A 60,948-nucleotide genomic window follows, 5' to 3' on the forward strand; every position below is an offset into this window, starting at 1 on the left:
GACTTAGCCAATCCTTTCAGCAGCACTGAAACCCACATAAAAGCCTCATTGCAGTAGATAAATGTGACACTCCAATAACTCATTGTGGTACGTCAGAGGGGTGGACTCTTTTGACTCAGCAAGTCATCGACCGGCCCTTTGGCAGTAAAAGCACAACCCCTTGGCACTGTTTTTCTCTATAATGAATGTTTGTGACCATTGATTTTCCATTTTAACAACCCTGTGTGCCTCCGTATCGATCCCGGTGGTTTTCATATGCAGATACAAGGTGAAGGTGTGAGGTGTCACATGTATGACAGTCGGGGTCTTTGTCGGTCAGGAGATTTGCAAGCGGTTCACGTCAGTTCGGCATCGCACCTCTTCAAATCAACAGCAACCGTAATCAAGTCGTTTTGTGCAATGGTTCTGCTAACTGCATGCAGTTGGCTCTCCGTGATTGATTAACTGGCTTTATAGAAGTGACTTTCTCATCAGAATTTTCATTTTTCATTACAGTGTCTTTTATTACAAAGACTGTAGGTGCTTAACAACGCATTACACCTCAAACAGTTTCAGAGAAAACATTTATTCATTTCAATAAAGCTGTTTTGCTTGAGCTTGTTTTGTATTCATACATATGTGAGCTCAGCGGCACCAAAGCTTAAGGTGCTTTGGGGCATGTATCTGCATGTGTTTAGTGCTATTTTGCTGGGCTGTAAATCCAGACACCAAATCCTGCAGATTACATTTAAACAGCATGCGTGCTACCTGACATGTCCAACACATAATGCACTGTGTGCCCTCGTTTTAGATTAAAATGGAAAAAGAGCCGAAGGATTGAGAGATGTAATGAAAAGGAGACAGTTTTCATGATTATAGCATATGTGGTGCATATGCTACATTAAACCATCTGGATCTTCACTTGAATGAATATGACATGTTTATGTTGTTTATAGTAACTGTGCTTTCATTGAGAGGGTTATCTCACAACTGTCAGTGTCCTGTTTCTGTGTTATCATTCTTGGACATATAATTGATAATTATCTCATAAATTATACTTTGAAAACAAGTTGTACGACACACAGGCGTTCACCTCTGACGGTCTTGAGATAAGATATCTCCGTATCTCAGAATAAATCTCATATGTGTGGTCAGTTCTATTTCCTGTCTTCCTGCATCACTACGGCTGGAGGCTATGTCCAAGCTTTGATCGCTATCTGCAACAGACAGGTTTGGCTAAATATCACCACCCTGGAGAGGAGAGATATGAACTCTCTCTTTTCAACCATCTGTGTGATCTGCTCTGAGGATGATGCCTTGATTTTTACCAACATAAGGAGGAGGACTGAGTCCAGTTTCAGTCCCACATCACACTGGCAAACCGAAGCGAGGCTGAACCTTCACCGTGGCAGCCAATGACCAAGTTTCAGCATTGGAAGGCAGATAGACAGAGATTTCATTATTGAGCAGTCCTCTGCTGGTGCTACCAAAACTGCAGAAATGTCAGCCAAAGTAAAGCCAGGCCTGGCCAGGGTGACTGTCCACCAGTTATGTAGATGCCCACTTACTGCCAGCCCACGTCCTTTCACCAAATCCAGCTTGGAATGAAAAAAGCCTGACTGGTGGTAGGAGTGAAGACCTCCTGGCTTGGTTCAGCAGACTGGTATGGCCCATTAAGTGAGGCTCTGCTAAGGCAATCCTATTATTTAGCTACTAATTGACCTTGCATCACTCCATTAAATGCTGCGCTATTCCTCTCCAATATCCCTGACCCCACACGACAGGGTACAGGGTAGAGCAAAGCTGCTGATTGGTGGGTTGTCTTATTGATATCTAAAAGTGGAGTTGAGAGAATCTACAGTTTTTACATGACTTAAATCAGTTTTCTGCTTTATCGCAAATTTAGATCATCATTTCACTAAAGCAACATTGTCAGGCTGGTCAAGCAACAGGAAGAGATTGTGCCCACATCTTTACAGAGACCCGCCTCCGCCACAACATCCCTCCGCCACAACATCCCGGGTCAAGTTGTTGCACTCGGTGGGCAGACCGTGTCCTGAGCTGACAGAGCGCAGGACTACAGCGGGACAAGGAGGGCTGGACTCTGTGTTCTCTGTGATCATTGATGTGTGGTACTCACATTCAGTAAAAGTGGATGCACAATGTTTCTCGGATGTCGAACTTTTAATATCAGCCATGTTGTCATCACCATCTTGATGCTGCTGTTTACATTCACCCTGACGTAAATTCAGAAATGTATATATGTATATCAATAACTGTATATGTTCTTTGCTCGTGTAGTATGACTTTACTTTCATTTCATTATGTATCCCTGAGTTGTAACATGACAAATAAATCACTCAAACCTCGAATTTGTAATTGGACTCTTACAATTTTCAAGTACCTCTGAGGTAGACAAATATTTCCCAGAATGGACATGTAGGTTCCATTATGACAGAGATCATCAATAACCTGGATCATTATTGGATCATTTCCGGCATTTATCCCAACGTGGCTTCACCAGCAGCAGCTGGTCCCAGTGGCTTCCTCAGTGCCTTCCTGCCCAGGTGTCTGGCTCCGGGCCAAGGTCACACCAACAGGCCACCTGTCCTTCTGCTGCTGCTGCGAGTTGTTGCAGGTCACACGGTTCAGCAGGGCAGAGCACTTGTTAAGGAGCCTTCTGTCAGAACCAGAAACCTTCACAGTGCATAAACCAGCCTGTGTTCTCCGTCTATTGCTTCAGTCAATAGAATTTTATTTATTTTACCTTCTCTTCCTGTGACCAGTGCTCTAACACGAGGGGACAGCTGCTCAGGTGGTCATTTGTGACCACATCCTTGACAATTTTTTATTTTTTTTCACTTGGATGAACCCAGACTGTCCTACGAGCTTATCGAGCCAAAGCCTGATTTAAAGACAGGGGGCACTCACTTTATTTCAAGTTGGCCTTTTCTTCAGTCTAGAGCGCAGCACATGGAAATTAGACTGTCGATCCAGACACAGGATGGGGACCCTGCTGGAGCAGAGGGACTTGGCAAGAATGAAAAGCGTGAGCTGAGGAGCTGCCACAGGGTCAGAGCTTCCTGCAGCTGACATTGCTCTTGTTCCTTGTACAGTAAGTATTCCGATGCTCAAAATACATCGGAGACCTACGGTTGCTTATGGGGTTCCATTTTCGTGAATTAATTGCATACAGTGAAAATCCCAGCCAGTACCGCGGGGCACCGGCACAAAGGGCATGTCAACTGAATTAGTTAATCTTGTTGCCAGAGGCATGTTGTGCCATTGTCGCACAATCACAAATGAGGTGTGATTAAGTACAGTACATTATCATTAAGTGCGGTCGGGACTGGTAACAATCAGTGCGAATCAAATCATCTATTCGACTTGCCTTTTAAAGCAGCACATTTTGAATTTTGTTTTTTTAGATGGATCAAAAGACAGCACAGGTGCAAAATCAACATGACTGAATACACAGCGCTGTAATGTATATTGGCTGCGGAAGTGGCCACACTTTTGCTCATCATGTCGTTCTTGTCTTTGGAGATCTGTGTCTCAGTGTCATAAAAATAAAAAAAAAATCAGTGATGTTAAGGAAAGAGCCAAACAGAACCAGTGGCAGTCCACAGAGACAGGAGGGCATCCATTAGATGAGGCCGCCTTCACAATTCACACTCTGCGTGTCTTGGTGCATACTGACAGCTCTATGTTGGATGACAGCACACCACATGTTTTCACCAAATCTGATATCATGCTGATTCAATCAGGGATGCTTGGAGACATTTCTAAATATGGAGACAGACACACTCACAAACACTCATGCTTACGAGCTGTGTCTAGACATTAACCTGTTTCTGTGTCCTCTTTCCTCCCCGTTTTGTCTTTCTTCTTCGCTTTCTGATAATATATGTATTTAATTTCTCATTTCTAGTCTGTTTGACAGGGTGATAAATACAAAGATTAAGAGTAAAATAGCTTTTGTTTAATTTTAAGATTCTGTTTTACAAAATGGTAAGTAATCCTCTCATTTGTTGAGCCTTGCTAATTCTGCAGTGTTCTACATACTGAGGTCATTGGGAGAAAAAACATCTTAAGCTACTGCGTATTATGCTTCGCAAGCAAGGTTATTAGTGATAAGGACTAAAGATATCCACTCCTTTCAGGACTGTCTTAAAGATAAAGACGGCAAGAACATCACATTTATTTATGAGCAAAGCCGACAGCAATTGAACAACCACGCTGGGTGTTTGTAGGGTGAAAATTCAGAGCTACTGATATTTCAAAGTAATTTCCATGTTTTTAACTCCAACTGCATCAACCAAATATTAAATTATTTGAATTGGCAGCCAGTGTGACTATGACTGCTTAACTTATACAAACTGGGCTTTAAATAATGTCCTGATTATAGCTCATATTAGGGCTGCATGATATGGTCAAAGCGTAATATTGCCATTATTTTTGACAGATATGGCAATTGCGATACGATTCAAGATTGGTGGGAATGATCATTTATGCATCTCAATTTTCATTTTCAAAGCTATTAAATTCCAGATGATGTGACATGTGTTGCAGTCTGTACCAAACAAACATGTTTTCTCACATCTAGGGAACAAGATTTGTGGGCCAGGGCATCTCAGCAGCACTACAGTGCTTCATTGTAATGCTGTTGTGTCACACATTTTACTTTTATCAGAAAATTGCAGCTTCTTGGATATTGTAGTTGGCCATATTGTGGTTTTGGCAATATTTTGATTAATTTTGCAGCCCACGCCGATATCAAGGAGAAATGACATGACGCTGTGTATTTCATTTTAAAAAATGGGACCTACTCCCAGGCTTGGTGTGAGCAGGATAAAACAAAACAAAAAGCTTAGAAATGATTTAAAACGTAGCAGGGCCTGGTTTGTAGGATTTGGTGGCATCTAGCGGTGTAGTTGCAGATCGCAACCAACTGAACACCGATTGTCTAACCTCCCTTTTGGTGGGCAAAAAACACGAAAGGCCCTCTCAAGAGTCAATGTTTGGCTTGTCCAGTCTGGGCTAGAAACATGGTGTTGCAACATGGTGGACTCCGGAAGAGGACCCGCACCCTCTGTAGATATTAAAGGCTCATTGTAAGGTAACGAAAACAAAATGACTAGTTTCAGGTGATTATACACGAAGAGGTATAATCTTTGTGTATAAAAATGAAGAACTAAAATTAATATTATATTCAATTACTGCACCTAAATCCTACACAATTTAAAGTTCTGACTGAAGTTGGAAATGAGTTTTAATAGATTAAAAGATTGGTTTCCTATTATTATTTCATAAGATGTTGAATATTACAACATTTCACGATCCATTCGTTAGTTTCATTAGAATTTTTGTTTGATATACATTACTTTCTGTTTTCATTCATATACTCCAGTCTTTTATTTTTCTGTGCAGCAAAGCATATCTTTTTTTGCCACACTGCTCCTACAACAGAGAATTTTTCTGATGCACCAGAATCGACACATTATCATCATATTCAGCCAGCCCACCTTTCCTTCTCTTCTTCATAAGCCCACGTTGCCTTACAGGTGGATATAAAGCAGAAAAGAGATTGGGTGATGCATGCAATTTTGATGAAAATCAGTGGGGTGCAGGCAACAGTGTTTAGCTGTCACACAGCATACCAGCAGGAGAGAGGCGACAAAAGATAGAAAGGGACATGGAGGGAGGGAACATAAAGCTCTATTCAGAGACGCGAGGAGGCAAAGGGGACGTGGACAGCAGTGAAGACACTTTTTAAAGATCATCCATGCATACTGTTGACACGTGGCGCTACCATTGAGCCTCATTCTGACTCCAACTAAAATAGCCAAGAATAATAATAATAAACATACGTTCAATAGACTATTGATGCGTCGTCCATCTTTATATTCAGTATGTCAAGGATTTGCAAATCCAGCAAACTCTGTGCAATATGAGCAAGGCTTGTCTTGCGTCAAAAGTAAAAAATTAAGAAATAAATGTTAGTAATCCGAAATAGAATCTTTTGACTAGCAATGCAAGCTAACCTGTGTCATAAGCCTAGACAATAGCCTGCTGTCTGTCTTTGGAAAGACTGGACTGAATGGTAAAGCCGGTGCTGAAGCAATTCTTGAACTAAGTCAACAAGAAATCAGCAAATATTACACTACAGCAAAAACATCACTAGGTTTAGCTCAAGGCTAGTGCTGGCAACTACAAACGCTGACCCTTCTTTATGCGGGGTATCAACACAATGCCGATACCCGTGTAGCTGGAATTTGGTACCGGTACCCATTGGAGCGTGTGTTGCCCTGTGCCCTATTGCTCCCTCTCTACCTTTATATACACTAAAGATGTGTTTTCAGGTACCAAAATTTGGCACTGATTGATTTGACGTGAGTCGGTAGTACAAATGTAATACAGTCTATACCCTAAAAGTACCGATTTGTTACCCAAACCTAGTTTTGGTTGCCTTAAGTTGGATTTTCTTGGAGTTCTTATTCTTTTACCACATCCTCCTCCTCATTATGCATTCTCCTGTTTAGCCAAAGGGCTTCGAAGTCCGTGAACCCGAAGGCTACATGCATGATACAAAAACTGTGAAGGCCATGCTTCAACCAACACAGCTCTCTGTGTGTTGATTTATTTGAATATATCACACCTGTGGCAGGCAGGCTCACAATGTGACATCTCAAAGAGCAAGGGAGGATTTTCAAAACAGCTTTGCTTCTGCAGAAGTGTTCATTATTACGCAGTGCAAATGAATCCTGAAGTTGATAAAGAGGAACTTAAAGTCGAGGACTTAAAGACATTTGTGGACATGACACAGTTGGGTGTGAGAGCTCAAAGGAAAACAAGAAGACAATTCAGCATGCAGGAGTTTATGCCTCAGTCTTCTCTGACTTTAAATGCAGTGGATGAAGGCATGAATCCATTTAGTGGAACTTAAGAGAGGACAAAGGGTCAGACCATTCAAATGGAAAAATGGGTGCGGAAGAAAGAGTGAAAGCAGGGGGAAAAAAAAGATAAAATGAGAATTAGAAAAAAACAGTGGCGGCTGTGACAGCCTCGGCCACAGACCGAGACAAATTTGAGGCAGTGCTTCTGCACCTCCACAGCAGTTGATCACCCCAGACGCTGCTGAGTGTCTTCAACACTCTCTTATCATCAAACAGTGCCACGCCACGATGTGACAGGTCAGAGACCCATGTTGCTGCTCCCTGACAGGCCGAATCAGTAGCAGTGGAGTAAAGTAGCGTTGAAGCAGATGGAGCATGACGTCACACACACAGAGTTACACACACACACATATGCAGACACGCACGTTATATGCACACACACAGAATGTGAACATAAAGGATAGTTGGTGATGGTGAGAGTTAAAATAGAGTTTCTTATTTCAGAGCTATCTTAGAAAAACCAGACTGTCCGTCACCCACACATTCAGTGTGTGAGATGCCAAGAACAACACAAAATAGCTTTTTGCATTCAGCTTTATCAATCTGAAACAATTCATTATCGGAAAGAAAAGTCATTTGTGATGGACGGAAAGCTTTCCATTTAGACTGCACTCTCTTGCCTAATGACTTCTTAAGGTTTTTAATCAAGAGGTTTTTCAAGTGTCACAGTGCTTCATTGTAAGGTTGGGTAAGTTTCTAGTTTTGCCCGTCCAGTGTACAAGATTTAACCAGTCTGATTTTGTTAGGTGGAGAGAACTAGCAGCGTGTAGCTAGTTAGCAGGAGCCCCAAAATAGCCCATTAGCTCAGCTCCACAGGTGGTGCGGTGCTGATGTCTTGTTATCCTTTCCAAATTAAAAGCCCTCTAGTATTTCAGTGAGAGTAACCCTTCATTTCTTAACGAGGCTTTTAGTGTGAAACATTTGTAGGAATGCAAGATTCATGCAGGTGGGCTACAACTGTCGCTTCTGCAATCTTTTCTCCAGTTTAACTCGGCTTATTTTATTTATAATGTTGATGTCAAAAGTTAAGTTGAATTGTTGTTGTGAGAAATAAAAACATGATGTGGAGTAAATAGGGTAAATGATTTGACTATTTTTTCCACACTTGCTTTTGAGGACCTTCGTTCAGCAGAAAAAGTTACAGAGTGTCATTTCATTACTAAAGTTCAAACCCTCAGCCGGTTGAGTCTGGCTGAGGCTTTAAAGTGTTAATTCCTAATCATCCGTGTTAAAGTGGATTGTCAGCATCTTGTTAATTATGCAGGAAAATGTTGTCTAATGAGTTCATCCACCTAATCAACCATCTGAGCAAACAATAAGAAAATCTGTCCTTGCACCACTGTTGTAATTAGAATTTCCTGTTTGTAAATCCTGAGCAGTACATCCATAAGCCTAAAATCACAGATAATTGAGTCACGGCAGAAAAAAAAAAAGGAAAACTCCACGATCTGTGCGGGGAATCGACGCACACTGGTAATTTAAGCATTTTGTCTTGCATTTCCTCCTCATTTCCTGGCAGATTTATGCACCTCTGAAAACACTTTGATACGTCTTTGATAAAGTCGTTCTGTGTTGTTCCTCGAGTGATGCTGCTTCTTGTAATTCTATATTTTTCGCTTGTTTTAATTTAAGGCTGGAACAGCGCAGAGGACCTGACTGACGTCGTTATAAAGATACTGTGAGGAGACGTTTGACATTGATGGGGTTTATTATTAGTCTTTTAACGCAACAGAAACACAAGAGGCTTTTACTCTGAATAAAGCATGACCTCAGCGTTCCATCTTTATTATTTCATAGACAGCTAAGCAAGTATGGCGGTGCACACTGTCAGCATGCATTTGGTTTTCCCATTTTCCTCCCCTTTTCTCATCATCTCAATTTCAGCCTCAGGAGAGTTATTTTGAGAAATGGCTAAGCCAAAAACAAATTCTCTCTCATTGTCGCTGTTGACTTATTCAGTTATTCAACCATGTGGCAAATGGACACCATCTCCACAAATGGAACCTTCAGCTTTGAATGATTAATTGTCAAAAAGCCTGGTGGAGCTCTCTAGCTGCGAGGGTTCTTGGCTGTGTCCGTATCACCCACAGAACCGTATGGCTACTGCTGAGACAAACCAGCAGGAAACTAAAAAAAAAAAAAAAAAAAGAGAGAGAAGATGCTGCTTTTACTGAAGATAATTTCACTTTTATTTATATTTTAAAAAAGCAAAACCAACTGAAAATAAACCCAAAAACTGTTAGAACAAACTGTGACTTAGTGCAGGATGGAATTGGGCCTGATTGCATAAAGAATTGACGCACATTATAAGCCCGTTATCTAATTTTCTGAGTGAATGTTGACTGGCCTGGATATTTATGGAGGAATAAAAATAAGGATGAATAATCCATACTGCTTTCCACTCACGTACGGTGAATACTGTCAAATGTATCTTTAATAATTCAGTGTATTTTAAATGCCTGAGTTAATAAGATTATGTTAGCTGTGTTTCGCTGCAGCTCCAGGACGACCGTGTCATCAACAGCACTGCACCACACATGCAGCAGAGAATACTGACAGTAATGATGTTAAACATATAGGTTCACTGTCAGGCCAGAGGCATGACAAATGTGCTTCAAGACTAAACTTTGTGTCCGTACAAACACTATTTTACACTATTTTAGTCATACTTATAAAGCTGTACATAAGCATGTTTCAGTTATTTTTTACAGAAAAGGCAGATAAAACTCATAAACAAGGTGCATACCAACAGACTGTTTATTATATCATGTGTTGAAAGCTCAAGATTAAGTTGATTTAAAAAATATATCAGTAATGTGCCAGAGATAGACTGAAACATTTCTACAACACATGTTCCTCCGTCAGGTGTCCTGACCAACACCCTGTCTCTTCCTGTTGTGGATCTCGACCGTCGTCCTGTGTTGTCTGTGTCGGGGGGTCCGAGCCAACACCCTGTCTGTTCCTAGCCAATGTCCTGTCTGTTCCTGGATCGGTCAATGCCTCGTCTGGTCCTGAGTCTGTTCCTGGGTGGGCAAACGCCTCCACTATGCCTGAGCCAGCCGACGCCTCTCCTCTTCCTGGGTCGACCAACGCCTCCACTATTCCTGGGCTGGCCAACGCCACTCCCGTTCCAACCAGCCGATTATCCCCATTTGAATTATTTTTTGTTGGACTTACCAGCCGCCTTTAGTTATTTTGTGTTGCTCTGGCAGCTTTTGTGTCCGGCTCCGGTGAGTCCATCAAAGGTTGTTACAAAGTTATGTAAAATAGCAATCATATCAAAGGAGGATTTACAAAATGCTTAACAAAAATACAAAGAAAAAAGCATCAAAAGCATCAAATTTGAAATAGTAAAAATACAACTGAGAACACAACAGTCTTGCAAATTAAGTTTAAAATGCGCATAATTTAAATTATCTGTGTAGACTGCAAAATATCTACACACTCATTGACACTAACAGCCTGAGAGAGTAACACTGCATATTAGATTTGGTTTCACACTCACTCACTCACTACAGAAAAGCCATGTATGCACGGTTGTATGTATTCTTTTTTTTATATAGATATCAAAAAAATGGTGCATGCACGGTTTCGGTGCGTGTTTATGCATCTGGCCCCTGGTGATGGCACAGGTAAGCGTGCAAAACACTTCCAAATATACACTGATCGCGTGTTGACTGTATGTCAGAGCGTTTCATATGTGCTGTGACAAATCTGACAGGATCCTGTGCGCTCATGCCCCGAGGTTGTGTGGTGAAAACTGGCACTGGTACACAGGGTGTTGCGGGGGCATCGACCTGCTCCATTGCCACCTACAGTGCAGGGCTGCAGTATTTCCAATGCATCCGCCAGAGCAGTGAGTGGAACCAATGCTGGCGTGATTAGTCTGGCTGGGGGGTAAATGAAAACCATTATCAAGGTTTTTCTCTCTGCCGCATCCTAATGCAAAGCAGGAGGAAGGTGATTTGAATTGCTAAAGCAGCACTGGTGTTGCTCGTTTGGCACTGGACAATCTCGATCGGTGGCTGCCGCTCTACGTGCTGACTTTGTTTTGTTTTGCCATGTGTGTTGAAATGAGCGTCATTATCAACTGTGACACTCTCAGTGGGCTGATGTTCCACTGGTTGGGTCCCGCCGTGCAGCAGCCTTGTAATTTTGGTAAAAAAAAAATTTGACAGAGATAAAGCATTTCATTCCTTTTTATCGATGACTGCGAAGTAAATGAACTGAAAAAATGAACACGTCTGCCGCATTATCAGTTGAAATACCTTAGCATGCCAAGATTATGCTGTATAATTATGCTGCTTGTATTTTTGCACACTTTAAACTGAATAAAAATCCTGAATCACCTTGTTCAGGGACCAGCGTCCATACATATTTAATGATCTGCTATCTGAGGCACAGGTTGTTAATTCTGAACTGCCCACAGACTGATTGTGCTATACTGCAAGTTATCTCTGGAAAAAAAGGGACAAAGGTAGAACTTTCATGCTGCCTTTTTTAAAAGCATCGACCAGCACCAACTTATAATGAGCTCCACATTTGAAAATGTATCCTATTTCCTTAATATACCAGCCTCAATTACGATTGTAGTCTCGAAAAATATGTCAACTCAAAGTGAATTGGGGTGTTTGACTGGTTTGAGTTAGGAACTATCTTTGGTTCTTAACAAGCCTGAAATGTACAGGGATGCAGCACACACACAACAAAACACAGTCAGAACAATGAAGCCACAAGTCCACAAAACAAATTAACATCACAGCTTCGCTGTCATAACAAATTTAAAGTCCGTTGAATAAAATCAATCTGAAGACATGACACGTGATTGTCTGTGCCAATGAACTCAAGTGTAACAATTAAGAAAGTACATTGTTGTTGCAGATGAAGGTCGTAGGTGGAATAAAAATAGTTCCCGCTCTTACTGTGGCACAAAAACAAGCCTTCAAAAAGAAAAAGATTATCTCAGGAAGACTTGTTTTCAGGGTTCAACCGTTCACTTCAAAGCTTTAGCAAATTACACAAAAAAAAACAACAAACAAATGAAACAAAGGCCATTAGCCGTTGTTTTACCAAGCTAGAACACGGTTAGAACGTCTACGACAGTGATATCCGCTGATCTGAATAAGATTTAAAGCAATGGATTATGTTTGTTTCACATGTAGTGCGAAAAAAACATTTTCAGGCAACAGTAAATAATGTAAAAGGAGACATATTATGCTCATTTTCAGGTTCATAATTTTAATTTGGGATACTACTAGTGTAGAATAGGCGTACATGCTTTAATGGTCAATGAACACATCAGTTCTCTCATACTGTCCAGTTCTGCAACCCTGTATTCTCCCTCTGTCCGAAACGCTCTGTTTTAGCTCCTGTCTCTTTAAGGCCTCCCCTCCTGAAGAGCCAGTCTGCTCTGATTGGTCAGCTCACAGACGCCTGAGCCAGCAATGCCAACAACAACAGACCAGCTGTGTAAAATCAAGTCTCACCGCCAAGCGCTCACAGATTCACCAACTTTGTCATTTTCAACACATTTTTTTTGGAATGATCCCTCAAGTGTGATTTGGTTGTCATTGCTTATATTTAGGATGAAATATTTAGGATGGGCCCACCTAGGGACTGGGGCCATGGGAAGCTTTCCCGTTTCTCTCCTTATGGGTGGTCCTCAGCATGTGGAGATTGATGGAGAAAACAGCTGAAAACAGCAATGGAAAAGTTAGGAAAAGTGAACATTCAGAATCTTGCCTGCCAAATTACATTTTGGCTTAGGTGTATATGAGTATGTTATTCTCTTTTAATGAGCAGTGAAGCATAGTGTGCTGAGGAAAGCTTAATAGTGCGAAAGGGACCTATTTGCAATGATGAAAGAGACTAATCCTAAAGACGACACACTTCCAAGAGAGAACAAAAGCTTGTGCATGAAGAAGCCTTTCTTTGGCAAAAATGATAAGCGACGGTTTGGACTCTATGCAAAACAAGCTCATTGTTAGCAGGAGGGTATGTATACAAAACAGCAACAATGCGTTGCGAACAATGCAAAATGGCAGAGGCACCGGAGCTGCCTGCTTTCTGCAAATTCCGGCTGGCTTCCTGGTGGTTGGCTACACCTGTTTTCCGTTTAATTGTTACGGAGCGAGGTCTCCTCCTCTTTTTCTTTCAGTCTTCTCTTCTATTTTTACCTCCTCTTGTTTTCCCCCACTCTCCCAATTTCATTACTGGGCATCTTCCCATGTATAATTCATGAGTGACACGCTTGTTTTACACACCACGTACGAACAGCCATGTTGTGCCGCCCGGAGGGGGTCTCAACCAAGCCAGCCTGTAATCTGCTTACACACAGAGCAACCAGCTCATACCTCTCTTCACCAATTACACTCAATTCCTGGAATGGCCCTCTCCCTGACACGAGGTTGGTTGTGATCATCATGTCCTTCAAAGAGGCATAGACAGGGAGAGTAGCAACACGGCGTACATGTTTATGGCTGACGGGGAGGTAATTGGTTGAGTGCTCATCGTCGGGGTGCCGCACCAGGCAGATAAAAGCACCTCTCTGGATTTGACAGTTGGTCTACTCAATGCAAGGTTATAGGGCCGAGGTAACATCAACACACTATCTGACCATAGAGCTCATTCACCAAGTTAGACACTGAAAGCCATGCAGCTAACAGCAAATTCACCTTAGAGTGCTCACAATTCATTGTGCACAAACAAAATCATCATAAGCTGCGCGCACGGAGACGCACACAGCGACGCACGAGCACACACCCCGAGATATTGCAGGTAAATGGGGTAGAATGTAGTGCTGTGTAGTGGGTAATGAGTGCTGATTGTTTGTGACGGGGCTGTAGTAAGGCTGATTTCCCAGCTGAGGAATGGGGGGCTTTGTACACATCACAGGGCTGTCAGGGAAAGACAGAAAATGGGCGCATGCTTCACCGCTCTTCAGAAATAGACAGCCAGAACCACTTCACTATTTAGCTTTAGACAGCAGACACAGGCAGAGAGTGATGATGTGAGTATTTTAAATATTTTGTGATGTATTTCTAGTCTATTTGCATGGAAATGTGCACTAGGGTGTTATACATTTGAGATGTGGGGAGAGAAAAAACACGGCTGTTATTAAAGGGCACAGTCAATTACTGACTCACAGGGAGTATTTATGCCGTAATTTGCATGACACTGGGGTAGATGTATACTGTATAGTGGAATATCTTGGGTTTTTTTTCTTTTTGGTATTTTAATGGTATTATTATCACCCCTGTGATTAAGTATTGATTTTTTTTTTTTAACATCCAAAGGCTTTTAAGGCAGCACACGTGTAGGCTTGCTCTCAGAATGTGAAAAGGCAGCTGTGAAATGTGTTGAAGAATTAGTGCACTGTAAAGATGATTTCTTTGTTCTCACTTTTATTGTGCACACGTTACATTTATATTTTGTCGAGGCGATAACTCTTTTGATTAGTGACCATATAAAGCTAATGGATTTTGTTTGCATACGACGCATTACGGCCTGGATTGATATCACTTTTTCATTAGGGGTTTCCTTACTTGATGACACATGGTCAATAATTCATTGATCTTGGTGTGTTTTATTCATAAGTCTTACAGTGTGGAGGGGATCATTAAAGAGACTTTTTGCAAGCTTTGACTACCACTCAATGCAGGCAACTGATTCCTTTTGAATATGTGATGAGAGCTGCAGCTAGTATCGTAGTGACACTATACATATCTACTCTGATATGATCTGTGAGAAGGTGTGAGTTCAAACAGAGTTACTTCTCATCTAATCAACAACAGTAAAACAATAAAATCCCAGTTTATGTTTTTAGGTTATCTTATCTCTCCTAAGAAGAATGGAAACGGTTCATGTGGAGACTTCTGACCTAGACCAATATTGTAACAAGGTGGAGAATAGTGGGCCACTAGTGGGACATTTGTGACTTTGTAGTGGGCCAAATGGCCAGACTTTTTTTCTTTTTCTTCAGAGACAAGTTATCAGACAGGAAAAATCTAAAATGAAACTTAGAGTTAACTGCACCCCACAGTATGACTTTTTATCAACTGGCTAATCAGAGTACTAATCATTCAGGTTGACCTAAAATGGGGCCAAGGAGAATAAAATTAGAATAATACTGGAAACAGATGAAAAGAATGCAACTTAAACTTAAACTTAAGAATACCTCTGACAGCTGTAAGTGATTCTTTTATTTTTTTTTATCAGAATAAATGTTAAATAGAGAAAAAAGAAAAGAACATTTCTGGTATCCTTGCCCACTTTATCCAATCAGGACAGAGAACTTCATAAAGAGGCGGTCCTGTATGCTCCTGTATGCAGGACCCTTCTGTTTGCTGCCATATCTAGCGATTACTGCAGCGCGTTCATGTGGTGATGTAGAGAGGAGGGACGGGATTGCTAGCTGCAAAACGGACAGGAAGTTAGCTAAAACGACATCACTAACAGCAGCTTTAAATGAGATGAGCTCAGTATAAGCAATAGCACACACAAAAAATCTTATACACCACAGTATTTCGCATGCTTAATTTTAGTAGCAGCTTTCTCTATTTATTTAAAGTTGGTTTCAACTTATGTTGCATCAAATGCGCAAACTGTTAAAAACTGGTAAAAAAAAAAAAAAAAAAAGCTTATTATTTCAATAACAAACTAACTTGCTGCAAATTATTGCATCAACTTTGTGAGTAAACATACCGCTTTAAAATCTCCTTTTTTTTCTGCGGTGGCATCTGTCTCGGGCTGATACGCCAGAATAAGAAGCACTTTCTCGTGCTGTGTTTTGTGCCTGCTGTGAAGAAACTCCCATGTGCCCCCTTGCCTGGCTCCCTGCTCGGATGCCTGGATGGTGCTGGATGAGGTGAAATCGACTGGTAATTGCGAGTGTGTGTGTGTGTGTGTGTGCGTTCGTGTATATGTGTGTGTTTACATGCAAGCCTTTGAAAGTGCAGATGAATAGTACAAAATGAGAGAAACCATCTAAAATCAACAACCTGTTAACAAAACAGAATGAGTTCTCAAAAAGATCACCACGACATAACCAGTTTGAAATTTCTCGGGTATTTTACTGAATGAATATTCAAATAGAATTTTTTTTAAAAGGCGTCCCCGTTCAAATGCATTTAATTTGCAAAGTGCTCCACCATGGGATATGGACACCAGGCATTCACGGACTAAATTCCAAGTAATATCCACTGCAGATGATGTTTCCCATCTGTTGATTACATCAGCAAAGTTGAGCACAAGGCCATTTAGCTTTCTGCAACACTGAATCTACAAGCAGGGACTACACGCATTCACTTCAGAGAAGTTTGGAGTAAAGCTGCTGTTCCTCAATTTGTTGTGTTGAAGCCTGACTGTCTTTATTACAGTATTTCCGTGTGTATCCTTCCACAGCTAATCTTGCATACTACTGCATCTATCAGCCTAAAAAATAAAAAATAAAATTCCGCTGTAATACTGTGTACGTCTGACTCCTCAGTCCTCTCATCACCTCCATCTGCAGATAATCAACCACTGTTTCAAATCTTGTACTTTTCAGTGGAGTGACAACACTGAAATCGATACTACCAAGTACCTATTCAACTTAGGTCACTCAGTGCCAATTTCAGTACCTTGAGACCAGGTTGTGTTGTGAATTCAAATAAATATTGAAAAGAGTCCTCATGAGTCGACTGTAAAGCTTAGACTTCAACAGTATTCGCCATTTTACAATATGCATTAATAAAAGGGAATCGCCAAGGCCGAAAACATTTACCCACGTCTGTTTCAGGCCACGTTTTGGCCTTTGTTGTAGCTCACAAACTGACATCCAAAAACTGGTCTCATCTGGAGAGCCTGCAGATTAATTCCATACCTGTTATGTTAAGTTAGGTATGATACAAAATGAATAAGTCTCCGTCTGGGTTATCTTCACTGCCATCTTGACTGTAAGTCTGACGGAGATCTGTACTATACTGAGCGCACCCCCTGGGTTGCATCTGTAATAATTAAAAGAACATGATGAGAGAACACTTTTACTTTTTAATATGAAAGAGAAATGCTACAGTGCAAAGGCTACATGTCTTACTTGGAAGATCCCTGTTCACATTATTACTTATTTATCGTCACTATTTAATATGTTACAATCAATCTTCCACAGAAGAATGATAATTTCCACGTTTTCATCAAGGAGTTTTTTACATTTTTACATTTGTTTAACTGTGTAGCATCCTATTTCTACACTGTGCATGTGTGCATTTATGCTCAACGACTAACACAGGAAATAATAATAGACTTGAAGCAGGCGACAGAAAATTGCTGCCTGTATCTACAACAGAGTGGCCGTATTTCATAGAATTCTGAAAAAACGATTTAAAAGTAAAAGGATTTACTTCTGGGCATGGAAGAAAAGCTAAACTCCAGCCTAAAGAAAGATTATAGTTTGTCTCCAAAGGTAGTTGTGTGTCTCACTTTTTTGTTTGTGAGGATTTTGCTTCATAGAAAGGCTGCACATATTGTTTCCCTTGAAGGGACAATGGAGATAAAGATTCACTTGACTTCCAGCTGATTGATATGCCTGAACAAGCTGGATTATCATCATGTGTCTTGGCTCTGACAGCCGAGCACAATGACTGGCAGAGCTGAGCTCCACTTCCCAGGTATAGTACACTGCCTGCTGGCTGGTGAGTAGCTGTGTGCCCATTACGACCCCCTCACACTGGTTAGGTTCGGAGTCAACTAGGCTGTGTGGAACATGACCCACTTTGGAGAGCAAACCGAGCTGATGCAGTCATTTAAGCAAAAGAATGCTGTCGTCCAGTGGCATTTTGAGCCCTCAATTGCCATCTCCATTCATTTGGAGAAAATTTGTGGGGCTGCCAGGAAGTAGCCAGATGGAAACCAGTTGTAATGAGCCACACTCAGAGAAGCAGAGTTAAGAAAAATGTGTTGGGAAGCTACTGAAACATGAGGTAAGTATGTTACTGTGTAAGCCACCAGAACATGAAGTAAACAACTTTAAAGTCTATCATGGTAAACCCTCACTTGGCTCTACTACCTCCAGTAGCTTTTTTTAGTCTCAACTCCCACTCCTCTAATGTGCGCTCCTCCTCTGGCCATTCAGTCTACCCCACTAAGTCACTGGCAGTTTGTATAAGGAGTGGTTATGTGCGGTGCTTAGTAGATGCTGCTTGGGCTGGTAATGCGACTGCTCTTCTGCCATGTTTGTGCAGAACAAATATGCATATAGTACAATGGCGGAAATAATCCTCACCCAAGCTTTCTTCCTTGTCCTTAAGCAGGCCAAGATCACAAAACCACAGTGATAGCAATCAGAACGCAAACTAGTATTTCCATATCTCTCAGGACTTATATAATATATGGTGGAGAGTATTTAAAGGTCCAATTTGTAAGGAAGTTGATTTCTGAGTCCATTCCCAGCACGTCGGATACCTACACGTCAGTTTTTGACAAATTGGGAATGAGACTCAAAAATCGACTTACTTAAATAGGAGCTTTAATTTAAGGTGAGAAGTGTATTTTAGCAAAATGGTATATCAAGAAAACCAATAAACTTGTGGTGGAAGAAAAGAAGAGTCTTGGCCAATAAAACTTGAACAGTTGTATCCATCATTTTCGTCATCATTTAATCCAGTTATATATTTGTGTAAAATGTTGTCATAATTATTGTATGACCTGATATCAATTTCATTATAGCAAAAAAACATGTTTTGTAAGGTCACAGAGAGTTTGACCTTTGACCATCAAATTCAAACCTGTTCATTCTTGAGGCCAAGTGGACGTTTGGGCCATATTTGAGAAGATTCCCCTCAAGGTTTTCACGAGATATCACATTCAGGAGAATGGTTGGGACAGGCGACGGACAGGAGACCCAAAAGCAAGCCTCCTGCCAAGGCTGTCACCGGCTCAGAGGCATAAAAATGAAGCTAATCAAGGCTCTCATTCATCTCTCCATTCTTTGTACTTTGTCAAATCCTGTCGATACATTTGAATATGAGGAAGCCTATACATTACTTATGATCTAGTTAGTATGCGTGTACTCCCTTCCCGTTATCACAGGCTTTACATTTTTCTGACATTTGCTCCACTATTCAGTCTTTGCTTTCCTGACATATTGTTTAGAATGTTAGTGCCCAGAATACTGTGTGGTGGTTGCGATTTTGATCAGTCGCACTGTGATCTCTAGCCGATTTTTTACAGTCCATGCCACGAGTCAAACTGCCCTTGGGGATGTGACCGGGGCAGACGAGAATGGCCCTGACCTTTGTCACCATATGCCTCTCAAAAATATTGGTTATCTGCATTCATTCAGTGTAATTTTCCATATGGCATCAACAGCAGGCCGACAGAATGTGGCAGACCTCTGACTACCTGCTCACCTTTCATATTTATTTTGCTCCCTGGCGTAGTACCTTCTCCTGACCTAGAATCAGCTGGTTGGTCTCTGACCTTGGCTCCATGCCTGCCCACAGTGTCTAATCACCCTTTAGCCATGGATTGGCTCCACCGTCCCTCCACCTCACCTTCTCCCCATTGATTTTGGTCATTTTATACCTGAACACAGTCATTAATCTGATTATGACTGTGTCTGGGTCCAGTTCATTAGTCTGGCCCAGCTGTAATACAGGCAGATGCCTGCTGGGCCATAAGGATTCATCACAGAGCCATTGAGGCCTGAAGAACACACCATGTAGGACAGAACGACACATATATACACAGACAGACAAACATGAGATTGAAGTTTTATCCCAGAATTTGGCAATGAGAGAAAGTTACATTAGGAATATTGACAGCTAGATAAAGGCTGAATTATGTTTCTGCCTCGGGGCATTTTTGTTCCTGTATGCAGTTCCGCTGTTCATACAGGGCGCCGTCATACCTGTCATAAACAATATGACTACATAGTTGACTACATGGAGGCTATGTCCCTATTCACACAGGACTGCCTATTATCAGGGGACAGCATATGATCTAGAAATTACCACCTCACGTCTGTGTTTTGTGCGGTGCATTCCCCCGGGATAAGCAAAGTCTGTATTTTGCTCGTATTCACTGACATTATCTCCTGGATATGTTGTCACCTTCGGTAAATTTGAAATTATATTCAGATTTCAACTTGCGGGATCAATAACCCATGAGCAAAACATCAAAACACAAATGATGCCTCATTCATTCATAACAGACGACGAGCTACAACCTAATTTTCATCCAGACGAGCTGGACAAATTCCCCTGGTCTCGAGTGCAGCGGCTGTCGGGCGAGTGCAGGGACTGTCAACAATGAAAAACGACACTGACGCCAAAATGACTTCACACATCCGTGGTCTCCCAGAACTTTGGGGATTAGAAATGATTTTCCACGCGTGGAGTAAATTGTGTGACACTTCACAAGAAGTTATTGAATATTTTGCTTCTCTGTGCTGCACTTTGTAGACAGTCCCTATGCACTCGCCCGACAGCTGGCTGCATATAGAGTCCTTTGGTTTGCTCCTAACCTTCTGTGTCGCCAATCTCACAGCACAGTTGTTGACTGTTGTTCAACATACTATTAGCAGCGATCAACTTCCATAACTCTGTTCAGTTGTCTGACAGCAGAAAACAGCAGTTCAAAAAGAAATACAATTCCAAATTGACATGCCAATTCGCTTGGGACTAATATTAGCACAAATATAGCACGAAATATGGTACATACTAGTCGATGGAATTTTTACTTTACCAGAGGTCCACAGGTAATACTAGTCCTGTGCAAATAGGACTTATGATTGCTTTTTTTGTTTTGTTTTGTTTTGTTTTGTTTTGTTTAAATGCTTGGGTCTCCTCAATAATCCCTACATGGTGCATTTGAAGATTTTTTTCAGTTAAGTGTCAGTTTTTACTTATATAATTTGTTTGCGATTAAAAAAAATGGTCAGTTCAATTTAACTCTGTATTAAAGATAATTAAAATAAACAAAAACTTGATAGATTGTTATAACAGCAGCATGAGCACAATGTCAAATGACTTGGAATAATTCTAACCACAGAAAAAAAAAAAACCATTTCTTAAACAATAAAACACATGTAGACAGAATCAGCCTTGGGCGTTTTGAGCATGGGCAATGTAAAGATGAAGCAACAAAAATATCCCATGCCTTAAATATTTCTGCTGCTCTGGCAGGGAAATGGACCCACTGCTAGAATATTCCATCACTGTCTCCTTATTGGAAAGCATGTCACTCGGGGTTAAAAGCTCCTCAAAATGTTCCTTCCATCTTCCAACAATAGCCTATCCAAATGGGATTAGTACTGCAGGACAATGGTGGTAATGTAATTCAGTACATTTGCACGTCAGTGATTTTTATTGAATGATCTGGACAGCATATGCAGTATGTAGTGCTTCACTACCCCAATAAATTACTGAGAGGTTATATCATTCCTGCCAGATTTTATATTATGTCTGCAGTACAAAGTATTTGCCATTAGAAATCCTTTTAACATTGATCTAGAGGCACTGTTGTGATAGTTGTGACAAGTATCCCTCCCCCCTCACTTTCTCCTTGGAAAGGCTGAAAGAGATGGGGCCAGCTTGTTTCTAACCAGCCTGCAGTATGGGCAGATCTGATTATTAATGAGAAACTAGGTACCACAAAACATATATCTCTACATATAAATAAAGCAACCCAACTTTGATCACCATTAAAGTGGGGATATGTTAGAATTGGCCACCAAATAAGAGGTAGGACAACACTGGAATAACAGCTAACTGCTACCAGACTAGCACAGGAGCTTTGTAACTGTCAGGAGGAGGTTTTCGGGCCTGGAGCGGGGGAAACCAAGAAAGGAATGCAGCCGTGAAGCGAGTAACAGGTCCGGTCTCAGCAACATCTCAGTGAACACAGCCAGACCAGGACCGAACATAAACTACTACAGTGTTTTTCAATCCTGGTCCTGGGGGCTTCTGCCCTGCATGTTTTAGATGATCCCATGCTCCAACACACCTGATACAAATGATCAGCTAATCGAGGTCTGCTGAAGCCTGATACCAACCCATCCATGCTTTAGGCTGAGGTGATTTACAGCAGCTCTGACTGGCCAGGACTCTGACTCCGAGGCCATGAAGACACATGACTCAGATGGGAACACAAGAGGCTTAAAGTACGAAAGGAGCTAGAGGAGCATCAGTCAGCGCACCTCTGGAGGCCTGAGGGGTTTACAGCAGGGTCAGCCCCGGTGTGAGACGAGTCAAACCTGCCAAGAAATCCGCCTCAGCATTGTTGGACTGGGGGCAAACTAAATAATACAGAGACCGACTATCTCTTTTTGAGGTAGAAAGTGGTATTTTGAGAGTGGATGGGTCGGGGTAGTAGATATCTCTGCTACACAGTACAAAGATGTCTTTACCATAACATCAAAACTCTCATTTATTCAAACTTTTTTAGTTAGTTAGTTAAGTTAGTTAGTTTTAAATTAAAATCCCATATATTGTGCCTTTTAATGTATAACTATTCCAACTTCAGTGGCAATAAAGTAAATAGTGTTGTAGTTGCAGTGCAATAAAAAACTATCAATGTGAAACTTGGGATCGTGGACGGACATTTCTTTCTCATATTCAGTGGTCCATGTCCATCTTATTCAACCAGTCAGTGTTGCCATTTTTTCATCCATGACCTTGATCTTTCTGTATTTACAATGTGTACTTATGTTGACTTAATCATAGCAGACTTTCATAAAACCCAAAGAACGAGGGTTGACCCATGAAGGTCAGGTGATTTTGGTGATTTATTTACCACCTACTACAGGTGGCTGGGAGATACATGGTTGCATCTGTGTATTTTGCTTGTTATTATTACGATATTTTTGACATTTTTGATATTACAACGCTATGGTCAGGATACTTTGACTTGATTTTTTAATGAATACTTATCAGTAACAAGTATTAGAACAATAAGAATAGTCTGGTATGTTCAGAAAATGATATCACTTTACTGTAATGCAGCCTTTAAACCCCGGAAAAGACAACAATTATGCCGTATCAACATATAATGATATCCAAAATCTAAGATGATACAATCTCATAACATATTATTTAAAATATTGACATATTTTCCTGCACTATGGTTAAATAATAATTATTCGATAATTCATTGAAATGACCAAAACAAGTTTGTTTATAATCATAATAAACTTTGATTATTATGTTGGGGGAACATTCAAAAAATGCGAGGGAACACAGGGCCTTAGAAACATAGATACTCAGGCCCTGGGTGCTTGTCTCAGGGGAAGAGAAGATAGCTGGTACGATGTGGGGGGAAAAGATGGAAGAAGCAGGGGTTGAGTAGAAGGGGGAGGGTTGGTAGATGCAGAGAAAGAGAGATGATGAGATGAATGGTGGTTGGAATGCTTGAGGAAGGCTAAAGGGGATAAAGGCCTGGCTTGATCAGACAGGGAGGGTTCGCCCAGTGAAGGCTCCACAGCAAGAGAGATATTAAACCTGATTGAATCCGCGCTTATATAGTCTTCAAAGGAACCGGGTAGTGCATATAAAACAACACGGTTGTCCGTTTCTCTTTTTGTCTATCTGTGTCTCCGGGTTTTCTGTGTTTGCCTGGAAGAAATTGTAATCGGAAGAGAAACATCTTCACTGACTGTTTTTTTTTTAATGCTTAAAAAAAATAACTAAACAAACTCTCTTTGTTTTCATGACTGAACAAACAAACTGACCTTAAAGAACAACACAGCTTCATTCTGTTTTAGTTTGTTTATATTTGGCGTACCCTGCCACCTTTCTAGCTTCAGACAGTGTTCTGGAGACCTTGTTTTCCTCCGAGAATGGCTTGTTGTTCAGTTATGGAAAAAAGTTGTTGTTTTAATACCTCATTAATCTTGTAAATATTACAGTTTTGAGTTTTAACATAGTGCCCCTTTAAGCCTTTCTCAGCCTCCACAACTCTTTCCATATTTTTTTTCGCAAATTGAACGTTTCTGATTGGAGTTATTTTAGTTTCCTTAACATACAGTCTCAGGATGACTTTAAAGATGTGTTTTTCTGCAATTTCTTAAATAGCCGTAGGTCTTACTCCACCACTTTGTATCCAAGATGGAGGGAGTCCATAAATTGGGCATAGTGGTCAAATGATGAGCCCATTTTGAATCAATACAACACTGCACCCTTGCAACAGCTTTTTCATTTGACATTTTAAAAGGACGTGTTTGCTGGGTGGGCAATAGAATGGTGGCTATTGTTCCTTTGTGGTGCTCAGATTGTTTATCGACTAGGTGAGCGTGCACCCGTAGCCCGCTGTCAGTGTTCGAGTCCTCTGGAGACAACTGCAAACTCCTGTTCATCTGTGCATCAATACATGAGTTGCATCAGAAAAGTGAGGGTCAGACAACTTTTACCAGTAATGCAAACACATAAATAGTGCATGCCCGACCAATAGAGTAAAGGTAAACCCACAGAAACTCTCTCACACACATGCACACACTGGTTTACCTCAGAAAAAGGCAATCGGACCTCCAAGGAAGGAACAATCTATCTTTCTCTTGCTCAGTCTTTCTCAACCCGTGTAGTGGACCTGATGCAAGCATCGAGCAAACCGCTGTAACAGCCCTGAATGATATTTCTATGACCAATAGATGAGAATTGTTGTATTCAGATACATGTCGAATATCCATTCACGTTGCTCATTCTGCTCTTTGATGGCAGATCTCGGTGCTGATTGAGCCTGATAATGATCTACTGTAGGACAAGTGAATGCTGCACATCTTCGTGTAAGATTAATAGCGTCATAGCATCTCATCTTTCACTGAGGCGCTGTACTCCCTAGTTACCTTATTACCATCAGCAGCTATAGATGAGTTATACGCCGTTAGTTAAATGCTGAAGGGATGATTAAAAAAAGATTGCAAATATGCACCCACTCAGATGATCACAAATTAGAGAGTATTTGCATAAATAACGCAGCGCATCGATTATTAAAACATACCTCCTACCACGCCTGTTCTTTATGCATCTCTTATGAATTGCTTTCATTTTGTATTCCGGGGCTGCGTTAGGCAACTTCAAATTAATGCCATTCAGTTCCCCAAGTCTAATCCCCGATATCATGATTAAAATTCCCATGGCTTTTATTCGCCTTATCAGAGGTAGCTCCATGTTGAGATAATGCGTGTCTTTACAACTCCGACAAAGTTGCCATGCCATTTGTAGCTGCTCCTCTGATATTTGACAGTTGACATTCAAATGTGGCTCCTTTCTACCTGGATGCAGCTGCTCACTGTTATCTGTTTCAGCTAGGTTGAGCAAAAAGGGTGCATAGGTTGGGTGCTGCAGGCGAAGACGGGCGCTTCAAAACATAATGAGGGTTTGGCAGGGTGCCTCCGTGCCTGGTCCCCTTACAGAAAATGAGAAAAATACTTTCATTCTTTCCGTGAGGGCATAGAGGCCCTACCTTGGGCTAATACGCTGTCGTTTGAATATATGCAGATCACTGAGTAATTAAAATACCAAAGGTTTCATCTTTTCTCTGTTCTTCTGTCACCTCCCGTTCCTCTATAAGTCCTCTTGGCTGACCGTTACAGACCGCAGCTGCTCGTTTTAAGTGGCGAGAAAAAAGGTAAGAGACAGAAAAGAACTAAGACGCCGTACAAAGAATTGGTGTGTGTGTGAATGTGTGTGAATGTGTGTGTTTGAAAGCTTTGATTGTTCTTATATGCTCCACCGCACAGGATTTTGGGCCGGCAACCTTTTTGCTCGAAGCTCCAAGAGTTCTTTCCCCTTATCGCTCTCTCTTTCTCTCTCTCTTTTTTCTCTGCCACTCTGCCTGTTTGTCATTCTCTCTATTTTTTATTCCTCTTTCCGCTCAGTGTAGAAGCTGTATGCCTCAGCTAAGGTGAAACAGCGTGGATGTGATTTCTATAGCTCTGTTGGAGACCAGCATCTCATCACAAACTGGTCTCGGCTGGTTGGGTGAGCGAATCAAATCCTGGATAGCACGACCGAAACGATTTCAGTTTGAGACGGGAGACCCCGCCTCACATCTCAGTCATTGGGGCACGTTCAATTGGATGCATTCAATTCAATTCAGCTCATATGTGGGATAAAACAGGGAGAGTGGTAACTGAAAGACAGAAGAAGGTTATGAAGCAAAAGAAACACAGGCACATATGAAGTTTGGTATCGTTGATGCTGTTGAAAGTTTCTAGGAGTCACTAGTCTCCCCCTCACTAAAATCCACCCAGCTAGTTAATAAAACATGCAACAAATTCTACATTTGCAGTGCAGTGACTCTTGTGGTCTTACACTTAAAACTTTAAAAGCCTTAAACGCATCCTCCTAAAGTGTGATTTGGGGTTATCTAAGTAGAATGAGTCACTCTGTTAGCCTCACCAATGCTAGAAGCCCGCTGTGTATGACATCACCACACGCTACTCATATGCACTACTTTGTGCATTATTAATTAGGAGACCTCCTCCTCTGAGCAGTTAAGTGGCAGTTAAGTCTTCCTGGCTCCATCGCCTCACTGTGTTTGCTCCCCCTTGACTCAGATCTGCTTGTTTCATACTTACATCACTTGCGCTCCGCCACTTTAAAGGTCTTTACGGATGACTGGTACAGAAAAAAAACCATCTAAATCCTCGTACAGAATGAATCATTTAAATAGCATTTAAAGCTGAGATAATCCATATTTTTATAACAACAATGGATCAAAGGACTGTGCGCATGTGAAAGAGGTTGCTCATAATCACCAGCCCACATAGAAGCTCGATAAAGCATTTCAGGATCTTTGAACTCGTTTCAGTTTTATGGCCCCGTCCTTGTTTTGGGTCAGTCTTGATGCTCTTATCGGGTATTTCTAGCCACAGCAAAGAGCTGTGTTCAGTGAAAAAGCTTTTAAGAGGTCCCATATAGTAGGAAATAAGATTATCATTTATTTTTTTATTATAAAGCATGTTTAGGCTTTATATGAATATTGTGCAGATATCAAAATGCCCACTGAAATGCGCACAGCCGTATTCAGAAACTGTGCCTTCAAACGAGTCATCAGGACCTCCGCAGGGCTGTGATGTCACAACTATACCGTCACCACCCTCAGCCATGCTGGAGTCATGGGCGTGGTTGCAAAAACACCAGCAGAGCTGATGCAGAAACAAGGTGGACAGTACCTGCTCAGGCCTGTGAGAGCTGACCAATCAGAGCAGACTGGCTTTTTCTTGAGGGCAGCCTTAAAGGGACAGATGCTTAAACAAAGCATTCAGGTAGAGGGTGAATAGATGCACTGCAACAATAGACAGGATGAGAAAATAATGTGTTTCTTGAACATTAAACATTTTATATTTCCACTGTACACTTCCTGCCCCAACCCCAAACAAGGCAAACAAAGTTAGCAACTAGCTAGTGAACATAATAAAGTGTTTAGCAGCTAAAGAGCCAGATGTTTCCCTTCAGGAGTAAGCAGAAAGCAAAATATAACTACACGTGGATGACGAATACACTCGTCAAGCGGAGACAAACTGAACTCAAAATGAATGCCAATGGTGCTCCGTGTCTGCCATATGCCCAAAGTTCACAATACCAACATGAAAAAATAATATGCAGGTTCAGGATTGTTGGTTTTTTGACAAGCAAATATTTAATTTATCTCACCCACGCAGAAGCTTGCTGATGTGCGTACACTACTAATACCACAAAAATCAGTAAGTGAATATATAAAAGCACTGCTCGACGGACGGGTCTTGCAGGTTTTCTTCAAGCCATAATGAGGGGTTCGTAAATATAGTCTTTTTGAACATGGTAAAATGAACTGCAATTGTCAGTCTGTAAGTGATGAAACTATGGATTTTTCACATTCTGTTTCGACTCTTGAGACTGCCCATTCCTGTGTGTTTATGTGTCTGACGAGTCCATCGGGGTACTGTATATCACACCAAACCCGTTGTTTCCTCACACAAGTATACCTTACATTGCTTGGAGTGCAACAGAAGTACCTCTAAATTCTAGCAGTGCGCGTTTGATTTCTTGTGTTTGGAGGACAGAAAGTGGAGCCACAATGACTTTGGCCTGTTAGCTCTGTAAACTACAGCCACTCTCTGTATATGTGTCTGCGTCTGTGTTGACCTTTCGCTGATTGTGAATTAAGTGTCTGTGAGTGCTTCAGGTTCCTGGCCTTTGAAGGTTATACGGACTAACTCCCCAGCTCTGTTCACTACTGAACCAATAAACAGCAAGTACACAGGACAAGCCAGAATCTCTCTGCCTCATCCTCTCTCCCTCCCCCCCCCCTCCTGACCTCCTGTATCCTTCTATCTTTCTGAGCATGGGAGATCTTCACACCCACTCCCTGGGAGATGGAGGGATTCTGAAAATGAATAGAAAAACAATTAGTAGCGCTGATGGGCCCGTGTGAGGTAATGAAATTGCGTGTCTCATTGTAGCGTGTAATGGAGAGCAGTTTGAAGTTAATTGAGGGGAGATAGGACACTGGGCCACTGTCTGCCAGAGTATTGTAGTCGGGGCGCAGGGTTTATCAGTGAGAGAATCACTGAACCCAGAAAAAAAACAATTCCTTATCAGACCTCACAAATGGGAATTATCTTGCTTTTATAGACTAGACAGCGAGATCAGTTGTTATTGTAATTAAATTCATATTCTTTTCATCAGTTTCTGGGTCAGGTTCATGGGCGTGAAAGCTCCACTCAACCAAACCATGTACAAATGTGGTGATGTTACCATTTTATTATTTCTTATATACGTATTTCAGCAGATTTCCTTAAATCTAAGGCAAATATGTGACTCAGTTTAACATGCCAATCAGCGGTAGAAAATCAAAGATCTCATAATATGCTCAGGCGGGTAAACTTTGCAATCCTGGCTCTGACAGCCAGGTAGTTTTCAGAAGGAGACAGAGTGCCACCTCCTGGAGGAACGACTGCATGATGCAAATGTTCTGCTCCACTAGCTTGTACTCTGAAGTGTCCTCATGAATATGGCATGTAGAGAATGAGCATAGCAATTAAAAAAACTGCCTAAGGATGGTTGAAATAACTCAAAACAATAGTGCTTGAACCAGCAATTACAAAAAAAAAACCAACCTCGGTGCATGAAAATGACAGCCTCCTGGTTTGACATTATTTGAAACAGCCTTTTAATGCTAATCTTGGGTTTCTATTTCCTTTCATAGCCCTTACACAACTCAACAACTGTTAATTTGACCCTATTTAGTTTCTTATTATTCCTGAACTTTAGTAATCTCAGATTTTAGTGACATTTTTCATGCCTAACTGATACCTGTGTATTGAAACAAGCCGCATATACCAAAAAGCCTGAAGGAGGATCAAGAACGGAATAAACACTCTGCTTTGGGCAGATTTCAGATGTGGGAAACGCGCAGTGTTGACAAAAGACAATTAAACGCAGCCTGCCTACAGTATTGATCATGTCTCCCTGATAGGCAGAGCAGAACCACAGCACCTGTATTCATTAAACAACCTGTTTAGCAACCATGCGGCGGAAGGAGAAGTCAGGCTCTGTTTGTGAAACGAAGCGCCACAGGCCAAGAAACACCTGCAAGATTACACGGAAACTTTTCAATGGAGCGTGACGGGAGGAAGGAGCGGAGAGGAAGGGGGAGGACAACTCATGACCTTGTCCAAAGAAAAAAAAGAAAAGGAGGAGGTGAGGAAAGAAACAAGCCAAAAATATAAGCAAAAAAACAACAAATATTAAACTGGCTGTGATTATTGTATTAATTGGGATGCGACAGAGGTTATTTATTGCTTTATTGCTTCATAAACACCTGTTCATTTTTGAGGTTTGAGGGTGAAATGTTAACAAGTTTGACTTGACGCTGTGAAATTAAGAAATGCTTTGGCGAGTCAGATGATTCAATGAATATTAAGCAGACGCCGCACATTGGGGCCCTAATTTGTTTTGATAGACTTGTTTTATTTTGTAAGAATGAAGAGATTGCTTTAACCTATACCTTGCCTACTTTACATTCCACGCAGGGGCCTTCAGCTGCTTTTCTTTCACCCTTGAGTGGTAACTCTTCATTCTAAAAAACCTTGTTGAAAATAGGTCATTTGCCAGCAGACAGGCTATAAATGGCAGCTCCTGTAAAAATGTGCCCATAAATAGTCAGGGGATTTAAAATGCATTGTTATAGACCCACTTAAGCAGTTACGTATGTCCTCAACATTCATGTACCGGTGTAATTTACTACTATAATTATCAACGAGGTTCACAAGTACTCAATCCGACAGTATTTTGAAAGCCATACATTATGTTCTATTAACTTTAAAGGAGCGGAAAAGAAATCGCGTGCAGAGTTTAGGATTGCCAAAATGTCCAAACACTTCAAAGCTACAAAAAGTGCCATTTGTAGTCAAGTCAGTTCATTTATATAGCACTTAAAAAACAACAGGAGTGACCCCAAGTTCTTTCCAGTTGAGGCAGATACTTTATTCCTCAGACTGCTGAAATAGTGCCTCAACAGAAAAGCTCAAAGGTGTCGATTAGAGCCTGAGACATGAATGAGAGCCCGTGCACTGACCTACATTCCCACTGGTCTCCTTCTCTGATGACCTTGACCCTACACTGAATCACTGCACCTGGCCTCAGACAGCAAAAAGAAGAAGCGACGTAATCCCAGTGGTCCTCATTTAATTTCCACATTTAAGGGAAGGGAGTGGGTCTATGAATGAGAGCTCAATAAAAGTAGAAGTGCTAAAGCTCTGACATGAGGGAGAGCTCAGTGTCTGCCCCATCTTGCCCAGTATTATCTATCAACCGTGACCTTGACCTGCTGCTACAGCTGAGGACGTCTCCAGGGACCGCAGAGTGCGAAGACACAAGCAAACTGGAAGCAAGGCAGAGAAGATTTTCATATGCCATTGACTGACCTATTCGTAGATGAAGGGCTGCACTGTCGATTGATTTTCTTCTTTTCAGCAGGGGTGACCTTTGGGAGCAAGCTTGGTACAACCTGAGCTCTGACAAAAGGCTTGAACTAAAATGTGAGGGTGGAGGACAGTTTACCAAGATGGAGGGACAAAAGTTTTGTAAGGGACAAGCAGACTTGCAAAAAACAGTTTGTTTTTTCCAAGGTCAAAGGATAAGGGTCTGGCTCATGAGTTGTGTCAAGTACATGTGGTCCAATCACAGCAGAAGATTGAAGTTGTTCTGACTGGCCACCCTCGAAGGCCAGATAAAACCCTTACCATCGTAGAGACGGACAAGACTAGGGTTGCAGTGGTATACAGTGGTATGAAAACTGACAGTAAGCATACAATGTACATTTGCTTATATATATTCAGTATTGAATTCTAACATATTGTTATCAAAACAATGTATTTCAAGTGTATACTAAGTTTCATGTCTGTCATAATATATTATCTGGACATAATATTTTGTGAAATCATATGAAGCGTTTGTTCAAAAACAAAAAAAACCCTTCACTCTAATTGTGGAATTACGTTTACTATGATACCATGATGGTTTTGTTTGGTGTGTTGATTTGTGGGCAGGATTACACAAAAACTACAGAATGGATATCCATGAAACTTGGATGGAGGATGGGTCTCAGCCCAGAGTAGACCCCATTAACTTTTGGTGCGGATCTGGATAAAGAGACAGATCCAGGAATTCTTTCTCCCTTTCTTTAACATGGCGACATAGGGCGTTTTTCCACATTTTTGTTAATTTCTCAGGGAATAATGCATGGATCTAGATGAAAAAAAAAATCAGGCATACTTAGGTGGCTGGTATGTATGAGCAAGTCCAATCTGATGCGGATAAAGGTGACTGTTTGGCCTTGGCGGAGGTATACACTCTACTGAGTGCATTTCAAGTTTCAATCTGCAGTGTGGAACTTTTGTCTCCCTGTTCTGGCAGTGAGAGAAATAACACAAACACTGTCGATGTGCTCACGGCACCAAAGGCTCTGCCTTGCTCCGAGTAGCTGTCACCCGATCATTGCTGGTTGACATAAAACACATCACTACTGGTGTGCCATTGCAGGAAAGTCTCCACAAACTCTAGATTTAAAAACTCTGGTATACTGCAGGAAACAGAGAGATTTATCTGGCGGTGATTGTGTGAACACATTCGGCAAGGGCTCGAATGTATCCGACGTTCATTTGAATGTAAAATTCCTGCACTGTGGGTGTAAATAAGGGGATAATGGTGCACATTTTTGGGACAGTCTCTCCTGGAAGGCACTTATAGTGTTGCACTCATTTGTCAAAGGGTGACAGAAATAGTTGTGTTAAGAATGAAAACGAAAGCTTGCAAGAGAACATGCCTTACTTTCTCACACCACACCTGGCAAATCGCTGTGTGAAGTGGGCTTGAACGTGGGATTGTCGCCTTCAGAAAGTTTGCTGAAATTGCCAATCGCAGCGCCTCCAATGAAACATAAGCAAAGTGTTTGGAGGAGAGGAGGTTTCCAAATCTGTTCGGCCATCTGATAAGCACTTGTCTTGGAGCACTCTGGTGCTTTAACTCCCACCTGCTGACGCTTTCATCGTATGGCCTTGTTGCTTGTTGTCTCCACAATAAAAGTATTCAGGATCATCTTGAGAGTGCAACTGGAAAGTTCTGTGAGACTTGCTTCATCAGTTGTTTTTTTTTATGCAATATTTAATAGCAAACTTGGTCCCCTCAGCAAAACATTCCTTGAGGAAGCAGGTCACCCTCTCTGCTTGAGATCTGTAAAAAGCGCATTCCTCGGTGTTCTATTTATTTTACTACGACACAGCGGGACTAGCAAAGGGGAGATTCTAGGAGCAAACATGAGCTTATAAGCTGTTAGTCATGGATCATCTGTAGTCCATAATGATCCTTGGAAAAGCTCACAGTGTATTGCTTTGTCTTGGCCCCTTGTTGCTCTCACTCCCGCTTCCTGTGGGCAAGGTTGATTATTAATGAGTCCTTCATTTGTTGGCTGAAGACGGTGTGAAGGTACGAGTTCAAGCACGGGTTTATGGATTTATAGCTATGCAATTGAGCAACAATGTCTGATTGATTATGTTTTATTACAATTTTTAACATGGTTTCATCGATAACGTTACCATGAAGTATATCATTGTATTTTTCTATAATGGGTGGGGCACACTGAGAGATTGCTACACTGGTGACATGAATGCACTTGACCTCAGGATTGGCCTTATCAGCAGACAGACAACTCCCTCGCAGTAATGATCCAGGCTGTTACTGCTCTGATATGGAATTGTATACATTCAGCATCAGCGATCACATCAGTCTGATTTTGTATTCTGGTGTGATTATTTTTGTCTTTGTATCTCGTTATCTTATACATAATGGCAAAGTAAGTTTATAGTTTTGTTCAGTGGAATTGTCGTGGCTACTGCCTTTTATTTGCTGAAGTGTATGTGCATTGGGGAATGTGACTTTGTCGGATTCTCTGCTGATCAGCACCGGGTAATTTAAAGGAACACCTGTTGGCAATTAAGCACAGAGAGAATCTGATAAACATACGTGCCAAACGCAGAGTTTCCTCCTTCTTGTTTTTAATGTGACTGATAATAAAATGGTCTCAATCATATCCTGGTGCGCACTGGAATATTGTTTTTGTTTTTTTTATCTACTTCATTTGCTTATGTGAATGGTTGGAAAAATGTACTAGGGTGATATTGTACCAAGTATGAGAAAAGTAAAACGCAAAAGGTAACAAAAGATAAACCAAATGAGGTCAAACATATTTATTTGCATAGCTGGAGTGTAAATACACATTTCTGAAGAGACATTACGGAGCCCTGTATCTGTTTTATGTCACGGTAAAGCCCTTCAAAACATTATTACCCACTCTGTTCAGATCTGTGTGGTTCAGTTTATAAGTAACTCGCTTCACACGTCTCACACGCCTGAGAAACACTGATATAACACCTTGACTATCAGTTAAGGAATCAGGCTTTGCAGATAACTGAAGATTATCTCTCTAGTTAAGATAGTTATTAGATCGTCTTCTCTTTGCCAACATGCACAAAAACTTGTGATCAGATTTTGAACTCTGAATGTACAGTGGGCTTTTATGGCTCTTCCCTAACAAAGACCTTCCTTTAGCTTGCACAGGTTAAAAGAGCACTAGTATTTGTTTTGGGCCCTCCCTATTGACACATAGCGACAGGGCTACAGGAATGTCACAACAGGTGAATCACACCGCGCCTCCCTCTTATCACTCATTTTCCACCTGTTCTTTGAGTGTGCGCCTCTTATCTAGTTGATACACACTAAATAGACTCTAAGAGACACTTCTTGAAGCCCGGTTTTACAACATTATCAGGTCACAATGTACACATGCCCCACTGTATGGATTGCATAAGTTGACACTCTTAATGGCTCATGTTGTCTTATCTTTACCAAGTGTGACGGAGTTAGAGGATTAGCACTAATTTGCACAAAAAATGATCTTTTTGCCCTTTTACAGCATGTAGAATTCATGAAGATGGTCAGTTCTGACTGTCTGAACATTATCAAATACCTTTGCATTAATAGTTACTTGGAGTTAAACCATTCATGCCCTTGCCAATACAGCTACCTCTTGTTGGCAGGTTATAATGTTAACATTTCTCCAAAGGTGCCAGAATGGAATTTTTGCTTCACTGATCTTCACCCTCATCTTATTATAATGCTGTGTGCTTTTGAATTACAATAGTTTGGTCCGTAGCTTAACTGTCTGCAGGAATCAACACTGCAATAAATAATAAACTAATAGGTTTTAGGGACAATGATTATCAGATACAACCCCATGTTTTCCTTCTGTCTTTCCTCTGTAAGTTGTTGTACCCTGTACAGTGTTCAAGTACTTGTTGAGTGCAGACTTTACATTTCCCGTGTGACTTTTCATTGGTACCTGGAGCAGGTTCAAGTCAAAATTCCCTGTCATGTGCTTTAAAACCATCAAAACTTAACTTTACAATGTCCCATACCACTCAAAATGTCTCATAGATAATTTATATCCCTCACCAACTACAACTTGTACATCATAGTGAGAAGTTAATAGAAGACATCCAACTGTTTATTTATATCTTCAAGCATTTGTATGTTCATTTACTTTGGTATCTGTGCTTTTTATGACCAAGCAACACCAAACCCTGACCTCGCCTATCACCATTTCCTGTAACTGCGTTAGCTGATGTCGTCACTTTGAGAAAAATATTTTTTTTACGCCACGGATTCAGTTCCAGCCCCTTTTAATGTCTTCCTGCCCCTCAGTCATCTCTCTCCACCCACTGCTGAGGTTACCTGGTTAGGCGGTGGGGCTATAAATGCCTAAAAGCTGCCTTCTTTGCTCTGTGACTGACACAGGAGGGCCCACACCTCCGTGCTGGCAGTTACAGGTTAATATAAGCTGCACTCAACAGAGGAGCTCCACAACAGTAACTGCTCATCATTCATTCTTCAACTCATCAAAGAGAGCGAGTATTAGCAACGGGAGAGCAGCTGAGAAGCTGCCGGTAAAGGATCAGCAATGCTTGGAGGACTCCACACAGATTTGCTGGTCACAGTGACTCTACTCCTTTTAACTCAGACAGGGACTCAGTGCAGGTGGGTCTTGAGATAATGAAAGTTACTTGAAATATTGCTGTACTTGTCGTATTAATTCTGCTAAGTGGAAACTGAATGGGATTTTGATTTGTGTTAAGTTTTTGTTTCGAAGTCAGTCAGATATTTTATTAGATGTCTTTTTCTTTTTTTTAAGGAATCCACTCTCATTTTTTTTTCTATTTCAGGGCTGAAAATGACTCTTCATTCATTACTTTACCAGGCTGGAGGCCAAACTCAGGTACGAGGTTTCACACTTACTACGACCTGGAAGATACTGGCAAGATTTGCTTGAATATAAATCTGTCACAACAATAAGGATTTAAATACACAGAAATAAATTGTCAGAGAGATGAACACACTATATATTACTATATGTAACCTCTTTCTCTTCTTTCATAGAATATGTTACACTGTGTCACACCGACAGACAAAACAATGAGATGTGTGACTGGACAAGGAACCGACTGACTTCTGCAACAGGTACAGAAGATAACATTTACTGCACAACAGCACAGCAAACGGATTTGATTAATTAGACGTAATCAAGGAATTGAGATGGGGGTTTTTTTAACGTCGTCAAAACAGGTTAGTTTAGTTAACTCGGACACTTAAGAGATAACTTGACTGAGGTCATTTGTGTCCCACCCTCTTTCAGGGAACGTCGGTCCACAGTTCTGTTTTAATCTCCAGGCATGCTGTGACTGTGGCTGTGTCCGTGCCGCGCTGCATATCACTAATTGATCTGAAGCAGGCTAATAATCTTTTATAGCCTGGCGTTAATTCAGGGGCAATTAAAGTAGAGGGCCTCCACTTAAGGTTTAAATTTAGCACAATTTAGCATTTAATAACTGTATCACAACAGATGTACTTCCTGTTGTATTACCATAACAAAGATAAGGGTTTGCTTTTTCTCACGATTAAAATTTTGATGCAGCATAAAAGCTAATTCCTCACCTGTGTAGTTAAAAATATGTTTTACCATTTATAATGTGTGATTTAAAAAGAATGGAGTAACAGACACTGAATTTATCCTTTAGTAACGAAGTGTTACATAGGAAAAAAAAATTAAATGACTGGTCACATTCATAGAGTGTTCAATCTTCTTATTGGCATTTTGACCTCCAGGTGATGCTGAAGTGGATATTTTAGAGAGTGGTCCACTTGAGATGGAGGGCGAGGCCTGTCTAGAGTTTTGGTACCACGCCCCGGCTGCAGCCGAAGGGTCAGAACTCCGCGTTCTGGTAAAAAGCAGCACTCGTGTGGTGGAAATCTGGACCTCATCTGTCCTCCCCGGGGATTCTTGGAAACAAGTGTTTATCCCCTTGAACATCATCGAACCAGACACTCAGGTAAAATGGCATATTTGTAATTGAACTATATTTAGGAATTCAAATATTATATTGTATATATTCAAATACAACCCAACCACTTTCCCGGTCTTTTCTTTGAAACGTGTTGCTTGCATCAAATTCACAATAAGCATATATTCGCCAAAAACCAATGAAGTTGATGACGTAAGAAATAAAATATATTCTCTTTGTACAGTTTTTAATTGGGTATACACTATGTCACAAAGGATTAGCAAATGATCATATTCTGTTTTCCATCAGGTTGTTTTAGAAGCAGTTCAAGCTGTATCCATGGCGCAGGTCATATTTAACCGGATAGGTGTAAGGAGAGGCTCATGTGGTAATTATTCTTTTACTCTTCTGTTACTATATGAAAAAACAGCTTACTTTTGGTCCCATCAATTAATATAAAATGATAATTAAGTATAGTCCATACAGTATTAACAGTGTACATAATAATAATGCATCAGTTATTCCTTGCCAGATGGTGTTGTGATTATAAAATGATGTTTTACTCGGTCACCTCCCCCACAGGACAACAGTGTGAATCTAACACAGAGTTCTGGACACATGAGTCCACCCGCTGCTTCTGTTCTGCCAGCCAGCTCTCCTGCTCTCCATCTCAGTGCCCTCAGGGCCAAATCTGTGGTCCTCAAAGAGGTCCCTCCAGTGGGATTTCCACCTCAGGGATGTGCACTATACACAGTAACACAGACTGCAGCACTTTTGATGGAGTGCTGTTCCGCTTCATGGCCCCCTGCACCTACACACTTGCTAAGACCTGCTCACCCGCTGGAGCCCTGCCCGTGTTCAGTGTGGAAGTGGTCAATGAGCAGAACGGGAACTCGTCCCTGCCAGCTGTCCAACAGGTCATTGTGGAGATTGGAAACTTGAGAGTGTCCCTGCTGAAAATGCAGACAGACCGTGTTGTGGTGAGTTACTTTAAAACTGAGACGCACACATACTGGGGTCCATTGCAAATGTCTAAAGTGTCTGCCAATGTGTGGAGCTGCAACAATTAATCTATTAAACAATTAGTTGTCAACTATCAAAATAATCATTAACTATTTTGGTAATCTATTAATCAGTTTGAGTCATTTTTCAAGGGAAGAAAAAAATCACAATTCTGATCCCAGCTTCTTAAATGTGAATATTTTCAGGTTATTTTCAAGACATTTATTGACGTCATCTTGACTTTGGGAAACACACTGATCAACATTTTCCTTTACCATTTTCTGACATTTAACAGACCAAACAACTAATCATTAAACGTAACATTTTCTGTCACTACACCCTTGCAGACATAAACTAATTTTTGAGCACAACAGTTTGTTTATTTATTTTCAGTTAACTCTGCTAAGTTGTTTATCGGTGTGCCATCACATAAAATGGACAACGAGTATTTTAAATGTGTGATAATTAAAAGGAGACATTAACTTGGAGACTTGTTTGTGTGCTGGCAGCTGTTCCCATTCCCTATTTTTACATTGCTCCCTAAGCTTTAAAAAAAAAAACTGGAGAATAGTGTGTACAAACTTCTGTTCTGTGGCCCATTGCCATTTCTGCTGTAATGAGTGTTGAGCTGTGTAATGTACTGGATTAAGCAGTTCCCATATCTGCAGGACATTCTGCTGATAAACTTAAGTTTATCAGTAGAATTAAGTGCAGAATTGTGCAGCCTTATCAATTCCCTCAAAGATATATATATATTGTGTTCTCAGCATGCTGCTTTTTATTGTTAATGACAGCTGGTAAGGAAGTCTAAAAATGACACCGTTTCATCAGGTTAATGGAGTCTGGAGGAAGCTTCCACTAAAGCTCAGCGGCGGTGCTGTCAACATCAAGAGCAACCCCGCTGCTGTCATACTGGCAACCAGATTCGGTCTTTCTGTCTCATACGACAACGCTGGTGCTGTCCACGTCAACCTGCCGTCTGCTTACTCTGATCATGTCTGCGGCATGTGTGGAAACTTTAACCACCACAGAGGAGATGACTTCAGAAGGCCCGATGGTACAGACGCCCAGGATGCTACAGCTCTCGCTGAGAGCTGGCAGACCGGAGAAGGCACTTTCTCCTGTGAGACCATTCTAGTGCCTCATGAGTGTGATCCACTGGAGGAGGCTGAGTATGCCACCGAGCTGTACTGTGGAGGCCTCCTCTCTAGTACTGGGCCCTTCGCTGACTGCCTATCAGTTCTGGGGTCAGAGAGCTACTTCAGGGGTTGTGTGGTTGGCATGTGCTCTACTCATGGTGACCCAGAGGTGCTATGTGAGACATTGACTGCCTACGCTGATATCTGTCGGGAGGCTGGAGTTGCCCTACCCGCATGGAGGAACTCTTCATTCTGCCGTACGTTGCTTTATTGCTTCCTCCTTTTAATTTCTCTACCTCCTTTTATTAAAATAAGGGAAATAGCAGCAAATAATAAATGTAATAATGCAATAAGAGTTGAGGTCAAACTCTCTCATGGTTCCTCCCTTCACAGCACTTCAGTGTGCTGAGAACAGCCATTATAACTCATGTGCTGATGGATGTCCTGAAGTGTGCTCTGGCCCGGATATAGTCGGCTCCTGTGGAAGCTGTGTGGAAAGATGTGAGTGTGACCCAGGCTTCAAACTTGGCGGGGGAAAGTGCGTCCCAGCGGAGGACTGTGGGTGCTGGGCTGAAGGAAAACACTTTGAGGTAAGCGGGGAAGATGATCACGGAGAAATGTCATATTCACCTGTTCAAGTCCCACAGTGCTAAGATTCATTCACACAACTGCCTTTTGCCCACAGAGAGGAGAAACGTGGTTGGAAGGAGAGTGTGCATGGCAGTGCCAATGCCATGCTGATGGTGTCGTGGCATGTGCAGAAACAAAATGCGCACGCAATGAGGCTTGTCGAGTCGAGGATGGGGTCAAAGGCTGCTTCCCTCTCAATGCCGCCACCTGCAGTGTGTATGGTGATCCGCACTACATCACATTTGACGGGATGGCTTACGATTTTCAAGGGGGGTGCAGTTACACGCTTACTACAACATGTGGAGAAGAAAGTTTAGTCCAGTTCACCGTCATCGGACACAACATGCATCCTCCCCTTGAGAACTTCACCCGGTCCAAGCTGGAAGCTGTGACTCTTCAGACTGGCGATCTAAACGTCACCCTGAGTCAGAGCGGAGAGGTCCATGTAAGCATGAAAACTTCTTGTAATTCTCTACAAATCAAACACTCCCAAATGAAACTCTTTTATAGCAAGTGGTTGGAACAAAGGCTGTTATAATGTTTGTGAAGCTGGACAGCTTCCAGCCCATCAGTTGTGTCTAGTGGCCAATGGCTGGAGTGTCAGCACACACACCCATCTTTATATGAGTCAGTTATTGCTCTGTGTCAGCTCAATGGAGGAAGCTGCTCATAGGAATACACTATTAGCTGACCCACTTAACTTTGCACTGGAACAGCTATTTGGCAGCTTATTAGATACACCAACTATCATGGTAGCAGAAAAAAAACACTCAGTTCTCACAAGAATAAAAAAAATAAATGATGGATTGTCCTCTCTTTAGGTGAATGATGTCCGCGTCCTACTTCCCTTTTCCAAGAAAGATACATCCGGCTCAATATGGGTCTTCATGAAGAATAATTACATTATCTTGGAGACAACCTTTGGCCTCAGAATGATGATAGATGGGGAGAACAGACTGTTCCTGCAGGTGGATGAGCGCTACAAGTACGAACTATGTGGACTGTGTGGCACCTACTCTGGACAGCAGGACGATGACTTTGTAACACCGGGAGGGCAAAATGCTACCGGGGCTTTTGAGTTTGCCAACAGTTGGAGAGTGCAAGACAATAATGAGTAAGTCATTCTACTATACAAGGTATCTGCACACATTCATCTTATAAATGTGAGAACATTTTAATACCTCAAAAATGAAAAACGCACTATTCAACAGCAGGTAAAAATAATATGTTTCCCGAGCCTCACTAGCAGCATAGCGCTAATTATATGTCCATCAGCCTCTGCTGTTCTTGCGTTTTATGCTAATTAGCAAATGATAGCATGCCAGCACACTAAACTAAGATGATGGACATGGAAAACATTATAAACATGTCAGCATTGTCATTGTCCACACAGTCATAATAGCATTTAGCTCACCAGCAAACCACCACTTTGCCCAAGTGCAGAAAAATCCTCTACGTAGAGGTTGTTTGTGCTTTACGAAGAGGTAAGGGTACAAGTAATAATCCCTTATCAAGCACACAATCTCACAGCCTGGCTTGCTCGTTTAGTTTATTAATAACCAGATAAAAAGCACAATTACCATATTGATTATCAGGTAATTACAAGCTGGGAACATGATGACAAAGCAGGTTAGGTTGGCAGAACATACACCAAGCCCACACCCCTGCAATCTAACATTTCTTAGTTGTTAAAGAATTATTCAGTATAGATAAATGATCAACCATTCATCATTTTTTTTTATTTTGAAGTGACACAATAAATCAAAATGTCTAGATCTTTATTCACGCGGTTAATCTTTCTCCTCCAGGTGTGTTGCTTATCCAAATGATCCCAAACGTTGTGATTATGATGAGGAGAATGAGGCCTACAATGAGTGTTACGCACTGTTCGGGGATGCCTTCAAGTCCTGCCATAAAGTCATTCACCCAAGCATATACCTGAGTAGTTGTGTGTATGACTACTGTGCCACAAGTGGTGACAAACACACCCTTTGTGAATCTCTGGAGTCCTATGCAGCGGCCTGCCAGGTTGCAGGAGTGGAGCTTTCCGATTGGCAGACAGGCGCAGCATGCGGTGAGTGTTGGAGTCAGAGAGGATGTATATGCGTAATGATGGCGATGTGAATTTTAAATGCCATAAATTCATTAGCACTGACGATTAAATAAAGTAATTCTGTTACATGTCCTGTATTTCCTACTTATTGATTCTCTTTACCAATAATATCTTCAAAGCTCTCTGCTCCTGCCCTTTTCTGCCTAACCATTGCAGAAGGCTACTGCCAAGAGTCCTGCCTGAGTTTGTTTTGTCATTGATAGAATAAAAAGTTGGAGAAATTAGGTGGTTATGATGTGTAGTGGGTGGCCTAATGCAAAACATCTGGCAGGTCACCAAAAACGCTTCGACAGTGAACTAATTTCATCTTTCCGTTTGTCGTTTTGCTTTGTTTTTGTCCCCATTTCAGCTGATCCCGCAACCACTCCAACTCCTACCACTCCAGCACCAGATCAGACTAGTAAGAACATTCAGTGTTGTGAAGGTTTATTTGTTATTGCCAGTTTGAATAATGACATAGTGCAATTTACAATTAATTTTTTTAAACCAAATATTACATTTGCCTCGGAAAGCTGTAGATTCACAGATGTTTAACACAGAAATGGATCTGAATACATTTGAATAACCTTGGTGTTATTATTGGATTGGATGAAATACTGTTTGTGGATAATTAATGTTTTTTTTTTCATATTGTAATGTTCCTCCAGATAATTTGCTTGTTATACTTAATCATCACTTCCACTGTGTATATATGCTTTTTCATAGTTTGTCCCTTGAATTGCAACTTTGAAGAAAATCTGTGTGGGTGGGAACAGCTCATACAGGATACTTTTGATTGGAGGAGACATTCAGGACCCACCCCATCAGACCTAACTGGTCCAAGCCAAGACCACACCACTGGAGGTAAAAAAAAACAAAAAAACAATGCCAGGCCTTGATATTCCATCTGTTGCCTTGCTGCACTGTTTTATTTGTGTGTTGTTCTTTTTCAGTATTCATGTTTATTTTGCTATTTTTAACATTTCTCTAGCTGGATTCTACATATATCTTGAGGGAGATAGAGTAACGCATGGCGATTCAGCCCGTCTGATGAGCTCAGCATGCCAGTATAGTGGCCCACTCTGCCTGCACTTCTGGTACCACATGTACGGTTCAGCCACAGCCATGGCCCTCAATATCTACCTGCTCAAAGACAATGAAACTACCAAGATCTGGTCAATGATGAACAACCAGGGACGACAATGGCATCCAGTATATGTTGACATCACTGTGGCTGGTCCATTCCAAGTACGACTGACACTGACACTCAACAATATATGAGCCTAACAGACGCTGGCTTTTGTTGCAAAGACTGATGATCTTATTCTACACAGTGAAACATATTTTCCTACTACCTCTTTCAGATCATAGTGGAGGGAATTCGAGGCTCTAACACTCAATCAGATGTCGCCATAGATGACATTTCCATCCACTTTGGCTCATGCTCAGGTGACATTCACTTCCAACAAAAAAGGAGAAAAATACATTACACATTTGATAAAAAATATAACGTGTCGTAACTTTAATTGTAAATAAATTAGTAACTCAGAAGACAAAATATCTCAGGACTTTTAAACAAAGTCAGTATCACTTTCTTTAGGTAGCAGCTCTGGCCAGGTTGGTGGAACTGAGCGTCCTTCCACAACTTCAGAAATCCTCCCCTCTCAACCAGGTAAGTGCAGAGGAAGCTGTATTTTATGGGCCATTTATTCAGAAAGATGAAGTGTGGTTACAAATTAACAAGTGTCAAGTCTAATAAATACTGAATGTGCAACTTTTTTAAGGTAACTGAGGTTACAGATCATTAAAATTTCCAGGAAGTTGCATTAAAGCCTGAAAAGCTGATGTTAATATTTTGCAAATGTTCCCTTTCAGTCTGCAGTATCGACTGTAGCTTCAACAGCAACCTTTGTAGCTGGAATCAGATGGTCACAGATGCTTTTGACTGGACATGGCAGAGTGGTTCCACCCCCACCCTGATGACTGGGCCCTCTGCTGACCACACCGGTGGTAATACACTTTTCTCTGCCTAACATTATAAATGGTGACAGATATTATACAGCTGTATGGATTAAAGCTGTATCACTACGGAAAGTCTATCTGCCACTTTTGATCGTTGCACTCTTCTTTTCTAGGTGGTCACTATCTTTACATCGAGGCCAGCAGTGTGACACATGGAGACACAGCTCGTCTCATCAGCTCTGAGTGTTCTGACTCTGGTCCTCAGTGTCTGCAATTCTGGTACCATATGTACGGTTCAGCCGATACAATGGGCCTCCATGTCTACTTGATCCAAAACAAATCAGCCGACGCTGTTTTTTGGAGGAGAAATGACCAAGGAAATGTATGGCAACTGGCTGAGGTGGACTTCACAACAACTGGAGCTTATCAGGTCAGACACCTACCACCAGTCACATTGTAATGGTAGAACATTAACAATAAGAGACATCTTAGAAATACTAACAAATACATTTCTTTTCCTAACTCAGATCATCTTTGAGGGGCGTAGAGGCTCCAATGAAGAGTCCGATGTGGCCATAGATGATGTAAAGCTATATCATGGTCGATGCTCTGGTAAGAAACTTGCAGACAGTACCACCAAACGTATCAAGGCTTTAGGCTGTGAGGCTTGATTATGTTTAAAATATTTGCAAATATTGGCCTTTCATGCAGATCTGAGTGGTGTTGTGACACCTCCTCCTAAACCTGATGGAAACACCACAGCTCCTCCAAGTGTCCCTGTGCCCACCACTGCAGCTCCAGAGCCTCCTGTGGTCAATGCTACTGTTCAGCTTCCTGTTACATCTCTGCCCCCTGTCGCAAATATCTCCATGCCTCCCGGTTTGGAAGAGCCAACCAACTTCATTAATAACAACAATGTTATTGAGGCTCAAAATAACGGACCACCATCACATCCAGGTACATTGCTGTTTCTGTAGCCACACTTGTACAGTCCTGGAGTTGGGACTTCCATAATTTATTCTTTCCACATCCATTTTTTGTGGTTTCCAGAATTATTGCATCAGTAAACTAAGGATATGTGCGACTTTTGTTTCCAGTGTGCCAACTCCACTGTAATTTTGAACTTACAAATTAACAAGTGTCAAGTCTAATAAATACTTAATGTGCAAGGTAATTGAGGTTACAGGTCATCAACATTTTCAGGAAGTTGCATTGAAGTCTCAATAGTTGAAGTCAATATTTTGCAAATGTTCCCTTTCAGTCTGCAGTATCGACTGTAGCTTCAACAGCAACCTTTGTAGCTGGAATCAGATGGTCACAGATGCTTTTGACTGGACATGGCAGAGTGGTTCCACCCCCACCCTGATGACTGGGCCCTCTGCTGACCACACCGGTGGTAATACACTTTTCTTACATTATAAATGGTGACAGATATTATACAGCTCTATGGATTAAAGCTGTATCACTACGGAAAGTCTATCTGCCACTTTTGATCGTTGCACTCTTCTTTTCTAGGTGGTCACTATCTTTACATCGAGGCCAGCAGTGTGACACATGGAGACACAGCTCGTCTCATCAGCTCAGAGTGTTCTGACTCTGGTCCTCAGTGTCTACAGTTCTGGTATCATATGTACGGTTCAGCCGATACAATGGGCCTCCATGTCTACCTGCTCCAAAACAATTTAGCCGACGCTGTTTTTTGGAGGAGAAATGACCAAGGAAATGCATGGCAACTGGCTGAGGTGGACTTCACAACAACTGGAGCTTATCAGGTCAGAAACCTACCACCAGTCACATTGTAATGGTAGAATATTAACAATAAGAGACATCTTAGAAATACTAACGAATGCATTTCTTTTCCTAACTCAGATCATCTTTGAGGGGCGTAGAGGCTCCAACGAAGAGTCCGATGTGGCCATAGATGATGTAAAGCTATATAAGGGTCGATGCTCTGGTAAGAAACTTGCAGACAGTACCACCAAACGTATCAAGGCTTTAGGCTGTGAGGCTTGATTATGTTTTGAATATTTGCAATTATTGGCCTTTCATGCAGATCTGAGTGGTGTTGTGACACCTCCTCCGAAACCTGATGGAAACGCCACAGCTCCTCCAAGTGTCCCTGTGCCCACCACTGCAGCTCCAGAGCCTCCTGTGGTCAATGCTACTGTTCAGCTTCCTGTTACATCTCAGCCCCCTGTAGCAAATGTCACCATGCCTCCCGTCGTGGAAGCAACAACCAACTTAATTAATAAGGACAATGTTACTGAGTCTCCAGATAACAGACCACCATCACATCCAGGTAGATTGCTGTTTCTGTAGCCGCACTTGTAAAGTCCTGGAGTTGGGACTTCCATAATTTATTCTTTCCACTTTCAGTTTTTGTGGTTTCCAGAATTATTGTATCAGTAAACTAAGGATATGTGCGACTTTTGTTTCCGATGTGCCAATTCCACTGTAATTTTGAACTTATAAATGAACAAGTGTCAAGTCTAATAAATACTTAATGTGCAAGGTAATTGAGGTTACAGATTATCAACATTTTCAGGAAGTTGCATTAAAGTCTCAATAGTTGAAGTCAATATTTTTGCAAATGTTCCCTTTCAGTCTGCAGTATCGACTGTAGCTTCAACAGCAACCTTTGTAGCTGGAATCAGATGGTCACAGATGCTTTTGACTGGACATGGCAGAGTGGTTCCACCCCCACCCTGATGACTGGGCCCTCTGCTGACCACACCGGTGGTAATACACTTTTCTTACATTATAAATGGTGACAGATATTATACAGCTCTATGGATTAAAGCTGTATCACTACAGAAAGTCTATCTGCCACTTCTGATTGTTGCACTCTTCTTTTCTAGGTGGTCACTATCTTTACATCGAGGCCAGCAGCGTGACACATGGAGACACAGCTCGTCTCATCAGCTCAGAGTGTTCTGACTCTGGTCCTCAGTGTCTACAGTTCTGGTATCATATGTACGGTTCAGCCGATACAATGGGCCTCCATGTCTACTTGCTCCAAAACAAATTAGCCGATGCTGTTTTTTGGAAGAGAAATGACCAAGGAAATGCATGGCAACTGGCTCAGGTGGACTTCACAGCAACTGATGCTTTCCAGGTGAACTAACAACCTAATATGTCTGCTCCCAACCTGTCTAATGTTAGAAATTAGCACTGCAAAACATTAAGTGTACTACCTGCAACAATAAATAAGTGTTAATCGGACCTAATGAATCTGTGTGGTATACTGTGCTTTAGTATTTACCTGTGCACGTAATTTCAGATCATTTATGAGGGGCGAAGAGGTTCAAACGATCAGTCTGATGTGGCCATAGATGATGTATCCCTTCATCGTGGGCGCTGTGCAGGTAATTATGTCCTACTACTGACATTCAATTTAGTTCAAACACACCTACAGTGGTTTTATAATTGAAAATTGATGCAACTTAATTGATTGTGAAATGTTGTTACAGACCTGGCTAAACCAACAGCTCCAGCTCCAACCACCTTAAATCCAGTTACAACAGAAGGTCCAGAAATTCCTCCTGCAAACAGCTCAACTACTACACCTACAAGTACATCAGAACCACATTCACCCTCTACCTTCACAACAACAACCGCCACAACAGAAGCCTCAACTGGTTGTAATACACAAACCACTACAACACCAGCAACAACACCAACAGTGACCCCAAAAACGTCCAACCCTGACATCCCAATAACATCAAGACCAATAACAACCGCCACAACAGAAGCCACAACTGGCTGTAATACACAAACCACTACAACACCAGCAACAACACCAACAGTGACCCCAAAAACGTCCAACCCCGACATCCCAATAACATCAAGACCAATAACAGCAGCCACAACTGGAGCCCAACCTACAGCTAGACCACAACCGCCAACCACAACTCAACCAGAGCCACAAACAACAGCTGGACCACAACCTCCAACTGAAACCCCTCAACAGCCACAAACAACAGTAAAACCCCAGCCTCCGGCTACAACTACACCACATCCACCAACAACAGCTGGACCACAACCCACAACAACCATTAAACCACACCCAACAACAGCTGGACCACAACCTACAACAACAGCTGGACCACAACCTCCAACTGAAACCCCTCAACAGCCACAAACAACAGTAAAACCCCAGCCTCCGGCTACAACTACACCACATCCACCAACAACAGCTGGACCACAACCCACAACAACAGCTACTCCACAACTGCCAACAACAGCTGGACCACAACCCACAACAACCATTAAACCACATCCGACAACAGCTGGACCACAACCTACAACAACAGCTACTCCACAACCACCAACAACAGCTGGACCACAACCCACAACAACCATTAAACCACATCCGACAACAGCTGGACCACAACCTACAACAACAGCTACTCCACAACCACCAACAACAGCTGGACCACAACCCACAACAACCATTAAACCACACCCGACAACAGCTGGACCACAACCTACAACAACAGCTGGACCACAACCCACAACAACCATTAAACCACACCCGACAACAGCTGGACCACAACCTACAACAACAGCTGGACCACAACCCACAACAACCATTAAACCACACCCGACAACAGCTGGACCACAACCCACAACAACCATTAAACCACATCCGACAACAGCTGGACCACAACCTACAACAACAGCTGGACCACAACCCACAACAACCATTAAACCACATCCGTCAACAGCTGGACCACAACCTACAACAACAGCTACTCCACAACCACCAACAACAGCTGGACCACAACCCACAACAACCATTAAACCACATCCGACAACAGCTGGACCACAACCTACAACAACAGCTGGACCACAACCCACAACAACAATTACACCACATCCGACAACAGCGGGACCACAACCACCAACAACAGCTAGACCACAACCACCAACTACACCTCTACCAAGTACGTTATAAGTCTGCATTTTCCTTTTTAAATGTGAACAGTTTTTGTTTGTTTTGTTTTGTTTTTTTACACTTCACACCTTACATGTTAAGACACTGAGGCAAAACTCACCTGTGAGCTAAGAAAAATGAACCATGGCTAATAGATTTTGAAGTATACTATACACTGTTTGTATAGACCATTTTGCTCGTCATTTTAAGCTCATCAATACCGTCTCTACCTTTCTGTCTCCCTCTCTAGCACCCTCTTGCCCACAGAACAGTCATTACACCACTTGTGTCTCTGCCTGCACTCCCACCTGTTCATACCTGAATGGCCCGCCACACTGCAGTGACAGTCAGCGTTGTGAGCCGGGATGTGTATGCAATGAAGGCTTTGTGCGGAAAAATAGGGCTTGTGTTCCTATCCAACAGTGTGGATGTGTGGATAGTAATGGCACCAAATATCATGTAAGTGCTAGTTAAGAATATCTTTTTATCAATGACACAAATTATCTACAGTGGTGCTTTTCAAATACACAGATTTACTTTCTGAAACACTGGGATTATATGATGACTTTTTTCTTTTTGTCAGTTCGGTGAAGAGTGGTACACCAATCACTGCAGTCAGAAATGCGAATGCGAGGAACGCCGTGGCGTAGGGAAGATTGAATGCGACGACGAAGATGAGTGTGATGGAAATGCTGTCTGTCTTCAAAATCATGAGGGCGACTATTACTGCCAGTCTACAGGTGCAGTAAATACCAACATTTAACAACTGTGATGTATCTAAACCATACATCTTATTCACTAATGTATTAATCGCTCTGCACTTGTTTCTCCACAGGCTTCGATGAGTGTACCATAAGTAGTGACTCTGAATACAGAACCTTTGATAGAAAGAAGTATGACTTTGAAGGTGAGCACTCATATGTGCTGGTCCAGACCAAGAACTTGCCAAATAACCTTCCTGATGTCTACATCGAGGGCATCAACACACGCGATGAAGATGACGACAATGATAGTCATCAGCATGGTGACAGTAGCAGTGAAGAAGACCACAGTCGCAGAGTCAGGGACGAAGATGAAGATGATAGTGATGAAGATGATGACGATGACAGTAAAGAGCATGAGCACAACCACAGATTACGAGGGCTTAAAATCAGAGTGTACGATCACACTGTGGAGTTCAAGAAGAAGCGGAGGCTGGTTGTAAGTATCACGGGCATTTTTAACAACATACTGCCTCCATCTCATTTTCCTGCAGCGCCTTTTCAGCAGACACAATATTTTGTTCATGGGTTAATATTGTCGTATTTCTGCCCGCCCACAAACATTTGTCAAAGCGCTGAGGGAAATAACCAGCACACCCTCATATTTTCTCTGTGTGGTGTTACGACAGCAGTGAGGCAGATGATGTGTTATGTGCTAAATTATGTTCTGTCATATGTTATTTCCCTATTGGCACTTTACACGTATTTGTGAGTGTATGAAAGAGAGAAAAAGAAAAAAACAGAGAGAGAGATCATGTAAAAAAAAGCTGCAATATCAATATATTTATTCAGGAGTCAGACCATATTACGTGAGTACCCTCTTAAAAGCAGTCCGTGGTAATTCTAGGAAAGCCTGCACACAGTATATTATATCTGTTATTCAAAGAACACTGGTACCCAAGCTTGAGCATATTTTAGTAGTAGGCCTAACACTCAGTTTTTTCACAAATTATGAGTTCTGACCTAATGAAAGGGGTCAGTTTTTAAGTGATTACCAGAGATTGTCATAGTCAGTGGTATTCAACCTAGGGGAACCATAAATGTTTGTACCAAATCTTTTGCCAATCCATCCAATTGTTGTCAAGATATCTCAGTCTGAACAGTGTTGAACTGATGTACAGACAGACGAGGCCATCCCTTGAGTCACACTGGAAGCATGACTAAGAATGCATGTTCTGTGAATCCTTGCGCACAATACAAATAACAATACAAGAATGAATACTACATCAGACAAGTCTTCTTAAATATGATAAACTGACATGATGCATTGACACATCCCGTACTCGGTCTTTCTCCAGGTGGACGGAAGGAGAATCAATGCTCCTGTGTCTCCGGCTGCTGGTCTAAAAATCTATGAGCATTCCTCCCACATCTACCTGAAGACTGACTTTGGCCTCTCAGTGGAGTTTGATGGACACCACACAGCAGGTAACTAATGTTCACCTCATTAAACAAGTCCAGTAGAATTAGTCCTGGTAGGATTCATATCCATCCCATGTCAATGAATGATTTATTTTGTCTGAGAGAGAGTTATACCATGAATTAATCAACATTATGTGGTTTATTTTCTTCCCGCAGAGATCATTCTACCACGCTTATACATGAGGAGGGTGGGGGGTTTGTGTGGAAACTTTGACAGAGACAAGGGGAATGACTGGATGAAGCCAGATGGCAGCAGGGCCAGGAACGTTCGAGAGTTTGGAGAGAGCTGGAGAGTGTGAAAATCAGATGGATCTAAGGATGAGACATGGCACTTAAAAAAATACCCTACAGAGTTTTGACTACTAGTAGAAACGTTAGTTAGTTTACAAGAAGACTCCGCACTGCTATCTGTTTGATTATAAAATAAAAACAGGCAAAATTCATGCACGTTTTTTAGACACCTTGCCTCCCCCAAACCTGAGCTACTAAACATGACTTGGCATAAACATGACGAATGGCAATGATGTCCAAATTTCTTTGCGCCTACATTATTCTGGGATTTTCCATTGTTTCAAGAATCTGATGTCAAGCGTTCAAGTTTATTTTTAAAGAAGTTTCTCATCTCTTAGAAATCTGTAACATATTTGTTGTTTTTTTTTCAAGAAATCTTTGAACTCTGTGATAATATATCAGACTCACTGTTTGTGTCATTGCCATGCATAGTATTTATTCAAAAGTGATTTTCTTAGAGCTGTAAATCTGTCTTATGCAGCAATGTCTTCATTAAAACAACACATACGATATGGTCTGTTTCATAATGATTATGCATGACTACAAATGGTTTTTGTTTCACTACCTGACACTGTTCCAAAATAAGTTTGATGTGCAATAAATGCTTTACCTTGTTGCATTGCTCAAATAAATATGCACTGTGGTTGAGTTTGTGTCGCCATTAGTCTAGTCATTTCAGTCTCAAGTGAAGCTACAACAACATTCTTGAAATATCTGCAGACTGAGTGCGTTACCCATTACCTACCTGTAGTACTGCAGGAACATTAAGAAGGACTACTACATACTGTAACATCTGTAACATGATCCTGTTTTGACAAGGAAGTTTGTTTTTTTTGCAACAATAGGACTATTCTTGCCAGGATTGTACCTGTGGGTGTGTGTGTGTTTGAAAATGTCTGTTATGTTCATACGCATAAATAAATGATCCCTAGTGACACTCAGCAGCCACATTCAGTCATGGATCGGTTTGCATTGTACTTCTTTTTCCTGTCGAGGTTGCTACCTCTCTATTATGGTGAGTGAAACATTATCACATTTAATATTGAACGGTTTAATTAAGCAAAGTTATGGCATAATTATCAAATGATATAACATTGTGTTTAACTGATTTAAGATAGACAGAGAACAAGACTGATAAACACTCATTTGACTAGTAAGCTTTGTTGTTCTTTGACTTGATTATAAAAAGCTAATCAATTGCCAAATGATTTAATAATTTAAATACTACATGACACAGCTGATTGTATTATTTCAAAACATGATGCTAAATTATTTAATGCCAACAAGTGCAGTTCAACAGTAAATTTATAATAAAGCTCCTGCCGGACCAGGTTATTCTCCTCGGGTGCTTAGTTTTATTTTGAGCTAAATCACTGAGTTAGATTTGAGTCAGGATGCTAATGATTTAATTAATTGATTAATCATTCATCAATTAGTCACCGTTAAGAATTACACCATATAAAAATGTATGAACCGAAGATTAGAAATGATCACGAATGTATCAAAAAGCATCCTACAATAACAGATTACAAAAAGACATGCTATGCAAACTGATATTACATTTTAGCTATTTTGTTGGGCCAGTTGTTGAATAGCGACAGACTTTAAATGAAGTCATTATTTTGTGTGATTCAGTGAATCATTCAAGTAACTTTGTTTACTTCATCTGATCTTTTGACTCTTAATGTAACTTGCTCTGCTTATGCATGAAACATGAATCAAGTCAGTGGTTAAAACAATTTTCTAATGGAAGAATTCCCAAATATCTCACATATTATCAACGATGAATCGATAATCAGCTGTAAAGGCAGCCGACTGCTGATCAAAGAAATTGCTTAGAATTTGTATCCCTAGTTTATGGATCAAGAGCAATTAAAGTAGTAACTAAACAGCATTTACTTATCATACATCTTCACCATATCATACATGTTGCTGAGAGGTCATTTATCAGTGTTGTTTGTCCTGACCTCAGTGTGAAAATAACCCTCATAAATGGGCACTAAGAATAACAAACCTGATCTATAGTAAGAAAAGTGCATTCATGTCATAAAAGTTGTATGTAAAGGTTTGGTTACGTCATGATGGTGGTAATTGCCACCATACGATTACTTATATAGACACAGGTGACAAATTGAGTAAGGAAAAGAATTAATGTGTTAAGAAATTGGCAAAAAGTAACAGTCACTTACAACCTTTTCCGTAAATTGAAAAAAACCTTAATTATTGTGTGAAGCTGTCTCTTAATTTGAGAGTGAAAATTACATTAATGCCATGTAATCTAGTCCCTGAACAAGTATTAGCATTTTGTGTTCTGCTGTCACACCTGGAAATTGGCCGTTGTCCAACTGTTGCTGAACTGTTCCTGAATTCCAATGAAATGACATGTCATTGTTCCTTTACACTTTCTAGCTCAAACTACAGCTGGCAGTACGAGCCCAACAGGTAATATCCCTCACGCCACCTCAAACACTGTACTGCCCATTTCTCCAGTGAAAAATGATCTGGCTCCATGTCACCACCAAAATGATCAGCAAAGAAAAAATAGTACATATTTTCATCATAAAAGTATTAATTTAATACTTATTCATTTATGGTTATACATTTTTAATCAAATCTTTTCCATCACACACACTTCAAATACACAAACAAAAAAAAATACAGAAAACCAAACTGGTGCACTGTAAGTACATTTTAATTAGGAACATGTGCAGTCTTTTCCCATTAAACACACACACAAACACACAAAGTCTCTCTTTCCTGCTCTGGCTGATTGGTTGAGAGGCAGTTGCTGACCTGCCACTGTGGTTGGTAGATTGAACACATTTGGGTGCTAATTTCCGACCCTGGCTACAACTACTACACTAGCTGCTATAGCACAAGCTGTGCTTTCTGTCTCTTGATTACTGTACTCTTAATCATGATTTTGTAGACTGAAATTATTATAAATTGGTGCAGTGTTGATCTCTTATACAGCCATTTTATCTGTGCTGCAGGCTGTGCAGGTCCACCTGTGCTGTGCTGCTCTGGTCTAAACAGCAACTGTTTCAGGGGCTGTTTCTGTGATGAGGCCTGCACAACAGCTGGTGACTGCTGTCCTGACTACACGTCAACCTGCACACAACGTAAGTTACACGGTTCAGTGTTTCGAACAGAGTAAGATTTGAATTGTGGCAGTGGATGGGAAAAAGTCTTTTTAGGTCGTAGTGCATCACAATGTAATAACCTGGCTTGGCCAATCCGAAAACTGGCTTCAAGGCCTGGCGCTCTTCATGGGGTGCTTGATCTCGACGATGAGGCCAGCCGTCTTCTTTGCAGAGGAAGTTCTGGTTAAGCCAATAGCGTTAAATACTTCTCCTCCTCTTCTTCATTGGTTTTACCAGCAGACTAAAAAACACACTGCCATCCACTGTATCGGAGTATATAACATCATGCTCTTCACTGACAGCTGCACAGTCTTGTGATTGAGGTTTTAAGATTTATGGTGCAAATCTTTCTTTCTCAACATCAGCTTCTACTGTTGCAACACCAGGAGGACCCACCACAACAAGCAGCAGTGCTGGGCCTACATCTACACCAGCAACTTCAGCATCCGCAGTCTCGTCAGCAGCAGCACCGAATGCAACATCTGGAGTGCTGAATGTGAACACAACCTTAGCATCCACAGTCTCTGATAGTATAGCAACTAGCCAAATGAGCAACAGTACATCTATACCAGCAGATAACAGTACAACCTCATCTGTCTCTGTGACAACAGGACCAAGCACAACAAACATCAATGATAATATAACAACAAGCAAAACAGGCAGCAATGTAACATCAACAATGGTGGAACTCAGTACAACTTCAGCATCAACAGCTTCGGCTACTACAGCAACCAGCCAAACAAGCAGCAATACATCTATACCAGTGGATAACAGCACAACTTCATCCATCTCTGTGACAACAGGACCAAGCACAACAAACAGCAATACTTCCAGTACCAACAAAACGTTAGCATCCACAGTCTCTGGTACTACAAGACCAAGCACTGTGACATCTACACTGGCAAATATTGCCACAACTTCATCATCCACGGTCACGTTGGCAACTGCACCCAATACAACATCTGTCGTGTTGAATGTGAGCTCAACCTCGGCCTCCACATTGTCTGCTACTACAGCAACCAGCCAAACAAGCATCGGTACATCTACACCAACAGATAACAGCACGACTAACAGCAATACTACCTCAACACAAACAGATATTAGAACAACTTCACCATCCACAGTCTCGCCAGCAACGGCACCCAGTACAACATCTGTAGGATTAAATGCAAGCAACACCTCGACCTCCACAGTCTCTACAGCAACCAGTCGAACAAGCATCAGTACACCTACACCAGCAGATAACAACAGAACTTTATTGGATGCTATAACAATATCCAACACAACAAACAGGAATACTAATGCTACGCTAACAGATATCAGAACAACTTCAGTGTCCACAGTCTCTGGTACTACAACAACCAGCCAAACAAGCAGCAATACATCTATACCAGTGGATAATAGCACACCTTCATCCATTTTTGTGACAACAGGACCAAGCACAACAAACAGCAATACTTCCAGTACCAACAAAACGTTAGCATCCATGGTCTCTGGTACTACAAGTCCCAGCACGACAGGCAGCACTGTGACATCTACACTGGCAAATATTAACACAACTTCATCATCCGCAGTCACCTCAGCAACAGCAACCGATACAACATCTGCAGTGTTGAATGTGAGCTCAACCTCGGCCTCCATATTGTCTGCTACTACAGCAACAAGCCAAACAAGCATCGGTACATCTATACCGACAGATAACAGCACAACTAACAGTAATACTACCTCAACACGAGCAGATATTGGAACAACTTCATCATCCCCAGCCTCTAATACAACACAGCCAAGCACAACAAACAGTAGTATATCTACACCAGTAGATGTCAGCACAGCATCAACTACAATCTCCACCTCTCCAGCACCCTCCACAATAAACAGCACTACTTCCTCTACACAAGCGGATGCCAGCACAACTTCAGCATCGCCAGTCTCTCTTACTACAGTGCCCAGAAAATCTACATCAACAAGTACAAGCCCATCTTTGTCGTCCACGCTCTCTTCAACGACAACGCCCAGTACAACAGGCAGCAGAACAGCAGTAGTAGATGGGAGCACAACCTCAGCTTCCATAATGTTCCCTACTACGGCATCGAGCAAAGAAAGCATCAGTACTACATCTACAACATCAGATGGCCTCACAACTTCAGCACCCACAGCTCCAGGTTGGGCATTATGATCATTTCTGCTGTAGCTGTAGCTATTTCCAAAGTATTCATTCTTCAAGTTGTTCTTTATGTTAACTGTTCTAGTAACAGATTTTATGAAATCTATGTTAACAAAAGATTATATTACATGCACACCTGGTGAGCACTGCCTCTGGAAATAACCTAATCTTTTTCTTGCATGCCTCAAGACAGCTCAATCACCGCCATTACATTTTGGTACAACAAGCATGCTGCATGCTTATTGGCTCACAGACACTGATGAAATCAACTCCTTGAGTATTGAAATTTGATACTGAATGACTCAACATTTTTAGATACCCGACAGTATCAAGGCAATTTGGTCGGTTCCCATTAAAATTATTGAAGCTTGATACGTAGCCCTAATTGTGAGTCAACCCAGACAAGACCTCTAGTTCCTGGATTAAAGATTCAAGAGAACATGGACTGTAGACCTTACCCCCCTTTTCCTACAGCAATAGGGTTAAGATCAAGTTACAATTTACGAAGAAGTAAATTCTCAACCTGTGGGAAACACTGGTGTGCATCAGGGTCTGAGCCAACAATGATCCTCAGTTTGGCACGCTCACTTAACACCTCAGACAATTGACAGTTTCCTTGTCCTCATAGCAGGAACAACACTGGCAGAAACTAGTTCAACTCTGGATGCTAGTAGTGTCAAGTGTTCACCAGCAGATGGAAGCAAATCTGGATCAGAATCAGAATCCGGGACCACCACCAGTAACGACACACTCAGTGGCATGTACTTTGGGGATGTAGTTAACAGTTTGAATGGTAAAAATACATTTGTATTTTCACCTTTCTTTTTTCAGATGGCCAAACACTGACTGTTCACCTAAAAGTTTCTGTTTCAACCAATAACAAGGAAAAGGATGCGCTGTTGGAGGCCTTATCTAATGTAAGTACAAACAACCTTCAAATATACATCAAGCAGAAACAGTATCACGTAAATTAGCTTTAAACGCACCTTTGTCGCCATCTCATCAATGAATGTCTTCTCTCTCACACACAGTTTGTATCCCAGAAACTACTCCAGGACTGTGAGGGCTGCACTGCGACTATCAGAAGCATCAAACCCAGCTGAGAAATGGCTAATTGAAGCATCGGTGTGGTTACAACTGAACTGTGACAGAAGACTGCACAACTCTCAGAAACAACAGAATGTAGTCTGAATCAACTCTGTAAACCGAGTCAACTGTTAAAGATCAGTGCCTTTTTCAAGCCTCATAAAATTACAGAAAACCACATATTTATGCAGCATTTTCTGACGAGAGTTAACTGTTAGACCAGGCTGGGCAGCCAGAAACAGATCGAGGTAGTGTCATTTGGCTAGACAGGGTCTACAAGTGGTATTACCACATTTAAAATGAGGATAATGGGTCAAGAGTTTAATTATGCAGAGGCAGTTCTGGCCCATTTAAACCTCAGGGAGCAGTTAGATTAACTCTGGAACTAAGCACTCCTTTTAGCAGTGCAGTGAGCTCTGTAAGGTTCTGGACAGGACAGTGGGTCATTTAACGAATTGGTGAACATTTGGTATTTGTTTTGTCCAACCCACAGCCCAAAGAAACCCAAAGAAATTCAGTTCCTTTAAATAGAAGACTGTGGAAAGTCTGTAATATGTATTTATGTTTTTCTTTAAAAATATTATATAATAATAGTTTATCAGTTATCAAAATTGTTGGCAATTCTTCTCCATCGATTAATCAGTGATCAAAAAGAACCATGCACAGATCACACATTTACAACAATAAAAGCAATATAAATAAATACTATATTAATAATAAAAAATATTATATTCTGATACCCATATCACAACTGAATACTAAATAGATTGAACACCAAAGACATTGACTGGTTCAAATGTTCATGTCCACACTATAAAGTATACGTTTTGTTTTTTTTAAATGCATGGCTTACACAGTCTAAATAGCATACATTGTAGCCTACTTATTAAAGCTTTTGACAAGAACACAATCAATATATTCTTCAGTTGATATTAGCCTATCACATTTTTCACAGAACATAAAACATGAGAAGATGCTTGGAGTATTTTATGTTTTTTTAATTCCCAGTGAAATGTATTGTTTAAGTTCACTGATGTCATTTTGGACGATTAAGCTTATTGTTACACTGTAAAATATCCTGCTTTTATCTTTGTCACAAGTGTTTGATAACAACATTATGGGGATTATTGCAAATACTGTGTGTTTATGTTTAGATTTTGTCCACACAAGAATACGGGCCCATATATCAATATCAGAATCTTCCCTGATATCAGTATCAGCCCCAATAATCCAGTATCATTGGGTTCTACTTTTGATTCATTTTACAGCACAGCTTAAAAACAAAAAAAAGGATAGATACATTTTCACAAGGAACTGACGTTTTGGCAGAGCTTGTGTGCAGGCACCCAAATTAGAAAATTGTCAGTGACTGTAAATAAAGATGCAAAATGTGGGATATTGCAAATCATTGGAGAGCAGCAATAACAGAGGTTGTATCGACAGACAGGCAACCACTTTATTACATACACATCAGCAAGAACACAACAGCTTCAGACAAACTGAATATAAGTTAAATGTCATATAATCATCAATGACATAAGGAGCTCAATACCACAGGAAGCTACAGAAAGACACTCAACCATCAGATAAGAGCAAGGGACAGAAAGTGAACATGAGTCTGGAAATAACTTAACTTTTTCTTGTAATATTAACATCTTTCCTCAGGGAGAATCCACTGCTGTCTCAGCTAAAAGGGTGCAATACTATTTTTTACTACAAAAATTGAGTGACATTTACCGATACAACCCAAGGGGGCGCTGTGTCACTCATTTGAGGTAGCTCAATGGAAACTGAGGGACTGACTAAGTCAATTATTAGAAAGTTGACACACTTGAAATTGTACTTTTTGATTATTTGCTTTGTATTGATTTGTACTAGGTTACTGGTAGTTGGGTTATAAATGTTATGTACTGATAAAAAAGTCATTTTGATTTGTAATTTACATCTTTGCATTTTTGTGTGGTTTTACATGGAGACTCATGTTTCCATTGTCTATGGCCTCATTGTAAATTTGCTGTACAGAGTGGTTAAAGTACAATAAGAGTGCATGACTCCAACTGGATTAGTTATCGGTATCTGATGATTATGGTAGATTTATTCTTTAATGTGCAATAAATAATTATTCAGATGTTACTGACGTTTGGTCACAATGTGTGTTTGAATGCTTGTACATTAGTGATTTTCTCCCTGCAGTGTGGTTGCATCGGTTGCCACATTAGTCAGTGGATTCACAAGAGTAGCTAAAACAAAAAATGATTTACTTGGTTAAAGCCTGTTGGTTTAACTCATTATCTATCAGGTAAAGAAAAAACACCACGGAAAGAAAAAAATCAAAGAACTCAACTCTTTTTTTTACTAACTAGAAGAATCATTTAAAGGGGCACTATGTAGTTTTGGATAGGAAATTCAAACTCAGAATATTTTTTTTAACTGAATAAACAAGCTGTTCTCAGAGGAAAATAAGGTCCGAAGCTAGAAAGGCGGCAGGGTCCTTTTGTCTCTGCTGCTCCACTAGATGATTATTTCAGTGCATGAGGTGGCTAGTGAAAACTCTCCTTCATGGAGATCATATTAATAGGCTCATCTGAGATCGGCTGGCTAAATGAGCCTTATCAGACGGCTGCAACCTTTATCGTAGAACTTGAATGAGGCCTTTCTGGAGGCATTTTTGTTTTCACCTCTGTAAAGATAGGCTACTGTGTGTGTGCCCCAGGCTGTGCAGGTCTAGCTCTGTGTTGCTGTAGCACAATGGTCAAGGTGAACACAAGAAATCAGAGGTGCACAGCTTCAAGCATTCAGTGTCAGTTTAAGGAAAAATCTTTATTCTTCACTCCAGCTTCACTCACTACTGCACTGTCAAAATGGACCGAGTACAACAATAAAGGCAGTACCTCATCTTTACCAGTAGGTCGCAGCAAAACCACAACATAAACTGTCTCTGCACTGCATGGTTTCCTCCACTACATGGAAGTCAGTAAGATTTTCAGTGCTGAAGCTCTTTCAATAATACAACTTTGTTGCTTCTATGATTCCTGCTGAATATTTGCTTAAACCTCTCCGTCAAATGTGTTGTTGTTCTCAGGGTCTCATTCAACAATAATCTGAAGAAGTTGTGTTGCTGCCACACCTCTGCACACTCAACATTTTACTTATATAGAACCTTTCATACATAAAATGCAGCTTAAAGTGCTTCACCAATAAATCAAAAGAAAACAAGAAAGACAAACATACAATACATAAAAGCATATAGAGGTACACAAAGTAACAAAACATACAAAGTCGTTATAGAACTTAAAAAGTAGGGCGTAAAGTAACAGTATTATAAAACCAAGGACAAAGGCAAAAACTAAAATCGATTAAAAGGTACGGCCAACAACACAGGATCAGGTAACGATCACATAGAGCAGCATAAACAAGAATAGCAAAACAATCAAGTAAAAGGAGAGTTTCTTGATCTAAGAGTAAAAAGGTTTCTAACGTCCCTCACAGATTCAGATGGTCTGATATGCAGCGGTTATGTGTTCAATAGTTTAG

At 41.1% G+C, this 60,948-nt stretch overlaps 1 protein-coding gene and 1 long non-coding RNA gene across 2 annotated transcripts; both read left to right on the forward strand.

Moving 5' to 3' along the window:
• The first annotated feature begins 35,251 nt into the window (after positions 1 to 35,251).
• LOC141017062 (uncharacterized) lies at positions 35,252 to 51,669 on the forward strand. The gene is made up of 33 exons (XM_073491681.1): positions 35,252 to 35,485; positions 35,671 to 35,723; positions 35,885 to 35,965; positions 36,611 to 36,834; positions 37,096 to 37,174; positions 37,369 to 37,766; positions 38,620 to 39,184; positions 39,321 to 39,517; positions 39,613 to 40,002; positions 40,379 to 40,671; positions 41,366 to 41,631; positions 42,020 to 42,070; positions 42,376 to 42,513; positions 42,641 to 42,897; positions 43,014 to 43,098; positions 43,250 to 43,321; positions 43,525 to 43,659; positions 43,785 to 44,041; positions 44,139 to 44,223; positions 44,323 to 44,568; positions 44,873 to 45,007; positions 45,127 to 45,383; positions 45,481 to 45,565; positions 45,665 to 45,910; positions 46,216 to 46,350; positions 46,470 to 46,726; positions 46,892 to 46,976; positions 47,082 to 48,557; positions 48,798 to 49,006; positions 49,131 to 49,287; positions 49,383 to 49,747; positions 50,607 to 50,736; positions 50,887 to 51,669. Exons 1-33 carry the CDS (start codon positions 35,409 to 35,411, stop codon positions 51,027 to 51,029), a joined length of 7,629 nt encoding a protein of 2,542 aa, XP_073347782.1. The 5' UTR covers positions 35,252 to 35,408; the 3' UTR covers positions 51,030 to 51,669.
• Positions 51,670 to 56,256: 4,587 nt separating this feature from the next.
• Positions 56,257 to 58,126, forward strand: LOC141017213 (uncharacterized). The gene is made up of 3 exons (XR_012180633.1): positions 56,257 to 56,326; positions 57,160 to 57,245; positions 57,360 to 58,126. It is a non-coding gene; the product is annotated as an uncharacterized lncRNA (long non-coding RNA).
• Positions 58,127 to 60,948: the final 2,822 nt, after the last annotated feature.

The sequence above is a fragment of the Pagrus major genome, chromosome 21 (genome assembly GCF_040436345.1).
Source record: "Pagrus major chromosome 21, Pma_NU_1.0".
Lineage (NCBI taxonomy): Eukaryota > Metazoa > Chordata > Actinopteri > Spariformes > Sparidae > Pagrus > Pagrus major.

Bases quoted from the DNA above. Each gene is read 5' to 3' on its own strand.
- LOC141017062 (XM_073491681.1), top strand. From the start codon at position 35,409: ATGCTTGGAGGACTCCACACAGATTTGCTGGTCACAGTGACTCTACTC. The intron at 44,224-44,322 runs GTAAGAAACTTG...CCTTTCATGCAG, and splicing joins ATATCATGGTCGATGCTCTG to ATCTGAGTGGTGTTGTGACA. The intron at 50,737-50,886 runs GTAACTAATGTT...TTCTTCCCGCAG, and splicing joins TGATGGACACCACACAGCAG to AGATCATTCTACCACGCTTA.